The 66724-nt window shown below is 40.0% G+C and overlaps 1 protein-coding gene across 3 annotated transcripts; it reads right to left on the bottom strand.

The window, feature by feature from the left end:
• Positions 1-26410: 26410 nt before the first annotated feature.
• On the bottom strand, positions 26411-66261 carry limk1a (LIM domain kinase 1a). Of its 3 annotated transcripts, XM_029518027.1 has the most exons (16): positions 66075-66261; positions 64143-64242; positions 47840-47978; positions 36332-36441; positions 35115-35330; positions 34604-34709; positions 33884-34095; positions 33300-33486; positions 32978-33064; positions 31303-31434; positions 31112-31171; positions 30666-30731; positions 30135-30303; positions 29946-30001; positions 29392-29549; positions 26411-29147 (listed from the first exon to the last, which is right to left on the bottom strand). In XM_029518027.1, exons 1-16 carry the CDS (start codon positions 66130-66132, stop codon positions 28979-28981), a joined length of 2025 nt encoding a protein of 674 aa, XP_029373887.1. In that variant the 5' UTR covers positions 66133-66261; the 3' UTR covers positions 26411-28978. The 3 variants fall into 3 exon arrangements, with proteins under 3 accessions (XP_029373887.1, XP_029373889.1, XP_029373890.1); XM_029518029.1 differs by lacking the exons at positions 64143-64242; positions 66075-66261 and adding an exon at positions 58117-58224; XM_029518030.1 differs by lacking the exons at positions 47840-47978; positions 64143-64242; positions 66075-66261 and adding an exon at positions 42281-42414.
• Positions 66262-66724: the final 463 nt, after the last annotated feature.

Genomic DNA, 66724 nt, shown 5'->3' with positions numbered 1-66724 from the left:
CAGCCACTGATGACTAACTTCCAGCAAAATCAGAATGCAAGTAAAACACACAGACACATCATATTTGTAGAGTCAGCAAGAAGGAACGCAACAAGCTCATACCTCTGTATCACTGGCAATTTCAGAATTTCCTGCCATATTATCCCGTCACAGCCAGAGGTATTCCTTAAGCATCAGCAGACAGCAGGAATTAGAGACAGAGAGCAGTGAAAAGGCCTTGAAAAGCTCCTCAGTTTGAGTGTCACTTCTTTAGTTTCACAGCAGCACTCGTTACATAAGAGCACCTATTTTCTTTGCCTCACCAATCAGATGGCATTAAGGTTTTTTCTACACAAAACCCCTTCACTTGAGCTACAGAGTTGTTGTTTTTCTTAAACAGGTACACCTTCAACCTCTTCCACTCTGCATCTGCAGCATTTCCACAGCTCCACCCTGTTGTGGACTTTTGGCCAGTCTGCAGCTGACATGCAAATGAGTGGCAGCCGCTTGTGTGAGCAGTGAAGAGAAGAAGAGGTGCTGCTCTGTATAGAGCTTGACACCATCCACCCTGTTGTCCTGCTAAAGCTTCATGTGCCCCTTTCTTTGAACCACACCTGAGCCCTCAATACAAAAAAATGTGCACATAGGAACACAGAACACAACAGATATCTACGAAGAAAGAGGGCAAATATGTTTGAGATGATTCAGAAATAAATGAAACTGATTTATGACTCAACAAACAAAGTTGGGGACATTGAGATCAATCAGATGAAAATTCAGATAAAAGACGTGAAATTTGAGCAGAGGACAACATCAGCAGTATGCATGCAACTTGTCACAATGGTTGTCACATCCACAGACCTCCCAGCTGGCAGCACCAGGGCCAGAGTGGCACAAGAAGAATGAGTGTGTGTCCATGGTGGTGAGTAGACGTGACTTGTGCCCTACATGCTACAAATAATCTTTTCATCTAACACACCGTCTCTCTCCCTCACTCTCACACACATGGGCCACAGCACAAGGATTTTCCATTAATCCCGGCGGATTTCAGGGCTTTTCAAGTCTTAAAACACTCATTCATTCTTAAGGAATTGAGCTTTTGTGATTAAGTTATTGCTTTGAGTTTTGTATGGAAGTGAAAGCTCTTAGTAGGATAAGATGTGGATACTGTATGACTTGAACAAAGCCAAGTTGGAGTGTATAAATCTCATGAGTGAATTTCTAGATTAAGCAGACTGTGACAGTCCCACTGACTCGTCATAAACCAGCAGTCTATGGAAAATGGACAAGGATTGAGTTACGAGCTCAGCTCGTATCTAAAGTGGGATCTTTAGTTGAGCATGAGAAAACGAGAAAGCAGAGCAAAGGGATGAATCAGCTGAGAATTTTTTTTCTGCCTATGGGAAGAATAACCAAGCGTAACATGATCCAAAACTTAATAGCGCTCACTACAAGTGTGCCAACTTATACAACAGTAGTAATTAGAAGACAAGCGTGTGACAAGTATTATCAAGTCAACAGACATGCCAGTCTAACAAACCACAAAGCAGGCAAATCTCACTTAAACCTCTGTTTAATGTGACACATGCTCTGGATTGGGCTGAGTGAGGGAGGGGTAAAAAAGCCCCTGACATACAGGAGACGCTACTTCCTGTAAGAAAGATGGTGTATGTGGTCTACTTTAATCCTCACTGGCTCACCCCCATCTTGATGATGTGTGATTATCATGTACAGTTTGAAAGGGCTGACAGTGCCCAAAGAAAAGGAAACTTAAGATATACAATCTCTGACTGCACAAACATACACTAACTGATGCATTGGTCTGCACACACCCATGATGTACATAAAAATTACACATAGCAAGGCACACCGCACTGTACAGTAAAGAGCTGTCTATGGTACTGCAGATCAGATTGCCAGTCCTAATTAAAATGTCTCTTTCTGCCTGTTTACATTGTCAGATAATCTGGCCCAGGGCCAGCATGGCTGGAATGAGTCTCCTGATAAAGCCACTGCACATAGACCAGCAGCCAGCATTAACTGGTAACAAGCCAGAGAGCGGACTGACTAACGGCATCCGTACAAAACCCAACTTTGTGTTGTATGTCTATGGTTGCTGTCTAGGCCCAGACTTTAATTTGCTTGTTGTAGAGGATACAGCACTGCCACTGTTCCCCACAGAACAGAGAACTGAGGGAGGGCAGTGCCACCTGCTGCTCATGACATGAAAGAGTTTGATTTTGTAGCTATATTTCACATGTATAAAAGTCTTGTCATGTATAAAAGGAATGCACAGAACTGTACGTGCATATCTTATTTTAAATAGCAGACATTATGGCTTTAAGCAGCAAGAGAAGAACGGATGTCCCATTAAATAAGACAGTTATATAACATGCAGAGTGCCAAAGAAGCAAATGGAATCCAGCTGGCGGTATTTTTACACCTTGGATTTTTCTACTATGACGTGCAAATGTGCAGAGGCAACATTTCAAAAATTCAATGAATAAAGTTTTATATGTTCACAAGCATCTAATATTTCATGTTTCATGACATATAATGAATGCTGAAGATTAAAAATCAAAACTTAACATACAGCGATCAGCTATGACATCATGAAAATGCCTGCCTAATATGATATAGCTTCCTTTTTTGTCACTAGAATGGCCCTGACCCATCCAGGCGCAGACTCCGCTAAACCTCTAGATGTGCTGTGGTAACTGGCACCAGGTCCTGTGAGGTGAGCCTCTATGGATCAGACTTGCATCAGACAGATGCTAGATTGGACTGAGATCTGGGGAATTGGGAGCCAAGTGAACACCTTGAACCAGCTGTGGCTCCTAAAAGCATTCCTGAACCTTTCTTGCAGGGTGACAGGGAGAGTTATCCTCTTTAAAGAAGCCACTGCCAAGATGGAGTCTATAACAATGTTTAGGTAGGTGGTATGTGGCTATGTCATCCCCAGGTAATCAACACACACGCTTGGACGTCCCCCATGATGTAGATGAAAACAGGATTAATCAGATCAGACTACCTTCTTCCATTTCTCATGTTCCTATACCCATTGTGGGCACTTTTGGTGATGAACAGGGGTCAGCATGGGCACAGTGACCAGTCTGTGACTATGAAGTCCTACACACAACAGACTTTTGATTAAAACCAGCCTTACAATTTGAGTAGTTTCAGTTTCTAGTATCTCTTCTGTTTGATTGGAACATTCAGGCAAACTCCTCATGTGTGTCAATGAATGTTATGAATATTTAATTGATATTTTCTGCTGAGGAAAATCTTCACCCTCAGGTTGAACAGTCATTTGACTTTATTTACACTTGGTAGATTTTGTACACATAAAAATCCAGCAAAGAATGAAATCCTTTGTTGTAGGTAAACAGAAAATTTACAGAATATAAGAATTGGATATACTGCACACTTGTTCTGGAGCTGCTTGACTAACAAGATGAAACATCTAGACAGTACTGTAACATGAAGTAGATGCTGACGCCCTTCTGAAGCAGATACCCACCACTTTTGCAGGAACATAAATATTATTTCACAATAGCAGAGAACGAGGAGACGCTAGATCTGCTGAACTTACACTTCCTACACTTCCGCCTCCATTCAATTAAGGCTTTTTATCTGACACAGAGAGATTCCTGTTGGAAAGGAGTTAAAGCATTCCCAATTTGTTTTTTCCTCTTTAAAAGGTGGCATGGTGCAACAATGGCACATGTGGGGAGGGGGGTTCCCACTGGACATTTACAGATTAAAAAAAAGGAATTCCTTTGTCTTATTGAATAGGTTTGAAGCATTCACCATATTACATAAGGTTTACAGGAGTTCAACAAGGCACATACTTGGTAACTATACTCACAGACTTAGTCATATTTATGTGTTGCATACAGACAAACATTATCACCTGTGACTTGTCCAGCCTGTTTCACTGACCAACAGAGTCTTACTTGAGTTGTAACCGTTTCCTTTTGTGGGGAGCTCAACAAAAATTTACCCAAATACTCAGAGGGAAAACGGCAGAAAATAAGAGTAATTATAGCCATATGAACTGCATTTTTAGTTTTTCAGTGTTTGTACTGCTTTGTTTGTAATCTTTTCTAACAGTGAGAAGGCGGGCCTGCATCATTAACAGTAGCATGGATGATATAATGTAACCTGGTTATAAAAATTACTTTAAACATCAAGCAAAATTTTGAACTTGTCTGAATCAGTAAACTCAAGGTGCTGAAATTACCCTTGAAAAGCCAGAAGAAATGATGCGGTGCATGTTAACCCACCACCTTTGTTGGAGACAGGGGCAAGACTGTTTATTTTCATTATTCAAAATGAGAACCAGGAATTATGTCTGCAGTGGTCTGTAACTATACAGTACATAAAAATAATTAAAAACCAAACTTTTGTGAGACAAAAGGCGAACATGGCCAACATCTGCTGGATGGTGAACTTTTGTTGCCCTGGTGCAAGGAAGTCAGTCGGTTGTTGTAGGGCCTCACTTGTGTAGCACTGAATTCCAGCCTGTCTGACTTGCACATTACATGAACACAAAACCACCTTGTGTGATTTTTGGCTTCTGTTGGGCCTTATCGCAATACTGTTGGAGAGGGGTAGGTCTAAAGTTAGAGCCATAGATATGGCAAAACAGTGCTGGCATTGTGTATGAAACAGATCCAATAAGATGAATGACATCAGAGTCTGGACTGAGTTTCCATTTTCCCAAAAAGTAAATAGAAAGAAATACTAATTTTTGTAGGTGTGAAACAATGAGGTCTATCAATAAATTTTGTGGTATCAGAATGGTGCATAGACTTAAATACTTGCAGACACTATCAGGATTCCAGTGTATTTTCATGATTTCCCCTTCCACTCCTTTGCCTTTGTGAGCATGTTTGTCTAATTTTCTCCTGTAATTTGTTGGAGGGTGGTCTGGGTGGAGCTTGATCATCTTCACGACACACACCTGTTATGTATTGACTCACCAGCCATCTATATCCCTTCTGCTTTAAAATTTGGTACAGCACTATAGTCTTCGCTATAGTTTATTTCCTCCACTCCTGCTGTGTTTTTGGTCTCGGCAAACCGCTCAGTCCAGCCAGTCCTCCCAGATCACATTCCAGTTAAACCACCTCCAGGGATCCTTCCATCTGCACACTCCTGAACACTGTCAGCTACAGACCTGGAACCCCTGCTACATACTAGAACAAGTATATTTCAAGTGCAAAGCTTGGGTTTTCCTGACATCCCTGCTGGGGTCAGCTCTCATGTGACTACACTCCTGACATCACCACTGATTGACAAGCAGTAGCCGCCAAAGTGAACCTACATGAACCTTTGATTGACATACCAGACACCACATGAGATTTCCCTCTGTGCCTTATAAAGCTCACTGCGTTGTGAAAAAAAAAGAAACACTTAGAAAGCCTGAAGGTGGTCTGACTGCAAAGCCATGCTCAGGAGACATAGCGCTTACATCTGGGCTTCACCTGTGACTGAGCCAACTAGAGCTGATTTTCCACCATGTGGCCTCATCAGTCTGCGCTCTCATAAGCAGCAGGTCTGTTCTTTAGACAGATTTATAGGTTTAGATTTACATTTGTACAGTTTTACACAACAAAGGCAGAATATTGGTTAAAGTAAACAGTTTTTGTTGATTCTTAGTAAACATCTATGCCAATTTGTGTCTAACGTATACCCTCAACAGATGGCGATCGTGGCTTCTTGGGCAGCGCCTGACTGGCCAGGGCTCTAACATGAACTACACATAATTGTCCTCTTCCTCCTTCACTTCCCATCTGTTCCCCTCCTCCTGGACATAATCTGCTTCTCTAATCTTGATGCCCAATCACACCAAGAACCATATAAAAAGCTCAGAAACAAGTAACCCCCCCCACCACACACACACATATGCTGCCAAAAACTAGCATATGCAGGTCAACAAAGTAAGGTGCAACCTTTATGTGGCAATTGCATTCCTCTGCCACCTATTTCTTTAACCTCTCTGGTTCATAGCCATCTTATATGTGGAAACTACAGGAAAATGTGTCTGCCAGGAGCAGTGTCACATGGATGAAAAAGCGCTGGCAGCTACTACTGTATATTCTTTTGATATCAGTGACACAGCCACCATGAAAGATATTAATGCAATTGCATACAAAATAGAATATGTCCTAATAGTATTGCACATTTTATTTAAAGCACAGCTCTTCAATTGAATACAGGTCATTATCAGAGGACACTGTGCTAGGTGAAACAAAGATCAACAACAACAACTGGTCAGACCATTAGGCTGTGAATATCATTGTCAAAAATGAAAGGCATGATGAAATCATGAATGGAGTGCCTTCTTCACACTATGAACCAGGAGATATCTTCTCTGACAGCATGCTTGTGCCATGTAGCTTATCTCATTTCTCATCACAATGCAGCGACATGCTACACTTACCATTCTGCAGGCCAGGACACACACAAACGAAACCCAGTACTAGAGGACAGTGACCACCCGTGAGTTGCTCCAAGGTACAGATAGACCTTTCGTGCCTGCAGCTACTGCAGAGCTACACAGTCTTACAGCCAGACATTAATAACGCAGTGCTGAACACAGACGCATGCTGCATCCCAGGCTGGACGGCTGGTGCTACTGCAAGAGGAGCAGCTTTATTGGAAAAGGCAAAAAGGCAGAGAATTCCTTGAGTCAGACAAAAGGGGAAAGGAGAAGCTTTTGTGTAGGTCATTCTTATTCACAGAGCAAAAAAATTATGAATGACTTCTGACCACAGCACATTCCATACAAAGGATGTTCATGTGCTCTATACATGTGATTGCTGACAATTGAATTCATCTCAGAATCAATGAGCATATTTTTTTGGTTAACTGAAATTCAACACAATTAATTCATATTAAACTAAAAATTGCTGTGGTGGTATCACTAAAACCAACTTTTGAAATTGGTTTGGCTGAAAAACTGTGGAGAGGGATGTCACCTCTGGTTTGTGGCTAAAGTAATTATGTTAATATAAGATAGCCTACTTTCTCACATGCACATGAAAAAGGGGGACTCTGTGACAGAGCCAATACCTTGGAGATAAAAAGTTGGTAAAAAAAAAAAAAAAAATGTATTTGTGTTGTGATGAACAACATCACACCGAGGTTTGAGTGGGACATACCTGAGTATGCACAGGTAAATTGTGAACATGACTGTACACATACTGTATGCACTGAAAAATAAATTTCTTACGGATGCAGTAAAGATCTCTTAACATTGCGCTGAATCAACCTACTATCACATTTAGCCTGTACACTTTTCTTTAGTTTGAGTAAAACATTTTCTGTTAACCACTACAGGATTTTATTTGGCAACCAAGATCAAATACACAAACACAAACTGCAAAGCTTAGACTGATTTGTAATCTTTCAGTTGGCATAGAGACAAAACCAAATGGCATAGAGATTCTCATCTGGGACAAGCTGCAGTCTGAAACAGCCTGTTCTGTGAGTTGAGCTGAATGGTGTGATGAACACTACGATGTGGCAGCCTCCATTGCTGGTGGGAACAGAAGGGACTGAGCATTCATGGTTCCGTGTGACAGAGATGTGGGAAGGGAAGTGGGTGAAGGGCAAGTCAGGAGAAATTAAAAGCAGTGGCAGAAAGAGAAAGAGAGAGATAGAGAATGCTTCAAGTAATGCAGAGAAGCCCAGAGTTAAGTGACATTTCATAAGCAGCCACGAGGGCTGGTCTTCTTTGGCTCTCCCAATCTGTCCTTTGCAGGCATGACCCCAAAAGGACAAAAATGATCAGCTTGCCAATGAAGAACATGCATACAGTTCACATTCCTGCATTTCAGTCACAACTGCTCAGTTAGAAACGTTTAATATTACTTTAATAACCATAAAAGTAGGTTAACTATGTAGCAGAAGTCTAGTAGCTCTTTTGAAAGTATTGTGTGACTGCATCTGTTGAAGGGCCATTCTGAGTGGCACCTAAAGAGTAATTCCAACAGAGGTTCATAGTACAGTATAATCTCCCTAAGCCAAAAATACCAGAGTTTTGGTTATTACACAAAGTGCATATTCAAGAAAGAGTAGAATACATCACAGTGACTGAATATACAGTCACACTCAATGATTCTACGGCCAACGAACACACAGTTAATGGTGTGAAACATGGGGAAGTATTGTCGTATTTAACCCTCTGTAGTAGCTGCAGTATACAATTTTGAGTTGAATGTAATCTGTTTGGTTCATGATGTACTGACTGGGTGGAGAGTCAGAGACATTAATCTGTCAGGGTTACACTGGGTTCATGCAGGCCATCTGTGACTGAGGAATAAGCAGTCCTATGTTGATATTTATTTAAATAGTGGGTGATCGTCAGACATGGGGGTCTCTGAGTTAAGCAGTAAACTCCAATCGAGTGTGACTGTATTTATGTTCACTGAAGGATGTGTGTATATTTATCTATCTGTGTGAGTGGACAGATTGCTGACAAAGCTGTCAGTGTCTAGTCAGCAGCTGTGCTGTGCTAATAACAATAATCTCGGCAGCGCACATCTGCAATGTAAAGAAAACTGCAAACATGTTGGAGGATAAATACATGGAATGAGAGTTTTTTATATCCAACTCAGAAAGAATGACGTTTCCCTGATATATTTTGCAATGTGTTAAAGGAATTAGGACAAATGGTCAGAGTATTTTGAAACAACTGCATGCAATTTCATAAAACTGTGATAAAAACTAAAAACATATTATGCACATACTTGACATCATTTGTATAAAATAAGGATGCAGCAATACACTGGCCAAACATCAGCATTGGCTGATATTCCCCCGGCCGACCAACATCAGCCAACACCAACACCTGGTCAATGCATCCGTGCATGCCTGATACAAAAAATTTCAATGTGCATTTTGAATAATGCTTATACAAACCGTCATGTCACCATATTCATATTCTGCATGTTCTAATTGTGTTTGAATATTCAATGTGCACTGTTTATTAATATGCATTACATGTTAAGTGGAATGACGTTTCAAATGTACAGCAAACAGCGTAGGTTAGAGTAAAGCTCAGCATCTGTTCTCAGGGTGCAAATACACTTCTTATTGGCACTATGGACAGCTAATACTTTGGGGGGTAGAATTGCATAAAAAATGTTTTATTGTAGAATAGTATCTCTGTTTCTACCTCCAAGATGCAAAGATCACTGTGATTTTGAAACACTATCTACACTGAATCACAGTTTAAGTGCATAAAACTGTTCCACTCATAAATTCAAAAGCCATAATGTAGCTAAAGATGCATCCCGTGGGTAAAGTACTTTCCAATGTGTGAATCACATTAAAAAGGTCAAAGGACTGAGCTATTGTACAGAGTAGGGAACTTCAAATGGTACCTTCTGAAGGGAAATCTGCAGCCGGATAAATGGAAACCACTACCTCACAGTACATATACCCTGCAGGGGAATAGGAGTGGAAGTTTACATACATAGAATAGAAATGTGAAAAATGCATAATTTCTGCAGAGGGACTTTTCCTCTCTTGTTCCCTTCCAGTAGTTGGGATCAGGAATCTCATTGCTGACCTTAGTCTGAATTCTCAGGCTAGCTCTATTAATAGCCCAGACACCAGCAAGCAAGACTCTTAAGTCAGCTGCCAGAGCTTGCTCACCAGGCCCTGCTTTCGTCTGGCTGGAGGACCAGGCTTTGATTAGAAAGAAAAACAAAGCTCCTGAATTGTCTGTTTAACTCATTCAAATTAGTCATTGCTGAATGTTAAGAAAAAGTATAATACTGCTAACAAAGCTAAATATTTTAAATGTAAGTCCATGTCTGTCGCCACCAACTGCACAAAAAAAATTAGACCATCCTATTTAGAATGGTCTGTTTGCACAGGATCAATGGACAGTGCGTTGTTTTCTTTTAATGACAATTAGTAGAGAAGGGGGACCACATTAGGCACAACCGCTAGGGAACCTGGGAAGAAATGCAGGACAGACATTGCCATGACATAACAACACTGTTTTTGTCTCCACAGAAAGGTATTTAGAGAGTTGTGGGGTACTTCAGTGCCAACACTGCCAAGAGCTGGCTGTAAATCAGTCCAAAACTTGTAGCAAAAGCTTTACTACTTCTGACAGATTTTTTTATTATATTTTTAGACATACCAAGTCATGGTGCAATAAACTATGATTGTTTTTTACAGTGACAGAAATTTACTATTGAAGCTTCTCTGGGTCATACAGGAATTCATACTGCTACGTTTGCTTGAGGTCTGCCTTCTTTAAAGTACAGGGAATATTGTCTTTGGATGTTATGCAATGCCAAGATATCTTTTTCCCGGCCCACTCATTCTGAGTGTTCCCGGTAAAAACAATGTTATAACCAAAGTGGTAGCGTGGAAAAGGCCACAACTGTCATTTTATATAAAATGACTACGTCTTACTGTTTGCCAGTTTTGCTATATTGTCCAAGAAAGAAAATGAAAACATTCTGTCTATACTTATGATTCACAGCGAGTGACGCCGCTTACTGTTGGGATTCAAGTTGAAGGGATCACAACACTATTTTTGAAGGAAGCTTTATTACACCAAAAAGTATTTTTAGTGACACAAACTATGGCATCTTCAACTCAGTACATCCATATCTTAACTTCAATAGTTCTTTGTCTAATCCCAATTCAGGCAAACTAGAAAGATCAGTTTTTCCATCAGGTTAGGGAGGGTTGGCTGCTTCTCGTAGTCTCTCCAGTGCTGGGCTCTATGATCTCACGTTAAACTGATTAATGATTACATTAATTATGATTGAAAATTTTAATATCTCCTGGCTATGTGAATTTAATTTTGCGATAATCCATTAAAATTTGTGTCTGGTGGGGTTAGCTGAGATTTATTTATTGTTACCATTGCCAAGGAGATAATTCTTTCATGTGTATTTTGTTTGTTTGTCAGTACTGTTATGTAAAACTATTTAAATTGTTTTTACCAAATGTGGATGAGAGATGGGGCACGGGCCAGGGAAGAAATAACAAAATTTTGGTCTCAATCTGCTTATAGTGCTGGATTCAAGAATTTTTCCTCACCTCCATTTCAATTGAAAAACAGGACACCATGCAATAACATTTTGTCAGTTGCACTTAACTAATACAGGGATCTTCATTTAAAAAAATTGGAAATATTCGTTATGTTGAAATTTATGACTGCCCAATTGTTTATGGCATGACATGTAGACATCTTTGGTAGAGGTATATACTTTACTCAGTATCATATGATTATAAATTTGTTTTTATTAATTTACATCTAGTTTTATAATGATCAATTGAATGAGCTCATCAAGTAGTTCAGCAAAGTTTGAAATTGAAGGACTAAATAACTTCTACGTAGATCTAATAAAAGGAAATAACAACCACGCAGAATATAACGATTTTGCAAGAAAGGTTGCAAGAAAGATCACCGTAAAACACTTAATTTATTGAATATAAGATCAATATTATCCTTCGAGTTTTGTCACTGTTGAATACAAATTTCAACCAAATCCAGAAAATATTAAGCAGCTTGTTAGGTTTACAAAGAATAATAATGGTTAAATTTAACAGAGGGCCTGAGCTCAAAATACAGGGTTTGTTTTGTTTTTTCAAGAAACTCCATGATATGAAAAGGGTTGTCTGAGGTATGAATATTTTTGTGGGGTTATGTGTCAGATTATGTCATGGTACTTTTTTTTCCACCTCCTAAGTTTTGTCACATTCTTTACAAACATTACAAACGTTAATATCACAGACAGGTGACACAGAAGCGGGGGGATGGCAGTCTGCTATGGTTGTGGGTAACAGGTGGAGTGGAGGCACAAGGACATTAAGGGCGTTTTTTTTTTTTTTTTTTTCTACCCAGTTGTCTGCTCTGTGATCACAGGAGTGAGACTACAGTTATACAAGGGGTCTTTCTGTGCATTCCTGAGAGACAAGCCTGCCCACTTGACTTGACCCTTTCCAAATCTCTTCCTGTATGTAAGTTTTTAAAATGGACTAACCAGTATATTTTTCAGCTTTAAAAAAAGAAGGTCTGAAATGTATTTTAAAAACTAGGCACTGTACTTTAAAGCAAACATTAGTGAAGCTGTAAGTTCCGTATTCTCCCTGTCACCTCAGAAAATCACCATTTTTGGGTACATTTATCTTTAGTTGAGGCGACTTTGTTTGAAAATATAAAAAATAAAATATATATGGGTACATAGATGTCTTAGGTGACTTAGGCCCCATGACAAAATCTTCTCTAAGGAAAACTATGGATTACACTAGCAAGGCATATTAAAAATGAATAAAAATTACGTAGTGTGGTGTTTTTGGCTCATAAATATAATCAAAAGTGAATATCTCCTCATTCATTTTTCAAACATTTTGGAAGCTAAGTGAGTAGTGATCCACCTGCTGCAGTGGATTATATGTTTCATAAACAAAAAAAAAAACAATAAAAGCAAATACAAGAGATACTCAGAGAAGAGTCTGAATAAGCACCTAAAGTGTGTCCCACCAAATAAAGTGTTGCCCTTGGCAACCTGTAAATCTGCTAAAAGTACCGGATGTTTTTCATGTTTCCTTTCACTGACCAGGGGCCTAAACAGAGACTAGAAGAGGTTTTCCAACAGGAAATCATTAGCTGCTTATTTTACCTAAATACTAAGGTCAGGTCCATAAAGCAGCCTGTAATAGGAATCCAAGTTGTGCGTCCTCTTAACCTTTGAAGATCTCACACACACACACACACACACACACACACACATGCACGCGATAAAGCAAACACTTGTAATTAAAGACACCTCACACAGACAAACAGTTAACGGGTTTGTGGTTCCTCAAAGGTTTTTGAATACAATATATTTTAGTGCTTTTGGTTCAATTAAAGGAATATCATTGTAAATTCATAGCAAGTAGCCTTAACTTTGTGTACACACACACAATTGTCCAAAATATTTGTATTTTTATATATATTGGATGGTCTATATTTTTAATGTAACTATTATTACTATGAACTATATATATATAGCCCTCAAATTTGGCCTCCACACACAAGCAGGTTCTTTTTACGGTCAGAAACTACTTTGAAACTTGCTCCTTGGCGTAGGGTAGAGAGGTAGCTATAAAGAAGAGCTCCTTGATAACATGATCAACATGTCACGAGTTTGCATCTTTTTATGTGGGGAATAAAGAGATTAAGCGTGAAGTGTGCAACAATGTGTTCTGTAAATGAGACAAATGAAGACAGTCAAGGGAGCTCCTTCATAAAGTGATTCAAAACAGAAAAAATTTGAAAAAGAGGGGGCACATAAAATGGGAGAGGTGGTGGGGGGAAAGGGGCAGCAGGCTTAAGCGATCAAGGGGAGCACATTTCTCCTCTTTGATCCTTCAATGAGATGCACATGTTGTGTTCACCCAGTTCGTACGATTCCAATCATCACAGAAACCCAGTAGGCAGTTCTGTCCCAAATCTTGCACCACTTGAAACTACTGTTTTCTTTTGATGAGTCCCAGCCAACACACTTAAGTGTAAAAACAAGGGGTGTGCCAAAAATTGGTTTCATATAAGAATCGTCATTCTCATTTATTACAATTCAGAATCGATTTAAAATGTCCCAAAATTGATAAAAAAATAAAAAATAAAAAAACTGCAGCCTGTCTGCCTCCATTTTGTATGCGGGACATCCTGACGTCACCACAGAGCTGGTTCTGGTCTAGTCTCTGGAGGGGTCCAGTCTCTGGTCACATATACGTTGCTTTTATTACTTTTATTTTTTATTTATTTATTTATTTATTTATTTTTTTACTTAAGCAATAAGTGATCATGCTTTTATGCAACAATTCCATCTAAGAATGGATCAATGGTTAAAACTTAATAAATGTGAAAAATACACTTATACAATGTCTCCATTTGTCATTCTGTCTTGCAAAGCAGACTGGAGTAGATCATGAAGGATCCTTTGCACACCTACAGATTGAAGCAGAAATCATTATGAATCAAATCGTTTTGAATTGAAAATCAATTTTGAATCAAATTGTAGCCCCAAAAAAATCGGAATCTGAAAAAAAAAAAAAAGAAAAATCGCAAAGATTCCCACCCCTAATAAAAACCATACCACAGAACCAAAGCATTGTGATCACAGCAAAACAAATATGAAACCAATATTTGGATTCTGTTTGAAAACATATTGTATAATTGGGAATGAAAAAAAGAAGACTTATATCTTTCGAAAGAAAGAAGTCTCAACTGAAAAGCTTAATGCTGATCTGATTCTAAATCTGTATGCCATAAAAAAATGAAAGAGTTTTAATTACACTGTAGTAATATCATCAGAAGCATATTAAAACTCATTTATAATGTCTTTACACATGGCCATTTCACAGGCAAATCACCTACACTGCTGAGTCATCTGCACCTACACTAGGAACCAAATATACAAAATCTGCATCTAAATGTAGAAAAGGAGCAAAAAATAAACAGAGAGCATCTGAATTGATTATATGTATACAAGTACACACACACGCACGCACGCACAAAACCTCTGACCCTGTTGTGGTACATGGGGAAATTTCAGACACTGCTGATGGCTGACCCTGTTAAATTCGGTTTTCTGATGCTAATTTTTCACACGGGTGTGCTGTGTTCTGTGTGAATTACTTTCTTTACTCTGTCGCAGTCGCAGCTCTGTTTAAGCATTTACAGATAAAGCTCACCTAAAACCATGGCTACAACTGACACACTGACTTGAATGACTATTGATTGAAACACTCACACTGCTATCCTCTCTCACACACAAACCACTTCCTAAATCCAAATTACAGTAATATTCCCTAAATATTATGGTTGTGTCTTAAATTCCCAGCCTCTTTTCACTCTTCCATCTATCATCATGTCACAGCATGCTACCACATTCCATGCTTTACTTGGAGCCAAGTGTTTAAATCTGATACCACCATTTGTATCTATTTTGTCTGTCTCTCTGCTGGTTTTGTGGATGCTGATGGTAACAGTAAGAAAATACGGTAGGCTGAGGTTTCTTTACTGACAATTTATTATCTAGATGAGGGTACACAGCATGCTGGTGGTTCTGGGGAGCTACAAATTCAGAGTTGCTGAGACACTTTATAGTTTTCAGTCTAACAACCTTTGTTACTTTTTTTAAATAAAGTTTTCCTCTCATGACCCCATAATCTCTTTTCCCCTTTCGTCACATTGTTTCCCATTATACAATAAGCATTTCATTCTTAACTCTAGCATCCTCAAGGCACAGGGCTCATTAACTCTTGTATTTGTCAACTGGGAGAATCCATCTAGATAGAAGACATTAACCATCCTCTACTATCCCATGTCCTCAGGAAGATCTCTACCATCTCTCCAGCTTTTTAGCCTCCCTGGCATTTCCTCTCACTGTCCTGCAGTATGGTGGGAGTATCTGAAAGTGCTTTCTTAAAGGGTGAATTGGCTACAGCAGAGGATCATGCTGCTTGTGGACATGAAGAAATGTCATCTTATTGCTACATTATGGAAAACACAACAAACAGACACTACTATACACACAGACCTCAGAACCCATGATGACAACCAGATATACAATTATTTTTCATGTACCAAAAATATGAAAAAGGCTGAAAGGCGTTTGATAAGATGCTGAGTAATTATATTAGTTGGTCTTTAAAATATGTTGTACAAATGATGATCTTGGGTGTGTGAAAGTCACCTGAAATGCTGTATGTGAAGGTTGCAACTAAAAATAAAAATTACACTAAAATCATTCATAATCTGTGTTCGGTACTGTCACAAACAGCATTCAGTTTTTCTGTAGACATTATATCAAATGTCAGAAAGATTAGATGCTTTTCCTGTGGATGTAGCTGTACTGATTTTCTGACTTTGCTCCCAAAAGCACAAAGATTAGATCAAGGGTTCCTGGCTCTCAGCCTGGGTTACTCTCCATCCTAACAAACATCAGTATGAGTGCTACATTTCCTGCGCTGGGTGTAAATTCAATGCAGGAGTAAATTTGAAACAAAAATATCCCAAGCATTTGTATTAGAAAACTCAGTGATGTATAGTTCAAAGATATCTCTTGGAATGCATTGGAACCACGCTGGCAGAACTTCCCAATATCTCTCTGCACTTCATTCTAGGCTACTGTTTAGCTATTGATAGAAAAAATATATATCTTTAGCTCTTGCTTCCTAAATTTTAATCAAAGGGCAGAATTTCAAATTTTTTACTTTATTAGATAAAACAGTAGTTGCAATGAAAATAATACATTATATATTTGACACCCTTAATGAATAATACCATTAAACAAAGAGACAAATTCTAAACATTAACATTGGTGCAAATGTCTCACCCAAGCTACAGTGCAGTAAGTGTGAAGCTTCCATTTACTGTATCCATTTTAATCACAAAATTGTCTTCAATAGTAACAGCACATAAGATAAACCATATGCACATCCCTTAGTGTCAATAGGCTCAATCCAGAAGGATTAGGCATGACTGCCCTCCAAACCACGGATTAAATAATGTGAGGAATTTGAAATTGTCCCACAGGGATAAGAGGTTAGGATTTGATGATGCAAATACTATAATAAACACAAACATGGATACAGAGATACCGAGAGAGGACAACCACAAGAGATTTGAATTTAAGTCTGATGGCCAACCATGCAGTGAGCTCCACAGCTGCATCACTGAATACAGTGAATAAACCATGAATTACATATTTGATCAAGACAATCCTTACATGGAAAAGTCTCACAAACCAGGAACAGCTGGAGGAAGGTCAAATGATCTTCATACAGAACTATTCCTTTACTCCCCCATCAGCATGCTTGTAGATCGTTCTGGTCACACCTCTGATGACCCTTAACACCCAAACCAAGCTACCCTTAATACCCAAACTACCAAGAATGCTAATCATCTCTGAGCAGGTAGATCGAAGTGGTGCATGGTGGGGGTAGCATATTGTGTATTGCTAAGTGAGAGCTGGAACCTTGTTGGGGGCCATGGGAACTGGAATGAGATTATTTATAGCGGGTGCCGGGGTTGGCAGGGGCCACTTCTATGAGGCTTTAGAGGAATGTCTAAGGTCGCCCTCTGACCAAATTTTCTGCAGAGTGCTGAGGCTGGAGGTTGGAAGGCTAGATCGAGCTGACGTAGGACATCTGCAGAGATGAGGACACAAGCCAATTAGCTTGAGGGTCTGGTGAGCTGGCCCAGCAGGGACAGGAAGGAAGTGGTGAACGTAGGAAGCTAGGATGAGGAGAACCAAATAAAGCAATGCAGCGAGCAGAGACTATTACATTCAACAGCAGTCCTCAAGTCAAAAAGTAAGTACTAGTAAGAACAAAGGAATTTTGGAACCAAATATTTGATGTTTAACACAATGGTGTGGGTTCTGTACCAGCAAATCAACCCTGTGAACGTTTTAACACTGTAGTCTGTGATGTTATTGGTTGAGCCTTGGTGTAAGTTTCATGGGAAAACTGTAGTGTTGTAATGTTAGTAGAGTGATACTAATTGAATGAATGCATTTTCTGTTCAATGCTAGTTTCCCATCAGGCCATGACTGTACGGCAGTCAACCTACATACACAACACCAGAACCTCAAGCAGCTAAATGGTGTTCAGCCATCTTTCACACTCGAGGGTGACACTTCAAAATGTTGAACGTGAAGAAGGCGTTTTGAGCTGCATTACAAAGATTTTACAGAATGATGTTTTGAACAATTTCTTTAGCCTGTTATACCAAAAACATTCCTCTGTGATGCGTTGGAAATACTTAGCACCTTTTGTGATGGTTTTAGATGTTTATCTCCCATAAACCTTCATAACCTTGACAGAAAGGTGGGTTTGACTTATAATACAGCTAATCTTCCTGTGGAAACTGACACTAATCAAAGAAAACTCAGCACAGGATGATGCCTGCTGCTCTCAGCAACCCCTCTTTAAGTGCTTCTCTTTCACCATCTCTTTATTGTTGTCTTCTGGTGGCCTCGTATTCAGTCAAGAGTTGCGTGCCTGCTCCCTAACACGATTGTTTGCTCTCGCATCAATCTGAAAAAGCCCAGAGGGCTGCCTGTCAAAGCCTAACCCAGAGGCCAAAACCCTGTTGCTACAGCTTCAGTGTCTGCATCACCACTACAGGCCAGAGAGTCAAGCCCACACACTTCACCCAGTGGAGTGTTATGCAAAATGATGGGTCATGTTCACCAATGAGTGACCTGCCACCCTCATTCACTGAGGGGCCCATGGAGCAGAGTGGTGTGTGAATTCAGTATGATAAACTAACGGATGAAATACTGCTGCCTCGTCTGTAATATCAACACTGTTTTCTGGTTAAGATTTGCATTGTTACAAATATAACTATAGCCGTGTCCATTCTCCTCATGTAACATGTGTATAACATGTTGAATAATGTAATTGTACTGAAAGTAAATGTCATCTGATCATAAGCGTTGCAGACTCCTTTGACAACCTCACACACCCTTGGCTTAATTACTGCTGATGTTTTGCTCACTAAAATATGTAGTCTAAATGTTCCTTCAGAAACAAAATCAGTGGACAGATGGGTGTGGTGCACATTCTGCCATTCCAGTTTTTACATGAATGCAATAAGTGTGCACACATTGGCAGTGACAGCAAATGAGAAAAACAGACACAATTACAAGGGAAATGCAGGAGAGGGCAAATCTCAAATCCACTGCACTAGCTAGCTAGCTAATAGTCTAATAAAGTCCAAGTATAGACTGCCTTCATTCTGGCTGAAGTGGCAACCAGCAATTGAAGGCACAGGAAGCTAATGGCTGGTTAAGTAAAAGCCACAGAGGAATTCACCCTGGTGAAGGCAACCGTCTCAAGAAAGACAACCATACTCTTTTCTATACTTCCCTGTCCATAGCTGGTGCTGCACAAGAACAAAGACGTCATTATGCGTCTGTATGTCTGGGTGCATGTATGTGAAGTTACGGGGCATTTTTAAAGGCAAACAAAAGGAAGCCACAACCACCATCTTGCTTCACCACACCCCACAGTGGTGGTGCATGGTTTGCAGCCATGGGGTGTGGATGCAGGGGAGAGGCACTTCAGTTATGTCAACATGGATAATGGCTTTCAGAAGAGAGACACATTTGCTTTATGTGAATCACACAACAGGTTTGTTTTGTCGAACAAGTAAATGTAAGCATTCTGGGACATCTGCTTTTTGTAATCACATACCTAGTGAGGGATGTGGCAAACCATCATGAGTCCCCAGTACATGCTGTCAAGCAGCCAACAGCTTTAGCAGCAACAGCCTCTGGGTCTTAGACAGAGGTGAAGCTTTTCATCAGAAGGTGTTCCCTCTGGCAGCATACACAACATCTTTGTCACATAGGCTTGGAATGCTGCTCAGGAAGTAACCAGGGTTTGTCACACCCAAACAGATTCACTCCTTCCCACCAGTCTGTGAAGAAACACACCCCCTCTCCACTGGCCTAAACACAGCTGCAGGGCTTGACATTGAGACGAGGAGAAATTGGTGGGGGGCTACTGGCTACTGTACAGGTGATAACAGATGACCAACTATGCTGAAGCTAAGCAGGATCTTCAGGCAACACCAACAAAAGCTTCCGGTACACAAACAGAACTGACGCACACAGCAGATACTCAGCTGTCACATTGTATGACAAGGAAAAAGAAAATCTGGGCTTTGTGAACACACCTATGCGTGCATTTCTCTGTGGTGTCATGAGAAACCAAAAAGCACCAAGTTACTGATAAATCACGCAAGAGACCATTCAGAGCAAAACCACAAACTCGGTTTGCACATTTAGTTATTAGGTAACATTATGTCACATGTAATAATCAGACATTTCACATGCAGACTAGAACTTATGCCAAGTAAATTTACCATAATAAAATTTCCATTGACTTTTCCACATATATAAAACTAATACATAAGTTTTTCTCAAAAGAAAATGCACAAAAAACCTGGCGTAATTAGCAAGCAATGAGCTGACATCAACAAACCACAATGCCCTCATTTTGGCAAGATAATTCAGGGCAAATCTCCCTTCACCAATGACCTAATTCATCTTCAGCAGCAGGACTTAGGAAACTCTGGTTTCTTACCTCATCGTCTGGTCAGAGAAGGATGATTTATCAGCAGGAGAAATGATTTCAAAATCCACAGAGGTGAGACACATAGGAAAGGAACAGAAACACATGATCAACATTTTCCTGACAAGTTAAGGGAACATTGTTTTTCAAAAACAGTGCTGATATTAATCTGAGAAACAACTGACTGATGCTGGCATGCTGAGGTAACATGGGAAAAGGCAACTGACATTTTTCTGCTAATCACATCTTATCTGACACCTCAATCATCTGCTTTCAGGACCTGTCTGAAAACACTTATTTTTCAAGAAATTGAGAGAGATGTTTTGTGACAAATGTTTAGACCTCACTGACTGGTGAATTTGGTTGTGGTTAATTTTTCTGAAAGGACTTCATTCCTAAAATCATGTTCCAAAAAAACAAACCATAGTTGTTTTTCATTACTCAGACAGCCAAGAAACTGATTGCCAAACTGAGTGACAGAGCAAATAATGAAATAATTGAAAATGATGACTTTATTATGACCAACCAGTCAACAAATCTTTTTCTACATACCACGTTAGACTCTGAGCAACATAAAACTTTTGTACTTCTGGATCCACTGAAGATGTTTGGATCAGGTTCAATATTGGGCTTCCACACTCAGTTTTATTTTTGACATTGATATTCTTTCTGCAAAGCTCCTTAAACAATGCCATTTCAGCAAAAAATTTGAATTATCACTGACAAATATTGAACACATTTTTGATTCGCCATTTGACTGTCATAGCACAGTGTGTGTGTGCGTGTGTACACGTGCGATAAATCTAATGCTATGGTATTGCAAGAGATTGAGCGGTCTCCAAACAAATTTGTGCAAGGGCTTATTGTGAGTTTTAAGATTTACAGAGGGCAATTAGAATATCAGTGACTGCTCAAGCATTTGGATTTTCCTAAAAATTAAAATGAGTTGCATTATTATATTATTATATTACATTGGACAACACATTTGGAAAGCTACCGTTTCCAAACAGAGAAAACATCCTGCCAACTTGCTGAAGGAAACAAAGCAGCAACGTGGCACATTAAGTAATGAAACTGGCACTTAACTCAAAGTCTGGTACTTTCAGATCTTACAGTCTCTCCAGTAATTAGCCAAGAGCAGACATCGGACCAAATTATTCATGATGTTTGCCATTTACTTATTCTTTCAGTTCTTAAGAGGCAAAACAAATTTCCTAACTCCAAAGTGCCTGTCTTAGGAAATTTTCTGAGTGTTCCAAATATTGATTCATGACTTTAAACTCAGGACCATCATTGGCTGTAAATTTACAGGCCAGACCTTGCTGAGACACAGGTCAGGGGACTAAAAGACTATGATGGCATCTACCAACATTTACAATGAGTTCATAAACAGCAGCAGTGATGGCTGTGCAGGCTGTGCTTCAGCGCTCCCTGCATATGGACAATATATAATATATGAGCTGTGGATTACTACTGCTGCTCTTTAAAACAGAACTGACATCAGTATGTATCGCTCCAGTTGCACTTTAAGTAAAATTACTCTAGCAGGGTGATATACAAATAACAGTCCTATCCTTTGTTGATAGAGCAAACAAATGAACATATAATTCAAACACCCCCAAACACAGCTTGCCACATAATGTGTGCAAATTTAGACCTAAAAACATCTTGTTACCAAGATGCAGAATGTTAAATTCCTGTGCTGTACTGTAACAGCTACGCGCTTGACTTGTTCGTTTTTCCTGTGGTTCATTTCTTGACCTACATGCAGCAGGCCTCCACCAGTGATGCTGTCAGCGTGGCCACAGACAGCGGCGAAGATGGTAGTATCTCTCCACAGGGCTTTCCCTGAGGAATGTTAGCCACTGCTGACTGTGCCACCCATCCAAACCACAACTCACTTTCCTTCTGGGTGCCTTTCACAGTTACACTTTGTTTTTAAGTGAGTCTGGCTTCTTGACAGGGGTAGTGTTGCTTTGTTTGTTATATTGTTAAGTAAGCATGTGTAGTTTTACCTCGAGTGCACTTGACACATCAGTTTAAACTAGAAATTAAATTATACATTTTATAACCATGATCTTGTTTGCATGAAATTCATCACCAGTTTTGCAAAGAAATACCACAAAAGACACTGTGTCAGCTCAATGTAAAGATTTTACATTGAGCTGACAGTCATATGTAACATACAAAAGTCAGACATGGAAAAACTAACATTTGAACTTCTCATCCAGATGTAAAATCTGAAGTGGCTCAGCAAAAAAGGTAAGTTAAGGCAGCCAAAGGTGAATCTTTGGTCGTGCTGTTTCATTTTCTAGGTAAGAAAAGGTAATACAACTCAATACAACTATAAGGGAATAAGCTGTAATGTAATGATTTAAAAGTTAAAGCAGTGCAGTAATATATTATGTAATATTCCAATCTACTCATAAGCTTTAGTCATATATTTATAATCTATATTTGAGTCCTCTCGCAACTTTAGCTTGCATTTACCATCAAAATACTTCTTTATTCAATTTGACGAATGATAAATCATTCTTACTAGATGCAAAGATTAAACCTCAGCACTATTTCTGTCCACTATCTGCACTCATCACCTCCCACTTTCTCCTCTACATGTTTATTTCCAACACACCATCCCTCCTCGTGTAGGGAAGCAGTTTAAATAAATTGGATGTTTCTGGTGTCATGAGGCTGAATTCCTTGAAAGTACACTACATACTTCCCAAAGATCAAGAGCTGTAAAATATGGTAGCGGGCTGAGAGCTGACACAGTTTCCAGATTAAGATGAAGGTGAATCCTTTGATGCCATCACACATGGACATACTTTGGGCTGAGTATATATGCAGAGTGAGGTCACTTAAAGGGTTGGTCCAGTATATCAGCGAGGAAGAAGGGGAACAGCCACAGTTTTCCATTCTCTCCAGTGACATTTTCCACCAAAAAATGTGGAGTTTTGAATTGATGCTCAGCATAAACACGCCTCATCGCGTCACTTGGAGCAAATTAATATGTAGGCCAAATTAAAAGATATTGCATTTGATCATCTATGGTGGAAAATACTCGTTGCAACAATGTGTAAGGGTCATCCTCCTACATCTGACTTCACAGAGGCCGAGGTGTTAAAGCCTTGTTTTACGATTGTAAAGGAGTAAATAAGAGCCACTGGGGGATCAGCTGCAGAGTTGTCCGTCGTTTTATCGGTGCAGTCCGGCTCTCTTCGTGGTCCAGAAATAGTTGTGTGCGGCCAGGCTGGTTCCGTCCTTTCATAACTGCAGAATTATAGTGTGCTGCTGCTGATGACGGATCTGACTGCCAGGCTTTTCAGGGAAATTTGGTTTAGCGGTGTCCCGTGAGAGAATGATTTCTCCACACATTTAATAATAATAAAAATAATAATAATAATAATAATAATAATAAAATGTGTAGTCTCCTTTTTAGTTTTATAAAAACCGACTTCAATCCAGACGGGCTTGAAATCAATGCGGTGAGACGTTTCAATGGTTCGTGCTTAGAAAAGGGAAAAACAGAAGCGCGTGCACTCAAAGGGATAAAATGGGGATTTAAATGGAGGATGTTTTAAAATTTTTAAGACAGTGGAGCGGCTATACCTGGGTATTGACCCCCCCCCCCGGTGTCAGGTGTGTTGCTGGCTCCGGACTCACCGTGGTTGAACATTGCGGACCGAAACCGGCTGGTGTTGGACGAATTTTCCATCGCTCAAAGTTTCAGTTAGCGCCTGAATGGCTGCGTCCTCCTCCTCCACCTCCTCCTCCCTCTTCTTCTTCTTCTTCTTTTTCTTCTTCTTAATCTTTCTCGATATTTCCTTAATTTCCTGCCTCTGTCTGAACACAGCGGTGCTGAGACGACAGTCTGTGTGTTGTGTTTTTGTGTTTGACCGGACAAACCCGTCCCCTCTGGTTGTGTCTGTGTGTTTCACTGAGTGCATTTGGTGGCAGCAGCACACACGCAGGGTGCTCCATAATGGGGACGGTGTTGCCAGGTTTGGCTGGGGAAAAAAAAGTCTTCTGGTCTGCAACTTGAACTTTTTTTTCCAGATTATGATCGTCAATATTTTGGGGAAAACAAGTAACTTCCCCAAACTCTCTATTAGAACTGCAGGTAATTGATTTTTAAAAAAATATCCAATCGATGATTCTCGGGCAGGTTCTCAATTCAGATAGTGAAAGTCAATATTATCCTCCGAATGTCAAAATGAATGTTGAAGTTGCTGTTAAGATTTGACTGCGTTTTAGTGTTTGGGGCTACAATGGATTTAAAGTTGCCTCATTCAGTTGATTAACTGTGTTCAATCGACAAAATTTTGATCATGTACTTCCTTTCATGCCGCCCCACTATTTTTAAAGCCAAATAAAAAGGCAAAAAATGTACCATTTATACACAATGTTGACCAGGTCGGAAAATTATCTAATCTGGCAACCAGGACTGAAACGCCTGCCTCCAGCCTGCCGGGCCGATGACGTCAGAGACAGCCGCCGCTGCAGCTGCAGTGTCGAAATGAAAACAATCGCACGTGGATGTGATGGGAGAAAGATCACGTGCACCTGCTTGGAAAAAAAACTAACTAAATAAAACAAAATTCACCGTTCATCGCTAAACTGTTAAGTCAGACATGTAATAATTATCATACGATGCGTCGTCATTCACTCTGTGTTTACATGACGCCACATTTGTATGCTTGACATACAATAACTGCAACGGCTATAAAAACCTCATTATTGTGCTGGTTTGCTTGGTATGATACAGTATAAGTCCCACAAATTGATTTTAGATATTGTCATCGGAAGCAGTTGTTAGCTTCAGTTCTTTTGGGTACATGATTGCACCACTATCTTCAAGAGCGGTGTTTCTTGTACTTGTACTTGTCACTTGTATTGCATTTAATCATGGACAGATTACTGGACAGGAACAAGGGGTCAGAAGGCCCTCTGGCCAGCCTCTTGGTTTAAAGTGGTAGTATTTTTTGTTTTAAATTCAATCAAATCACCAGAACAAGATGCAAAATGACACTGAGGAGGCATAAAACAGCTACAAACAGAGCCAAAATAACCAAATAAAAAGACCTTACATGTCAGCAATCAGAGGCTCTTTGCCTACTTTAGGCTGCATGCCACGATTATTCTGTAAACTGTACCATTATTTAAAAAAAAAAAACAATAAAAATGGACTTTTCATACAAAACATGCTTGTCATATGGTGGAATTGCATTTTTTAATTAACTGGAGGACAACATAGGATATTTTTTGGTATCACAGCACTTGTATTTTAAATTATGATTCTACTTTATGAGATTTTAAACCTCTATATTGTGCCATGATAATGACAGGCAAGGACAGAGAGTGACATCTTGTGGCTGAAGTGTAAACACAGACTAGAAGCAAGCGCTATTTTTGCCCACTTACTTTTTCTGTGTGGGTAATTCAGTGTTCCTTTGGTGCGAACTCACACATTTATGGAGCTGTGTGCATTAGTAGAAAAATGTCGATGAAAGGGTGAAAACAGGTAATACAAACCTACAATGTCAATAGGGATTGAGTTAGACATAAATAAATAACCGCTTTGAGCCTTAGGTTTTTTTAAGGAGCAACAGTTTTATTTTTAGCTGTGATAAAAATGGGGGAAAAAAACAGTCACCTCCTCAGAGTCTAAATATTCATGTTCAGGATTAAAGTGCAGAATTGTTTTCACAGCTTGTGTAAAAAATTAAATAAGACAAAAAAGAAATATAATATTAAAAATATCAAAACTGACAATGGAAATCTGGAAAATATAAATATGATACAGAATAAAATGAGATATCATACAACATAGTATCAGCAATGATATGCAATTCACTTGAATCAGGCTTGCACATATGATACATAAAAAAAGGAAATCAGTTCACGTTTTTCGAGTCGTTGGCAAGGCTAGCTTACAACAAAGGCACAGCATTGTTCAGAGGTAACGATCCTTTGCAAAGAAGTGCTGCTGAAACATTCTCATTGATCATCAATACGTCCTTGCAGACACATCTAACATGCTCGACATGGCTCAGACAGGAAATGGAGACAGAAACATGGGTAAGCCACTCTTTTACAGTGCATGCCCACAGATGAACATGTGTTTTACAGAAGCAAATGCTGTGTTATCAGCCCATACACTGACGCATGTAGGTCACATGCTCTTTAAATTGCACAGTTAGTGTTGCGTTTGGCTTCCCTGTAAAGCTGCTGAATTAACTGAATTGTGAACTAAGCTCCAGAAAATTACGGCCCTGAGCCTTAAGTGTGTTTACGAGGTGAGACAGGCCAATGCTTTTTTTTTTTTTTTTTTTTTTTTTTTTTAAATCAGAAGGACCAGCAGTGGTTGCAGCCTCTGTGGGCATCACATATGAAACCATGAAATCAGAAACAACACAGAACATCATTCACAAAGGACCAATCTGTAGGCAGCAGGCAGAGCTGGGGCATCATCTCCACTTGGTAGCAAAGACTAGAAAACCTTGTCTCTCAGGAGCTGTTTAAATGTATTCTAAAGATTTGGGAGAATTTTGCTTGAAAATGTAAATATCATCAGTTTTGCCACTGACAATGTAACTTTAATTTTAAGAACACTGATAAATGAAAGTGGCTCCCGCCAAAACATGTTTTTTAAAGTTAAGCTATCTGTACAAAATGCATATTAAGAAATCAGAAAATTCACTAATTCTCATGTGGTCCAGTTTGCTATCAAGAGGACGAATTCCCCAGATCCCATTTTTACAGTTGAAAGGCTCTATCAGTGTCTTGCATTCATACATCAACCTGAACTGATGGTTATTTCCTTATCACAAGTAGCGGAAGAGAGGAACTCAATAAACATGGCTTCAACCAGCCATTTGGTAACATAGTGCAAATTAAAGTACTCAAATCTATACAAAAAGATTTCAGTGGTTATATATAAAAACAACTTATGTTTTGTTTTTTTTCCTCACATCTCTTTTTGAGCGTCACTTTCTCTGCTAATGTTTTCCATTTTAAGTTTTTTATTTATTTAAAATGACAGTATTTAGAGACAAAAATAGCTTGGGTTAGAAGCTGAGCAGACCTACCTAGTGCATCATGCAGCTTGTGTAAACCAAAGCAGAAAAAACAAAAATACCCAAAAAACAAAAAACTTAAATCTTATGTCAGAAGGTGCAAGAGAGAATTTTGACCAGAGGCAGAGATCATTTTTGAGGAGTGCGCATATTTATGCAATGCATGTGAACAGATGTGAGGAGAGAGACGTATATACAGTGATATTTACAGCTGGCATTTACATGTAAGCAGATAGTAGATCATCCACAGGAGGAAAGACAGAAATGTGGACAGACAGTACCTGGTGATATTATCCTCACACCTGAACTATTGTACAGTACATGACACAAGAGTGAATAATTATTAACAGATCCATCGCCCTCAAAATAATCAAATCCAACATAACTTAATGATAATATGCAGATTCAATTTAGCAAATTTAAGATGGCAACAATTTGATGTGACTAGATATATACTCTGGTCACAGCTATGAATGCATAAAAACTTCTAGAGGACTGATCAAATGTTGAAAAATACTTTTTTTTTGACAGAAGAAAATCATGATAAAGTGATGTAACATTATCTTGGCTTGACCTCACGTTTGGAGATATTTAATAGGAATCAAGTTCCTCAAATATCAAACCTTAAAAGCCTCTGACCAAGTTCAGTGCTGACAATGTAGGGAAAATAATAATTGAAAAAAACAAAAAACAAACTTTTGGCTGCACCCTTTTATCAGCAGTCAAACTTTTCCTCTTCTTAATTTCAACTGGTCGGCCAATAAAAATATGGCAATGTAGCATACGTATATAAAATATGTCTGTACATTTACAATATTTAGAACATTTACAATGTCACCAGCTATCTACAATGGTATGAATGTGTGAATAAGATAAGATAAGATAAGATAAGATGCCATGTGAGTTTAACTCAGAGACATTAACAGCTCTCAGATTTGGGGAGGCAACGTACCGAAATTAAAGTGTACCTCGGTGTTATGTCAGTGCTACACAACAAAGGAGAGAGAGAGACAGCACCACAGACACAAGTGGGCCTGAGGTCAAACTGACACAACAAACCGGGGTCTGGCCTGACAGCACTATTTACAGTCATGCACTCTGCAGTGAGAAATTTAAAGCTTGAGAGGTTCTGTTTGACTTGTACAAGATGACAGCAAGTTGATCTCAACCTTTTTAAGGAGTGAGCCTATCTCTTCTGCATTTTTCATCGTTTTGAGATCTAAACCAAAAAGCAAAATCAAACCAAATTCGCACAGAAACTACTGTAAGCACATTGTGCACAACGTACTCCGCAGAGACCCAAACTGAGGCGGCTCAGGGGCTGCTTTGTACCTTATTTTTTGGACTACCTATCCGAATTAGTAGAGACACTACAGTAACAACAGTGAGTATGAATGGTATGGCCACTAACATTAAACCTTCATGATTAAAGAGCTGAGTCTTGATTTGTAAGTGGGGTTTGATTGCACATGACATGTTCCACTTTAACTTCGGGTGCAGCAGAATCAAGCTTATAGTAGTTAATGTCTCTGGATTTTACCTTGAATGTGCATGTGTGTCTAAGTGTGTGTGTGTGTGTGTGTGTGTGTGTGTGTGTGTGTGTGTGTGTGTGTGTGTCAGAGTGCATCTTGCACAGGTGGCTTTTCACATCCACATTTTCCCCCTGAGTCTGTCCATTAAGCCTGAGCCGGCCAGAGCCTCCTGTACCTGCATTAAACATGGATTCCTCCAGCCACTCCAGGCAGACAGTTGCTGGCCTGGGTGGGAAAACTCTTGACTTCCCCATCCTCCTGTCGTATTCAGTCCTACTCTGGCTGTTCAGGGTGGGTGTGCAGGCCATTTTCAGGGCGTGTTATGCTGTGGTTTTCCCAGAATGCCTTGTGCAGCCGGTCCAGTTGAGACACCAGGGGCAGACCAATGTCCAGGTGCATCTTCAGGTTTTCCAGCCACTCTTCCAGTTTAGAAAAAGCAGGTCTATGAATGAAAATAGCAGATTATTATTTAGGTTTTCGTTTTTTTTCTCAATATAATCAAAAGTACAGTAAAAAAACAAAAAACAAAAAAACAGCAAAACTGTCCAGATTAGTTTAGAAAATGTACATTTTAATAACTCAATAAGCCTCTGAATTTAATATTTGTGTCAGCCATAGCAAAAAAATGCAGAATTTAGAAAATTACCCTTTGACTAAGAAGAAAAAATGTATGGTTTATGTCTGACCGTTTGTCTGCATCAAGGTCACAGCACACAGCTGCCATGGGGAAGAAGGCGGGGGGGCAATCTGGAGGACAGTAGTGTTCCAGGAAACCAGACACGTTCAGTCCAAAGTCCATGGCCCTGGGGAGGTAGTCTGGGTCTGCGTTCACCCTGCCAATTATCTGGAGGGAGGGTAAGAAGAATTAAAGATGGAACTGTTGCAGGAAGGGTGTTTCTGTCAGACAGTAAGGAGCCTTTCTGAAAAGCTGATCATTCCCTACAGACCACAAATGTGCCTGTTAGAAGCCACATCAATACAACTTTTTTTTTTTTTCTTCCCCCTCGCTGTAATCCGTGCACTGCTCTCTGGCTAATAGTGCCCATCTGGGGAGGTGGTAATCTGGGTGTGAACCAAACTGTGCAGGCTGGGAGGCCCCCTAATCCTAACCCCTATTGCCTATAACACTTTTCGGCTTCTTGTTCATCTGTGACAGCACTTTTGAAAGCAATTTTGAAAATTGGAATAGTAAAACAATAACCTCCGAGGAGTGGACTGTAGAGAGTGGAGAATCACTTACCTCACAGAGCATGATACCAAAGGAAAAGATGTCCACTCTCTCATCATAGCTCTTCCCTGAAAAAGACGAAAGACCAAATATTGTCAGTATTTAGGGGGAATGCCATATACATTCAGTCCAGTGACTGTACCTTTCTTTAGAAAGAAAGGAACAAAGTGGCACAGTTATGGTCTACGCAGTAGAGCATACCGTGGATCATCTCAGGAGCCATCCAGTAAGGGTTCCCCACCACAGTGTACCTCTTCCTGCGGTCGGGCTTCTTCAGACCTGACAGTTGACCCTGTGATAGCTTCTCCTCATGTTTGTCATCGATCATGAGCCGAGCCAACCCAAAGTCTGCGACCACCACAGTGTTGTCCTACCCAAAGAAAGGTATTTTAAAAAGTTAGTGTGGCAAGAGAGATAAAAGCTTCAAGATAACAGCAGTCTCTAAAACACCAGTTGAGAAATCACAATTTCTCTAAGTGTCAAAAAACCATAGAGGTGAGTTCTGCAATACACACTAGTTGTTACATGAGACAAAAATACAATGATCTTTCTGTTTGAATAGGATAAGCTGCAAGTTAATGACATGGAATATTTGAAGAAGGCTTAGTCTCTAAGAAAGCGCTCCTTTGTTCCCCAGTAACTGTGTTAATCCCCAAAGAAAGTATATTACATATGCGCAGGTATGTCTACAAACACATGACTTTAAGTCTACACGGTTATACATGTTCTTACCTCTCGGACTAGGCAGTTGTGAGAGTTCAGGTCTCGGTGGATTATGTTCATGGAATGCAGATATGCCTGAATGACAGATAGATAGATAGGCGAGAAATGACAGACAAGAAAAAAAAACAAAAAACAAACTTTAGTTATACAAAAGACAAGTTGTGCCTTGTTTCACCTCAAATGGCTGATTTTGTGGATTATGACATCCATCATTGTGCTTGTATTAAGGAAAAACATGAGGGAACCATGGTCTAATCTTGCAGGAATTCATGCTGTAATTTCCATAGAGAGAAATGGAAAAGATTGTGCATATCGTGAAAAACAGTTGTAGTGTAAGGACATGACCGCTAGGGAGAGACAGCCGTAAAGAGAAGAGAAGTCGTGCGCCTTCCTTTAAAACTGCACACACTGCCTCAATTGGATTCACAGGCAAAAAGCAGATGGTTTCAACTCACCATCCCAGCAGCTATGTCCTTGGCAAAACTGACCCGTTGGTTCCAGGGATAGCTGCTGTCCTGTGAGGACAAAAGGGAAAAACCAATCAAGTCATTGTCCTCATTGCTTGAATCAATCACGTCATCTGACAAATATCCAACACTGTCAGACTACAAAGACTCATTCTTGCAGACACAAACAATGCTCTCACCATTTTCTTGATGATTTCCCTCAAGGTGCCTCCTTTAATGTATTCTGCGATGAAGTTAAGTCTCTTGTCTTTGTAGAGAACGCCAATGAATTTGAGCACGTTGGGGTGATCCAAGCAACGCATGACCTTCACCTGGGAAACAAGGTGTTTACACGTTATCTCCATCTCAGTATCAACTTCAGAACTATTGATGCAGTTCATCTTGGGACAGTTGTTGCAGGATTATCTTAATATTGAAAAGTGTAACTCCAAAATACAGCCAGCAGCTGGTGATCTTAGCTCAGCATAAAGACTGGGTGGAAACAACTCTTTGGGCCCTCCAAATATAACCCCCCCCCCCAAACAAAGAACTACCAATGCTTAACACGCAATAAAGATGTTAAATGTGTGTTGAATTTCTATAAAAAGTCATCAAAGTCACAGAATCATTTCAGAAGCTTCAAGTAATTGTTAACATTTACAAATGTTTTCTGAATCAAATCCTAACGAGTCAGTAGCAGATGTGACAACACGACACACTCCAGCTCATTTTTCTGACTTCTGATATTGTTTCCATTTATTCCCCAACAGAGAAACGCCCCGCACAGTTCAATGCTGCCATTGTGGTTTGAGAGGTTACATGAGAGCGCTTCTCTTACACCTCATAAAACTTTCCCTCCCTCAAAGATCAACTATGAAGAGGGAGACAAATCAATATCACGCACTCACCCATAAACCTGAAATACAACCATTCAAACCTTATGATTTATTTGTCTGAAATGTTTGGTGCATTCCTGTCTAATCTTCACCAGAGAAGCTGAAGACCAAACCGAGTCACAGGAGACTCAAAATATGGGACTTGGGGCTCCCACAAGTTGGCTTCACTGTGGTTGGGGTTTGTTTTATAGCTACTTCCTTTACTCTATTGTCATCCAAAACAATTACAGAGTGAAGACTCAGAACTGTTCCAACTGAAATATAACTAAAACCCTTCACATAGAATAAATACACAAACAAATTTAATTAGAAGGTTGTGAACTGGATGTTAATGTTACACTTAAACATCAAACAGGAATATCAGACATAATGTTGGTGAAATTCTCCAGAAGACTAAACTTCTATGGAAGGAGTCATTCTGCTATTTTTTGACACTAATATAAGAACAGGATAGATACAAAGCTTTCTCTGGAAGGCAAAAAATGTTCTGTTCATCTCCCATTTATGTGGGAAAGGGTTATGTTAGCTCTCCCTTTCGTGCTATTTCAGATGCAATTTTATGGATTTTACTATCATTTATTCATGCAAAAGAACTCCTGTTTTATTCACTCGTGCTCCACATTTACTCTGTGGAGTTGCTAATTTTAAACACAGTCTTCAGCTCTTGTTCAGGCACAAGACACTCTTTCTTTCTTTTTCACCAAATTTTTGCAGCTGGTCCAAGAATTCAGACTTTCAAATAAACCTGCTTCACTTGCATTTGAGCACTGGCTGCTATATTATCACCAAGCCTGAAAATCCACTAATATCTGAATAAAGCTTTGGTCGTATTCGCTATGAACGTACTATTTTCTTTTTTGGATAGGGACTCATTAAGTCTTATATTAGATTTCTACTTAAGGTAAGACAAAGGATTAGGTACCTGTAATTCCTGAGCTCTGTGATACTCTAACTTCTGGGACTGTCCTCCTTCACTCACCTCTTTCAGGAAGGTTTTCTGTGTCTCATCATCAAAGCGAATCAACTCCTTCATCACCATCACCTCTCCTGTCTCTCTGTGGGTCACCTATAACAAGACAAAATGATGCAACAAATCAAGTTCAACAACAACCATGGAAGCTTTACTCTGATGCAAAATTAACCATATTAAATAATCATTCTACCAACTATATGTCTATAAGACTTGCTGAAACCACATTTACCCTTCCTGCCTCTGCACCTCGTAATTTATTGCAATGCTGCCATCTTCTGGTTCTTTTATGTATGTATGATGTCTTTGTATGTTAGCTTCCATAATGTACCTTGATGGCCTGTCCAAAGCAGCCCTTCCCCAGAACCTCTCCATGGATTAGGTCAGATGGGCGGAAGATGCGGTGCGTCCGGTTAGACACAACACGGAGTGATTCAGAACGATTTATGTCCTTCCTCTGGGAGATGGGGGACGGCGCATTGCTGGAGCCAGGTGATTTGTCAATGCTGTAGCTCCGCCTGGACCGTGAACGTAGAGACAGGGCGAAGAGAGGACAACAGAGGGAATAGGATAATAGAGATGAAGAAGATGAACCTATAGGGTCACTATGTGATCATTATTTGCTGCTCGTTTGGAAACTTCCATCTGACTTCCTTGTTGAAGGTAGGTACAGTAGATACGAAGGCTGTGCTAGAATATCAGTAAGGGTTTGAGCTTTCTTTTGCAAGCATGACTTAAAAAGCTTTTTTTTAAAAAAACAAAAGGTTAAAAATAGCTGCTTTACAGGAATGTAAATGTTTACACACTACCAATTACAGGTAAAAACTGCTGGCAACCCTAAAGACACAACTACTGTAAAGGCTGGGCAGTAAAGAAATATTATAAAAACAAGAGAAATGTGTTAGCAGTTCTTACGTGATGATGCGGGATCTCAAGTGGCTGATGTCAGTGTTGGGGGGCTGCGTGATGGGCAGGATGGGGCTAGGACCCTCAGACAGAGGGGTGGACAGGGTGCCGTCCACCTGCTCTTCAGCCTCTGAGGAGCTGCCCTCCGGCCCCTGTCTGTGAGGGTCATGTTCGATGGTGAGCTGCAGCAGCCGGCTTGTCTCCTGGATTAGCAGGTCAATCTGTAGAGGAGGAGTGGGTTTTAAAATCAAAATATAGTCAGTCCAAAATTAGAACAGCAGGGATCTCTTGTAGCCAAAGAAATGTCAGTCTAACAGATAAGCTAAACCTTTGTAATGTTCAATTTGAATCTGTTAACATTCTCTTCTGCTGCTTAATCCATCAAGCATGACTGAATATCTGATTTCTCTCTGACAGGAGAGAAATATTAAGCATTTACATGCCTGCCCCTGTTGAAAGCATTTCCATAAGCCATTAGTGACAAAGGTACATCACAGCAATTCATTTCATAATAGGTCAGTTCCAAAACCTGTTTTATCACTATCTAGTACATTTGGTCACACAGTAGGCTCATTTCTTGTACACTAGACAATAGTTTTAGTAATTATTGTATCATCACTTTTATATGAATGACATGAAAATTCAATAAACTTTAGTTTCAATTGCATATTTATAATGGACTATAATGTGCCAGTAACAGTGTAACGGGAACAGTGACATGGTGAATACCTCATCCAGTGGAACATTGTGAATGGGCGTCCCATTGATTTCTAATATCCTATCTCCAACATGAATGGAATTTTTCACATCTGGACTGATGCAATCTGCGTCCACCCTGGATAAACAAGAACAAAAATAAGAAGAAACTCTTTCAGCTTGTTTAAATAACAGTGGCTTAGTTTTTAGCTCATTACCTCATTGCTCATTGCGTTTTTCTTCCTTGGTTATTAATTTTAAATGAATCTCTCTGTCTATGTATCTCTATGCCTCCATTGTTAATCCACAACACTGACCTCACATCATTAACACTCCCTTTTCTCTTCAGTTCCAACTTGTGCTATTTTTCTCATGTACATACAAATGAATAAATTTACTTGGAGTAATATTTGACAAGGAGTATCTGTACTTTTACTCAAGCAGTGAAGCTGTGTCCTCCTCTGCTCCTTGTTTCTCCAAACAAAGACAACACAAGATTTCATCCACAAGTGAACACACATGCTACATGGATATTTGGACTCACTGGGAGACTCTGACAGTGTGTCCTCGCTCTGGGCTGTAGCTGTTGGCTGGGCTGAGTGGCTGGTCAATAGACACAGAGATACCTCGCCCTCTGCGGCCGTTGTTGCCCTCAGTGGAAGCTGGGATGGACACAAGCGTGACTGTGTGAGGGATTCGTGAGCATGGTGAGTCTGGCAGGGACACCGGGGTGACGATGGTCTGATAGTAGCAGTGACCGCTGGAGCCGGAAAAGAAGAAGAAACTGATGAGGGAAGCAGTGATGCAGTGAGAGCATGACAGAAGGGTTATTAAAAAGGATAATGCAGTACAGATAACTGGAGTCCTCGTGAGCTTTCTCATTCAAAAGTGTCCGAGTAATCATAAAAGGAATGCCGAGATTACGACATATTTCACAGCATCACATGTTGTTGAGAAGATGCAGCTTCAGCCTAGTTTGGGAACACAATGTGCAGTCCTTGTTCAGATTTGAGGGTCAGCATGACCCCCAGCAAGGTTTACGAACAAATATTTTCCTCCAAAATCTGAATTCTGGGAATGTCAGAATGACCCTTAATCCAACTATGAAGTCACTCAATACTAACTCCAAGCTGTGCAATGTAATCTGAATGACACTTTATGCCCTCACATATGCTTCAAGTTATTTGCTCTCTCAGTTAAAGTCCTCTTTTCTGCTGTTGGTTGAATAAATATAAGGGTCAGACTAATGATGCACATTATGTTTGATATTCTGATTTGAATCAACTGGTTTAGTTATACAGATGTTGACAATGATATTTATGTTAGTAAAGTTACCCTCTCTGTGATTTTAGACTGTGCACCAATGTCACCAACTGTACCCATTTCAATTTTTAAGCAGTCTCTCATGTCTATCTGTCTGGAAATGTCAACGTGCAAATGATCAAATGCACCGAATTTTTGAAGCTGAAATTACTTCGGTTCTCTGTTAGCGTATTTTGTCATCATGTTGTCCTTTGAAGCTCAAAATGAATTGAAGATTTTGTCAACAGTCAACAGCGGCTCTGAATATATCACCTTTTGTTTGTGGTGTCGGTTGCCTTTCTGAGGGATTTTGAAAAGGATTAGCTTGTGGTAGAAGAAGGAATTTCTTCTTCTAAAAGCTGCTAGCATTACATTATGACTTGATCTAGACATACATCTCAGTATGTGCATTTTTTTATGTTTTTATGTTTATGTTTATGTTATAGTGCTTGCGCTCACCAGTAAAGTTTGGATCTCTCCACCAGCGCGTATGTGTCTCCATCACCAATGAATGCCCTGCAGTTCAGACAGGTGAAGCATTCTGGGTGATATTTCTGTTCCCCTGCGACCTGTTGGAGAGAAACCAAAGCCATGGTTAAATAAACATTGATGAATTGGTTTCCCTGAAACGTGCATAAACAGGGTAAAAAATATTATGAACAAGGATATTAAATGTGCTCTGATCAAGTGGTAAAATACCTCAAGGGCTGAAATTTACAAATAGTTTTTGACATGATCACAGCAACAGGCAACACGAGGCCCTGATAACTGGCAGCAGTAGAAGGGGGGGGTCGGTTTGCTGAGGGTCATGCTGAGTTAGAAACTAGGAGATTGAGTTTGCTGCAGCCAGATTCCCCCTCCAGAGCTAGGGGCTGTTTTGTAAACAAGAGGGAATTGAGTTACAGCCAAACAGCAAAGAAGGCAACGAGCAAATTAATCAAACTGGCAGATGAGAGGATAATGATCCAGCTGGAGGTTTAAAGTCTGGGTGTTTTTTGAGCCAATATGAAACAATTGAAATAAAATAAAAGGCAAGAGAAAAAGAAATCAACTGTGTATCATCTTCATTGAGCTTCTGAGTTTTACTGCTGCTTGTTAAATATGTTGTTGCTCATTGTGACTCTGATCGACTGAAAAACTGATCAACTGGCCCACACCTTCACATATCAGTATGGATCCTTTTTAAGCCCTTCAGGTAATTTCATGGCTGATGATGCAAATAAACCAGCAACTGGACCATCCTATGATTAAACATGAACCACACATTCTACTTTGAGTGGCAGAAAATTTTGGAGGGAGCAGGCCCCTAATGGCACGTCTCAACTGCAAAGATCTGCAATGCTAATTCAGTATGCAGAGACTGAGGAGGGGCGATAGGAGGTGGACGGCAGAACAAAGACTAATCAATGTAATGCAAAAGAGAAATCGAAAATATTTTAAACAAATAAACTCTGAATCATTATTTAAAGGAAACATGTGTGTATGCCACTTATTTTAAAAGGCATATTTAAATAATATTAGACCTTTGGATGCTACATTTAATTTAGTTTGATTTGAGTTTTTCATCTTCTGAGTTGTTAATCACTGATGATTCTTTTTTTTACTGACTTATCTTTGAGGTGTGGTCTGCTGGTAAAACAAACAATTTGAATATATCACCTTGGACCAAAACACAATAAAAAATTTATATTTCTTTATATCAGTCATATTTAAAATAAAGATAACCCTAACCCTAAACTTTGTAATGGATTTATGCATGTATAAAAAAAGCATCAAATCACCAAATAAAAAAAAATTACCGGCTCATAAATGGATGACTAATTTTCAGCAACAACTGAGCTACAACCAAATATTTAAAGCAGGACAAACATGACCTCTAAATGGTCAATAAAACTGACATAAAATGAGTAACCAAAGACAAAAGGGAAAAAATGTGAAGATCACAGAATCAATAAAATCATTGTCTGTTGCCATATGTCGGCTGCCCCACCCTACCGGGGGATCATCAGTGAAATGATGAGTGCGCACAGACAGACAAACACAAACTGCGGGCTGTCAGGCTGCTGGGAGGACGCCACTGTACAAAATCATTTATAAAGAGCTTCCTAAATAGTTTAGCTGAGCTGCGTCTTCCAGAGAAAAACAATACAACAAAATGTCACTGCAGGGCTTTAAGGCTCTTAGATGGCCATGACGTTGTGAATATGTTCAGTTTCTCTCTTTTCAATGTTAAAATGACTCTCACCAATCAAGACACACAGTCGTCAACATCAAGATTAAAGGTTCCCTCTTGACTGAATATTAGAAACTGATATCCCATTATCAAAGCAGAGATGGTTAGCAAGAGAGCAGGAGGAGAAGACAGACATAGTGGCTGTATAACGGGCAGGAGGACGAGGCAGCTGCAGGGCTTGATGACCGACTTGATTTCTTTATTCGCCCACCAAACAGCCTCATAAAGAGTAAGCCATAAACAATTACTGTCAAACATAGTCAGTGAGTGTAAACACAGCAAGAGAAGAATGTGAAACAGAAAGTACAAAAGATGACTAAAGAGGACAGTAAGATTCAACATTATTTTAGCTCAGAGATCACTTTGTTAGATGGATGGCCGCTTTTTGGTAGAATACATGTGTGTGGGTGAGAGATTTAGGTGTATCCCGACAAAAGTGAGAGAAGGGAAGAGAGGACAGCTGGACAGAAATGAAAAGGGTGTGTAGTTCTTCACATCCTGAAAGGGTAGTTACCATTTGCTTGCCATGCGGGCAATACACACACACACACACACACACACAGTGACACCAGCACCCACACCTCCTCCTTAAATCCACATATGACAGGCAACAGCTGCTGCCCTCTCATTTAGAGAATGCTTCCCCTCCAAAGAGCAGACAAAGTATCACCGTACGACGTCAAACCAAGGGACTGCTTCAAGGCATTTAAAGACGGATTCAAGGAACATCATGTGTGGTAATTCACAAGTGGTACCACTTTTTATCCTCACTCAAGACAAAATTAGAGCGTGTGTGTGTCTGCAAGTCTCTCAGTGAGTGTTATTTGTGTATGAGATCATCATGTGTGACTGGGTAATGTGGTCATGTGGCCCCAAGGCCTCATATAGTGGTAACAAAACGAACTTTATACACATGTAGTGCTGAGGGTGGTGAATGGATCGACAACATTGGGTGAAAGTGCAGCACATTGGTCCTCCTGGTTGACAGTCACATAAACACCTTGAGACAGTGTAACGTGCCCATTGAAGATGAGATGACTTATAAAAATGTAGCTCAAGTACAAAACATTCATTAGGCTAAAAATAGAAAATACTAACATCTGTCAAGTTGGCGGTCAGGCTAGTTGTCATGACGTGAAAACATGACTGGTCAGTCAGGAACCAACTAGTCAGTGACTTACATTTTAATCTTTCTCTTATTCTAGCATTTCAAAAACATCATGGACATCAAGCATAACATTTTTATCCTTGTTTGATCACCAAATACCACACCATGGCTGTAAGAGCTCACTGTTTATCCGACCAACTGCTAAACAACATCCTCAAAGGACTTTTTCTTCTGACTGTGATGCACACACAGTTTGTCATATCGAACGAGAAAGGCAGTAATTAAGATAAATGTTAAAATGTAAAAGCTCAGTTCACAGCATAATAGTTACGTTAAATAAATGAAACCATTTACAATAAGTTCATGTATGTGTGTACATAAACTGGATTGCAGGTTAAGTTAGTGATAATTGGAACACGTTTAAAGTCAGTGAAAACGCATTTGTTTACAGCATGAGAAATATCAGAAAGAGGAAGAAAGACAGGGGATTCCCACCTACTTTGCTGGAGAGGGCTTCAGATGAAATAAAAGAGGGAGAATAAATTAAATTAAGGCTTGTCGGGTATTGTTGGGTAAATTGAGATATGTTGGGTTATTTTTGTGAAATTAAAGAGTCCTGTCCTCATTTTTATTCAGAACATTTAACATGGTGAATTCAAAAGGACTGGCTAACTTCGGGCAATGGTCGCCTGCTGGAGTGCTGGCCAGGGACTTTAGGTGCTGTTTGTTTACTATGATTTACAAGCGTGACCTCAAGTCGTCCGTGGAATGTGAGAAGACCCCTCTTAAGCCATTTGGAAGGATTTATGATGGTTTAATTCTCTCTGCAACCCTAAACAGTTAAAAAGGTGTTAGTGGGTTTCTTGACGGCCTGGTTGTCACTCAACAGTGTTGACTTTTCCTGATGTGATGTCTGGGGAAATCATCTTTTTACATTTTATTTAATTTAAACACAAGTTAGCTTCCTTTGGTTTATTTTTTCAGCAAGTGGGGAAAAAACACATCTCTCATTTCTGCTTCTTAGTTGCTCTTTGATTCCCTTATTTTAAGCAGAATCATTTAGTTTCTATTCGTGTTTCCCCGTGACATCTTCCAACTTCCTAACATCGTTCTAATTTTCCTTGCTGATTATGAGAAGTGTATGGATGTATATGGCAAGTGTCAGTAGCCAATGAAATCAAGGAGGCCGATGCATTACAGTGATTCTTCATAAAATCATCTAGTATAGCTGAACAAAAAGGTCAATGGTTCATTTTTGATGTGACCAATTCAATGTAGACATTTATCAACAGCAGTTAGAGACACAGAGACTAGGAAATATGAGCAAAATGTGAATTTTGTATGTAGAAAATTAACTAAACATGAAACCTATTAATCTATTTTACTGACTAATTTAACTTATACACATTAAAACTAAATAGAATATTTATACATTTAGCAATACTTACAAGATGATTTTCTATTTGTGATATCCGTTGCTTCTGGGACACTGCATTGATTAATTGAAGTCTTTTTTGATTAAAATTGAAAGATATTCCCTGCCTGCACTCTGCAAAATGTAAATGCTTACTTGTTTGGTAACTGGATATTGGATCGCAGTTTGACTGTTGCTCAGACAAACAAGATATATGAAGAATATACTCAGCTCTGGGAAACAATGACAAACATTTTTCTGAAGTATTGATTGAAGGTTGTGAAAGCTCTGGTGTTTTGCAGAATTAATGTCCAGCAACCGAACAACGCTGTCCTCGGTTGTGCACAGTTATTGACTTAAACTCATATTCTTCTGTTTAGACTGTCCTTTTTTTTTTTTTTTTAATCTTAACTTGATGTCAAGTGTGGGCTCATGTTGAACGTACAGGTCAGCTGTGAATATCTGTATCACAGCATGTGCTTACATGGGGGTCATGCACCTACACATGCTGCCTCTTCCTGCCTGCAAGCATCCTAACTCCTCTACAGGATCCAGCCGGACCCTCTGACTTCACTCTGCTCAGCTAAATGTGGCGCAGTGACCTCATATCAACAGCGCTGTTGCTGCTGCTGAATGGCCTCATCAAATGATGAGGGGGATCTGGCTCTGCTTAACCTCATGTTTGATGTAAAGAACCTTCCTCCAGGGCCTCCTTCATTGGCTAAACTAAAAAACACAGCCCATATGTGGCTGAGCTGGCAGAATAAACACACCGCTTACAAAAATGACCTCATGTAGACATTTTGAAGAAACACGTGCATGAGGTACCTGATAGTCCCCACAGAGAGAGAGCTACAACTGGGTCAGATTCCTCAAATGAGTCAAAGAGGAATCCTGAAGCGAAAATACACATTGCATGAACAATATAGAGCGCAAAGTTGAAACTAAGGCTGTTTGAGGGGAAATTAAGTCAAAAGCAGACATGACTGCTAATTACCAAACCCCTTTAAGACTTTTTATCTGCAGTAGACATCGTTAGGTAAATATAATTAGACTGAAAGCCTGAGACAGAGGACAGTAGGAAACATTCATGCTCTCTGAATGGAAACCCCCTCTCTCCCACAAACAGTACAGTATCACAGAATACACAGGCCACAGCTTTAGAAATGTGGTTAATATATTCACCCTTTTCTCCACTCTGTGCAAGCATCACATTCATTGCAGTAAATGGAGGAAACATTGTGGCTTGTTGGGAGTGGAGGTGGTGAATAAAAATAACACAGTGCTGTGATACACTTATTAGACATGACAACAGTTGTCCATCTCTGACCACCTTCACACACGCTGAATCCCACTTAAGGAGGAATGTTGCCTATAAATAGCACGCGTGCCATGGCTCATCAGTTTTTTATGACATGCAGAAAAGAATAAATGCAGAATAAGAGAAACAGATCTGTAAGTACAGTACAACGACCCACGGACCCAAAACACAGCAGAATACAGCGACATACTTCAGCTTTTAGCCCTAAAATGAAAGGCTTAAAATGGAGAAAGTCTCTGCAGATGCATCTGGCAAACCATCTCAACCAGCCACTAGAGCCCATCTGCTGCCTCATCACCGGCTCATGAATACAACCCAGAAGACAGCCTCACCTTCTTATCTCTTTTCCACAGCCTGAGACAGCAGAAGCTCCAGAAAAATAAATCTCCCACCATGTCGGCGAGAGCCGGTGTCTGTCCTTCCCGTTCTAGTTCATTCTACTTCTCCCCTGCTGTCACAACACAGCCCGGCAGGCAGAGAGAGAGAGAGCAGTCTACGCCTTTGCAGCTGAGCTCATCTCTGAATCAGTGTCACTCCTCCCCCTCCCCCCTCCCTCACTTTCTCTATGACCGCATTGCTTCCTGTTTGGCCACGCCTACTCTTGCACACGCGCTGGCAAGCCTCCTCCTTACCCCCCTCCTCCTCTCCCATGAAGTCTTAGGTAAATCCCTCGCTTCCCCACTCAGTTACACTTTAGAAACTGTGACAGTTTAAGGGAATGATGTTAAAAACGCGTCTTCAGTAATGTTAAAGTGAAAGAAGGTTTCACATCACGTCACAGTGCTTCCTGTAATTTCCCTATTACAGCTGCAACTGATGATTATCTTCATTATCGATCACATCATTTCTCATAGTTTTTGTCAAACGTTAAAACGGAAAAATAAATGATTTAATATTCTCCCAGGCAACACACTGGTGTAGTGGTTAGCACTGTTGCCCCGCAACAAGAAGGTTCCGAGTTCGGTTCCCAGTTTCTGTGCAGTTTCCTCCCACCGTCCAAAAACATGCATGTTTGGGTTAGTTGGTGTCTGTAGGTCTGAGTATGAGTGGTTGTTGGTCTCTGTGTGTTGGGCCTGTGATGGCCTGGTGACCTGGGTGTACCCTGCCCTCACCCAGTGTGAGCTGGGATTGGCTCCAGCAGCCCATGACCCTGAAACGGATAAGCGGTAGAAGATGAATTAATGATTTATTTATTTATTTTTCCACAAGACGTCTTGCAAAGTTCTTGTAATCTATTTTGCTGACTGATAAAACTGATTCTTATTACATTAAGAAATAAAAATTCATGTGATAGCCTGCCTTTTTCCACCACACGGAAATAAAAGAAAATGCCAGAAATTTTCCATTTTAGTTCCAGAAAAGTAGATGTAACGATGACATTTATGTGCAGAATCAGTTTCAATGAAAAGGCGGAGCATAAACTAAGACGTGACATTCTTGGTGAGCTGTAATAAAAGCATGTGCCTGGGTTATTTGTACTGATCTTCCTTTTTTTGCCTGCTAAAGCTTTGTTGCCACATCACTCTTTCCTCCCCCCTCCTCCCTCTCACTCTGTCTGTCTCACTTTGTGTCCCCAATGTGTCCTCTGTGCTAGAGGGCATTGTAAATGGGCAGGTATAAATACATGATGAAGGACCTGTGAAAAAACCTTCTGTTTGCATACTAAAATAATTAGCTGTCTTGCCTCTTTTAATACTGTTGAATTGTATTTAAAATTTCAAAGCAAAAGTGGCCAGGTTATTTTTGGTTATCATTTTTCTCTTGTTGTATTCACTGTTGTCTTTTACTTTAGTCAAATCAAAACACTCACTTTTAAACTTTATTAGTCTGATGTTCGTAGAATGACTTGGAAAAATCTTCTGAAACGTCATGCTCAGACCTGTTAGCAGCTCAGAAGTGAAACCCAACAACCCACAGTTGTGCCACGGGGGGATTTCAGCCCACAGGGACTGTTGCTGTCGTCACTGTTTCCGCTCTGACAATCCTGAATAGACTTGCACAAAGAAGCAGCTGGAGATGACTGACCAGGTTATAATCTCTAGAAACCTCACACTGTATATGCTGATTACAATATTTAAAACAGAGCAATTGAACACCCTGTTAGAGCAGGCCATCACCCAGCTGTGTCCGTGTCTAAGACAGTAAGGCCCAAAAACTGCATTCCAAAACTTCATTCTCTGCTGTGAGCCTGACCTCTGACCTTTACTGAGGCAATTTAAAGTAAAGACTCTCCCTGAACTTGAATGCTGTGCAAAACAGTTTTCTACACAATGACAGAGTGTCAGTGATGAAATCATCCACGACTAATTCTGTTGCTAAAAAAAAAAACAAAAAAAAAAAAAAAACAGTATTGCAACCAGTGCAGAGATCTTAACAAGTAACATTTCCCAACTTTTATTACACGTCTGTCTTCACATAGAGGCAAAACAATCATCAGGCATTTACAGAAAATGCTGGTGGAGCCCCCTTCAACAGAGCTGCCTCACTCCTGTGGGGGTCGATGAAGAATATTTTGAATATGGGTTTTTCCATTGTTTTGCTAGCCAACACAAACATTTCTCAATTTCTCAAAATCAATCACATATGGAGGATGTGTGACTTTTTTATACAATTCATAACCTAAAAATGCAAGATGACAGAGCAACTGAACATAAATATGCTGTCTGCCACAAATGTGAATAAAATGTTATGACCAAATAATTAAAACAAAAAACACAATATTATGTCAATGTTTGCTTTACTCTATGTTTTGAACATTGTAATGTGAATGAAATGAAAAACAACACACCATGTATAAAAGAAATAATTGTGTGGACCAAAAACAGTTATTACCACAGACAAGACGAGGGCAAACCACATGGTGTACCTTTCAGAACATTTCATTTGTCCCTTCAAAAGGACACACATGATCCAAAAAGTCCCAAAGATGCATATGGTCATCTTGGAATTCACCTTTAGCTGTTTTCTGTACTTGTTGCAAGGTCAGAAATAAAAAGGACAAAATAAAAGCAAAAGAAAATGTCTACAATATGACGTAATGCCTCATGGGCCAAACCATAACTTTCCGACAAGGAAAATATGCAAATAAACAAAAGAATTATCCATGTTCATTTCAAAACAACAATGAGACTTGAGGGACAATGAGTCAGATTTACAAACAAAAAGGAAAAACTGAATAGATTTTAAAATCCTCACAATATCGTCATAATATCGAACTGCCAGAGTGAGGCTGATTTTCTGGCTACATAAATCTGCATATCTACAAAGTTAATCATTATGTATGACGTAACAGGAAATAAGGGATTGATAAAAATGTCAGTGGGATTAAGGATCAACTGCATGAAACTGGCGACAGAAATTTGATGACACTGAAAAGGAGACTATTTAATATGGTTTGGGCACACTGAGGTAGATATCCAGTCTGTAATGTAATTTATTGGTGTATCTGTACTCGACCTTGACCTGCCAGTGTAATCCATCAGAGGTGCATGCTGGATGGTCACACAGCTCTGGACTGAGTGTCTGTTTGCAACTTGTGCATCTTTTTTTCAGTAATATCTGACTTTGACACTGGCTTTATGTTACAATTATCCAGGTGTGTGTAGGTGACAAAGTAAGGACGGTAACCCCTTCAGTCACTTCAAAATGATCACAGATAATGCATTTTTGTGATGGTCAACCTTTCATTTGACCATCTGAAATGGCTATCAACACTTTGTTATCCAACATCCTGTTCTACCTTTCTATCATAACAAATATGGAGCATTTTCTTCTCCCCATAAACACTGAAACCACAAGTTTCTTCCAAACGTCAGCTGGCTCTCAGCCATGAGCTGTTTGTAGATTCGTGGACTGACTCTAAACTGAAAGTGGAGATGGGAGAGAGAGAGATTGCTGCACATTCATCTGTTAGTAGGTGGAGTGATGGATGGACAGTGTGAGGGAGTGGTGGGATGAGAGAATGGTTGATTAGAAAAGTTAACTTGGCATTCAGCGCACAGATCAGTCAAAGTGAAAGGCAATAAATAAGCGAGCGACATCATCTGGTTAAATTACTACCAGTTTACCCGAGGCTGAATTTGCTGAGAGGAGCAGAAACTGCAGATAAAGCTGCATACACACCTGTTCACAACATGCACACACCAGTTTGTGCGCAGAGTCTATCAGAATCTAATACAGCTACAACGAAAAGTAGTTTTTCTTTGAAAAACCCAATTATGACTTCAATTCAAATGTCCTTAATTTTTTCCATGTGGGTAAAATTCCCTGTATGACCAGTGCAGTTAAAAACTGCACAGCAAAATATTAGATTGGCAAAAAAAAAAAAAAAAAGAAAAGAAAAATGAAATAATTAGAGGTACAAAAGAATAAGAAACACAAAAAGCAATACAGAAATAACTGTGTTAAAAAAGTGTCCAATGTAAGTATAAAGTTATTAATTGTAATGGTTATTTGAACAAAGGGGGTTACACCTAAGTACTTCCTGTCGACATGATGTAACACACTTTATATTGTTTATTTTTTTCCCTTTCATATTATCAGTGCAATAGCAATAACAACTCATCAATTCAGAAATGGTGTGTGAGGGGGATGACACGTATCTGTCTTGATCAAATATGATCACAAGTGAAAAAGGGCTGTGACAGCAGCGTCAGTGTAAACAAATGAAAAATATCCCCAAACATTTCGTGAAGATTATTCTCTTCAGTTCATCAGCTCCACATGTCTGCAGACTGACTCATCGGTAACTCTTTTCACTGACGGTAGCACCATTTGTTTTTTTTTTTTCCAGGTGTAGTGGCCTTACTTAGACTTACAGACATAGGGAGGTCACCTTGGTCTGCATGGTAACACTGATCTTGCCATCTAGGCAATAAAACCAGACCAATCTCAGATTTACTTAGGTGTAATGGCAGAGACAGTCATTCAGTGTCTTTGCTCTCTAAGAGGAGCAATAAACTAGAGAAGGAAATAGGAAAGATTGAGAAGCAGACCCTCCATCTAATTCATTCACTTTAGAGTCACTACAAGCTTCATTACTGAGATTGCACTGCAAAGGGCAAGCTGTCTGGAGGCAGGGCAAATAATGGATCCACATACATACATACATGAATCACACACAAACACGCACACACACACACACACACGTGCAAATAAAGGCTGACCAATGAATAATTTCTGCTCATTGTGACCGTGACACATGACACATGATGGCTGCAGTTTCTGACCAGGAGGCAGTTCAAGTGCAATTGGACGTTTGATTTAAAAGTGGCTTCCCTTGAAAAAGGACCACAAAGAATCCAAAATCCATCGTCTGCGTCCCAAATGGGTTTAGAGACCAGTACACAAACTAATAGCACATTTTTAATACAAAATAAGTTCAGTAGTTCTAATTTTTTAACCAAAGCTACATCTAAAAATAGACGTGAATGGTTTTACTTACAATTTTAAAATGCAGTTTGGGACAAGTTAAGTTAACTGTGAGAGGAATGACACCTTCTGAAATGCAAATATTAAGTGAGTATTTCTGGTGGATAATTTCCCTGTCATATGAGCTGTATGCAAAGTCGACAGGCGGAAGCTTTCCAGAAAAAGAGCTTCACATATTTCCTCACACAGCTGACATAGTTTTCATATCGTCTACTGCCACCACTGATAATTCAAAGTGTACATCACTGATTAGTGTGAATGGCAGCAGGATTACCAAAAGCAACTCTACAAGGTTTAGGGTGGTGGGGAATATTAAAAACATAGCATGTGTGGCTGTGCGTGCTTATCCTCTTGTGTGCTTGTGTGTGTTGGGAGGACCGAGCTGTCACTCGAGCTTCATCAGCAGACAAAGGAAGCGGGCAGGTGAAGAGAGGTGAGAGTCAGCGGATACATCCTCTTACCATAATGAGGCCAGTGGTGATCGGATCATTGCAGCCATGGCACAGCTCCCCAAATTTGAGCCAGTAGTCCTTCTTGCAGAAGAGACGTCCATCTTTTTCATAATACCAGTGGGACAATGAAGCACTGCATTCACAGCATCTAATGGAGGAAGACATGGACAGAGAAACACGAGCAGCTGATGAAGATGTTTTAATGGGAATTCAAAGATAAGTCATAGAAATGAGTCACATTCACAAAGATAAACCCAGACATGCCATACAAAGTGACTTACCGTAAATTACATCTAATTTTGAGTGCAAAGCATGGCGACTAATGTCAATGAATCAACAAGTCAGACCTTAAAGCTTGTGCTCACCGCATGTAGTTGTTATTGTGTTGACAATGTATTATGTTGCACTGGGCTCTGTAAATCCCCCTTAACACTCCAAATGATGCCATGCAGGCCCAAAATTATAGTTTTCGTGGTGATAATAAGTCTCTCTGCGGCTCTATCACACACCACGCAGGCTGAGCGGACAAATTAGATCACACAGAAACAAACAACTATAACAGAGGCTTAAAAACGAAGAGGGCAAAAAGTGAAGAGCACAAAGACAACATTACATTATTGTGGTGTGCAACAACAACTTACCTTTTAGTGCAGTGTGTATTGAGTCAAATTAAACTAAAATGTATGTTTGCTGAGAAATCGGTAAATACAGCAGATATTTCAGAGGTTTGGATTGTTTAGATCCTTGTACAACAAAACACCATCAGGAAGGGGTCTGATCCACCTCAGATTTTATCTTCAGCATCTCAAAGTCAAAACACAACCAGAGGCATAAAGAAATGTCCGCAGAGACAAAAGGACTTTGTCCCCACAGGAACTGATCTGAGTTACACTGGGATGACATGAAGAGACACACAAACTACGTCCACATGGAAGGTGTTGGATAAATGGTACTTTTTGTCTCTTTGCAGAATTTAAGGTAATGTTACTTAATGTTAATAGGTGATTTCTATGTCCATGCACCATGAGTGTCACGAGAGATCCAACAGCAAACATGTCTGAGCGCAGGGCCATGAAGCTGGACGTACTGACTGATCATGTATAGACAGTTCACGTGTGGAGCGCTGTCTGGTCTGTCCCGAGAGCTCTAAAAGAGATGGCGTGATGGCTGGATGGGAACGAGATGGAGACAGAAAGCAGCTGCTGGTACAGTGACAAAGAGCATTTGCACAACACACAAGCTCAAACACACCTACACACGCACCTTACTAATTCACTTGTACTCACGAGTGCTGTATATGTTGGATTAAATATTCAAAATAAAGATAAAAATGAGCAAAGGTTACTTCCTGGTAAGTGATAGCAGACGATAAGAGCCACTTCAGTGGAAAGAGGACTGACTCAGAATGTAAAAAAGTGGAAAACTGAAGCACTATGGAACAGATCGCTGTGTATCTCTGTGGTGACACATCGACTTAGAAAGTGTTTGTAAACATCATGTCTTCATTGCTGGCACATTTACTCTGCATGTGTTAGATAGAGCACCGCTTACGTGCTTGCAGGCTTGTGTGTGCTTGCTTGTAGTCTGTCTTAATCTCTGTGACTAAGTGAGTGTCTGCACTTCCTCAGAGCAGAGTCCCCCTCCCATCATCTTAAAACAAGGCCTGTTCACGTCTTCAATGGCTGCAGCACAAAAATTCCCCTGGTCCCTTATCTCATCCCAATTTTACCACAGAAGTTCACTCTCTGGCCTTTGACTTGATGAAGATTTTTATTTATTTTATAGTATATAAATAATAGTGAATGTTTTGTTATTTCATGCTCTGTCAGACATATTTAATCTTTGTAACATTACGAAATGCAATGAAACCAGTTGTATAATTTTTTTTTCTTAAAGACAACTTGAATTCAAATCCTAGAATTTCAATTTTTAATAATTTAACAGCCATGTCTTTACCTAAACTGCAGTAAGAATAACCATTGTCACTTTAATGTTCCTGTGCAAACTCAGCAATGGACCTCTGAGTTTAAGTCAGTAAACGGCTCATTGACATTTTTAAATATTCAATAATATTTGGACTTTAATGGATGCATTCATTATGCATTCTCCTCGATATTTACAATTTTTAAGACATTTAACTGAAACAATAATAACAATAATAATAACTGAAGAAGGACTCACTAAAACATTTATTGGTAGCTACAACTTCATTATGACTTTGCGCAAGGTCTTCCACTTTGTAGAAATCTGTGCGCGCGCACACACACACACACACACACACACACACACACACACACACACACACACACACACACACACACACACACACACACACACACCCTCGCTCTATTCACTGTCTGCATGCTGAGCTTTACTGCAGCTCAGCAGATTGTGGCAGAGATGCTTCAGTATGCAGCACGTTTGGGTGAGCAGGGGGAGGTGGGCCAAACCTGGAAGTGGGTCAAAGCATTCAGGAGAGATCTGCAGCAGTCAGGAGCTACTCAGCTGTCTTGGTTCATTCTGCTGCTCAGTAGCTTTCACTGAAAGCACACACAAACACACAAGCACTCACACACACACATACAGACAGACTGAAAATCCCTGCTGTGACAAGGTCACTTGGGGAGAATACAGGAAGGTGCACAGCACAGAGATGCTTGCATGCACTTTGTGTACGCACACAGACATCCGTGGTCTTAATGCATTGAGGTTAAGCTCCTCCATAGAAATGTCTCTGGCCAGAGCTGGGAGTGGCAGCAGAGTATGGGGATGGAGAAATTTCTGCTTTTAGGGCAAAAATATTATCTCGGGGGAGTGGAAGCAGACAGAAACAGTCAGTTACAACCAAAGACTCCCATCCATGAAAAAAAAAAAAAAAAAAGCTTATCAAAAGGTTGTATATTAGCATGTGTTTGTGTGCTCACAATTGGGCCTTTTTTTGGTGGCGGTGGCATTTACATATAAAAGGATTATCAGAGTGAAAGACCCGAAGCGAGGCTTTTGCCACTCTGCCATGATGCTCTGAAAATCTGTTTCTCACACTCTGCTAAACGCCAACATCTTACCTTACTGTGCAAAAATGTAAAAAGAAGAAAAACAACTAAATAATACATATCCTTGGATGCCTAAATGTGAAAAACCATGTTCAAGGTAAGCAGAGACAGAAAAGTAGCTCGAGGAAATCTTTAAGATAAAAGATAATATGAGAAACAAACAAAAATATGAGGATTAAAGGACACGGATGGTTTTAATCGACTGAAGATACAACAACCAGGGAGGTAAGAAAAATAGTAAAAGGAAACAGAAAAGGGATACTCTCATATAAATAACAGAGAGCACACACCATGACAGCCAGCTGCTCTCCCCATGGGTCCAGAAAATACCAACGAGAAGATGAGAAAGATGGACGAGTGTTCGTAAATCTGAAACCCCATAATCATCCCACCTTGCAAAAATCCCTGGTGGAATTAGCTCAAAGTGTCTGAGAATAAATTCCTTTTCCAGGTCAAAAGGAGGCAGTTTTCTCTCCACGCCTGTCACCTAACATCTGACTCTTTCAGACAAGTCATTGCAATTCAACCTACGAGAACCATAAATTTGTGGAAAAGATTTTATTACAGTTTCACTGACTGACAAGTCCACTTTCATATCTATAAAATCTTTTAGTTTTTTCCCCCCAAAAGGATGGGGAAAAAAAGTTATCGTTATGGAAAGTATGATGAATCAAATCATTGCATATTTAAATTTATGAACATGTAAACATGTTTAAAGAAATACGTTTCATTCCGTTTGTGATGTGGAATGTTTTAGGCCAGATTAATTATGCAGGGCAGCATGGCGGCATAGTGGTTAGTGCCGTTTCCCCACAACAAGAAGGTCACGGGTTCAGTTCCCGGGCCTGGGACCTATCTGTGCAGAGTTTTGTCCAAAAATATTGTGTTTGGGTTAATTGGTGACTCTAAATTGTAGGTCTGAGTGTGTTGTTGTCTCTGTCCGTCTCTGTGTGTTGGCCCTGTGATGGTGACCTGTCCAGGTTGACCCCGCCCTTACCCAGTGGGAGCTGGGATTGGCTCCAGTATCCCTGTCACCCGGAAACGGATAAAGCAGTAGAAGATGAATGAATAATTATCCAGGCGCTGCTCTTTATCACTGATATCATGTTCCCACAGATATGATCTCATTGGACAGTTTGTTGGCGTAATACGTTTTTTTTTTAATGACTACATTGAATTCATCACGCAGACAGGCTGACCTCGGTCAATACCTAACATGATTCATTTGTCCCAGCTGATGTGAATGAACTGAAGCTGAATGAAAAAACATCAGGTACAAATGGATGATCAAATTTTAAACTTCCCAAGGGACTGAACTGTTGAAGATAAAAATGTTAAAATATTGAGCGAGACCCAGCGAGACACACGTCTGTGTTAACATACCTAAAATAACCACTCAGCATATTCAGCACTGGTGTCATTTTTATATATATTTTCAGGTTCCAGCTTTTAAAATGTGACCATTTTCTTTGTCATGAATGTTATAAATGCATATCATAATCATTTAGGTTTTTGGACCATTTATGAGGCAAAACAAATCAGATAAATAAAGTATGAAAAGGAATAAAGAAAACAACCAGTTGGTTCACTCATTACACACTAGTTGTAAACGTACAATAGTTAACTGAGTGTGAAGCGAAATAAGGTTAATGGGCTGGAGAAGCAAATACACACAGAAGGAAATGGCAGACATGCAGATCATTAAGTATTTATTAGCAATAAATGCTTCTATTATCTAAGATGTCTGTCTGCGAAGCTGAATGGACTCATCTGTTTAACGTCTCAAATATCAATCTGTCGTGTAACTGTTTGAAAAATCCTGATGACCTATTAGGCCTACTATTTAGACCCCATGTGCAGCTATAGTGTCCCAATTATTGATTATTTTATTACAGTTCAAAATGAAAAAAAATAAATAAAATAAATACAATAAAAATAGGAGACTAGGAAACAGCAAATCTTTGAATCTTTGAATCAGAATAGTTGCTGATTATATTTTTCATAATACAAATGAATTGATAAATAGACTCAAATATGAACTAAGCAACGAGAACTAGATGCCAACACATAGCTGATGGATGTCAGTAGCTCTCAGATTGACTGTGAGTGAGTCTTTCCTTGCAGTAAAAAGGAAACCACACAAGCCATCCTGGGCAACCTCTTCTAACGCGTGGGTGTGGGTGTGGGTGTGTGTGTGTGTGTGTGTGTGTGTGTGTGTGCGTGCGTGGGGTATGAGGGCTGGGTGTGTCTATGCACAAATAGCCACAGGACATTAAATGACTGCTACAGGAAGGAGGAGGAGTCAAAAGGAAATAATGTGTGCCCTGTGAGGGGTGTGGAGGAGGATCATATCTGACAGATGCAGGGCTGAAAGATTTAAGAGGGGCCACACGTGCGTACGCGCGTGCGTAGCTTTATGAATTATTTATTTTTTTTCATCACCTCTTCTCCATTTCCAGAGACAGCAAAGATGCTTTCGGCACTTGTGATCAATTAGTCCAAGACACCGATAAACCAGTCAGCCTGGCCATCACGGGTCAGCTTGGTTTTCACGGATGAAAACCAAGCTGAGGAAATGGCAGACTGTCTCGGGGACACCCCTCTCTTCCTGCTCCAAGGAGCCAGAAACAGACGAGGATACCTTGTCCAGAGCCAAGATTTCCATGTCTGATATTTTCTAGGAAACTACAGGAGGATTCCCAAGCCTCCATCATGAAAACTCTGTAAACAAATCAATTAATTAGGATAATTTGGCTGAGGAAAAGCAAAATGTAGAGCTGCTCTCTGACATTTTTTTTTTTTTTTTTTTTATTAACTGAAAAGGGAATCTGAATTTCAAGACACTAATTTACTTTTATATCCAGTGATTGATACAGTAGTTGCGGCAAAGAGCAACATTCAGGATGGCTTTCATAACTGTGTCAGAGCTTACTGACAAACTAATAATAATAAACATGAATAGGAAATTAAATGTAGACGCTTTAAAGGAGGATTGCCAAAAATATGTGAAGACAGAATTAAATTCAAGAAATGTAATTAATGACACCAACCATTAAAAATAAACGTGTTATTAGCATTCTGCGGGCAGATAAATGCTCATTATTCTCACATTTTCTGTTGAAGGGGAAAGATTAGCATTTGTTAATATGGATAATTGATCTTCAACATGCAACAGAGATTCCTTACAGACACTCAGACATTTGTATCGTGGTTTGACAAATGAAAATGATATAACAGAAGGAGCGGCTTGCACTGACTCATCAAGAAAAGCTGTAACAAAGGTGAAGAGAAACCTCCCGGACCTCGACATGAGGATGTGACGGGAGAACTGCCTCCTCAGCACACTGGATTGCATTTTGATGTTGTTTTTAAATAAATGAATGAAAAATACATTTTAAATTAACCAACATAAGCATTTTTCGTTTTAACACATTAACCACCCCGCACAGACACATTCATCTTGTCCCGACATCTTTCCTGTTTTATCAACCCGCCCGTCCGTCTCCATGGCAACAGAGAATGCCACAGCAGTGATGTCACTGTCTCCCATCAAGAAGAGGGATTACCTCATCTCCTCCTGCAAACCCCCCACTCTGTCACAGAAAGGAAACCCCTCAGCCAATCTGGCTCCAGCCAGCTCCCATGGGCTTGTCTTTGTTTGAAACTTTATTGATAACGCGGGAAAATGTCCAGGGGCTTCTCTATGTTCAGGCCTGCGATTTTTATGGTGTTGATATTTTCACTAAAGGTGACACCTCCAATTCTTGTTTAATAACCGTAGATGAAATAAAGTCAGCTACAGAGTAGAAGAGAGGATTTAACCCTTTCACAAAGGTGGGGACAGAATCTCAATTTTAAAGTGAATTGTTTAATGAAAGACTGTATAATTTATATCTTTGTGAACACACCAGCATCTGCAGGTGACTTATGCAACCTAACTTAACTGCATTTTAATTTGACCTTTTTTGATGATAAAATGGGTCACAAAATTAAGATAAATTATTTTTAAAGCAGAATAAAAACTCCCAGAAAACTGGAATAACTAAGCCATGTAATGAATACTGGAAATGTGCATTTTGATTTGACTATTCACTGATACGCATACAATAGCATGAGCTACGGGGATCAAATGATTATATAAAGTCTTTGGTAGCGGAAAGTAACAGGTTGACTGCCCTGTTTGGGGTGGAATCCAAGTCATTGCATAATCTTCTGGCTGAAAAGTAAAGTCGTTATATGACTTTATATGATGACAGTAGGTGGCCAAGATCAAGATGACTGACTAAAATAATTCTATAATCAAACTGGATCTTATTAAAAAGGGTATTGTTTTCTTTAATGCCGTTATTCAACAGGAATGTTATGGTTATGCAATAAAAAATAAATAAATAAATAAATAAATAAATATGTGAAAAGAGTTCAATGAAAAAGTGAGAGCCTCAGCTTCAGGTATATGATTACATCTTAATAAAATTTAATTAATCTAATCTATTAAACTTTAGATGTATTCACAGCCTTACTTGGACTATTCATAACTACATTCTTTAAATTGGCTTATCATTGTTTTTCCCCATAAAAGTAGTTACAGATGTGCAGCCCTTTTGCAAACATCTGTCTTGAGGCTAACATATATGAACCTTGACAGGCCTTCTTCTTCAGTGTTTCCCTGACCCTGCAACACTGTCACTTGAGTTAACCCCTCAAATGTTTTGGTTTAAAAAAAAAAACACAAAAAAACTCTACGTGCAGCAGGTGGACCAGGCTGTGCATTTTAAACAGTGGAAATAATTGTGGCCTCCATAGGCTCAGCTCTGCTGAACAAATGCTCCAGGCTGTAGGAGACAGTCTCTTTTTTCAAGGCTCGGTGGCCTATTCAACTGGTAAACAGGAGCCCTGGCAGACCGAGAAGATAATGTGCGAGGCAGCACTTTCCTTTGTGGCTGCTAAGCTGCCTGGACTGACTGATTGTCAGCATAGTCAGTCTGGGGCCTTTACACTTGTCCTACTGTGGGGAAATGATAGAAAAGGTCCCACCGAGCTCTGGGAACTGATGAGAGTTGTTTTGCAGGATTCAGGAGGGACAGCCAAGCCTCCATTCATTATCAGCTCTCTTTTACAGTCTGAACCCAACTTGAGGTTTCAACACCAGGAGGGGAACACTAACGCATAAAGTGAAACTAATGGCATTTCATTTAGGTGAGCTGTTCCCTGGCTCTGTGTATGCAGATCCCTCACTTCATGGAAAAACTTGATGGCACAAAGTGTCAGCCAGATTGCCTTCTATTGTTCATGTTTTTGTCTAAACTAGAGCTTTAGAAGTTAAGATATCTGCTGATAAAGAGTCTGACGCCTATAGGACATCCATTGTTTCCTAAAGTTTGGTCCAAATAAATGAGACTCTTTGAAAAAATGATTTTGGCGTTATTCTTATCCAGAGAATTTTGTTCTTTGAAGACAGTTTGATGGATAAAGATAGCTTTTAATCACTTTTTTTTTTAAATTGAGTTTATCTGACGTTTCAAGCTCTAATGATTGATCGCTTTCAAAACTGTTCAGTATCAGCTCATAAGTTTAATTGTATGTTTTAATGTTAAAATTAATTCTACTGCTCTTCTCCATGTAATCGCAGCAGTGACAGCTTCAGTAGTGGAAGACCAAAACAGTTTAATCTTAATGTCGAACTTTAACAGCTAGTGTTTAGTCGTTAAAATAAAGTTTAAGGCTGGTTTTTACCTCTAAGAGCCATAGGTGATTCAAAGAAAAGACCTTTTTTAAAATGATCAAGGTTAAATTTGACAAAGTCATTAAATAGAAGGAGAATGGGGTTAATCTTCCTTCCTTTCATCGCATTCAGGGTTTAAGTCTGAACTTTATCGGCTTAAAAAGTGACAAAATGAAATTTTGAAAATGTGATTAAACTGCTGTGGTGAAAGGGGTCACGGTGTGGGACCAGGTGATTAATCAAGATGTGCCAACACAAAGGCGGTTCCTTTCTCCTTCCTCATCAAATGTTATCACCACGGCCAAACCTCTAGTGTTACAGGGACCAGGCACAGGGAGTGTGCGTATTTTTTAAGATGACTTAAAGGTCGAAAATTTCAATTATTGACGTTGATGAAGAGATTTGACTGATCATGAGCGAGAAAATACTCCCTCCCCTGATCCACCTGACCTTTGTGGGACACACACACACACACACACACACAGAAAATGTAACTGAAAATCTGACTTTACCTTTATAGGAGGAAAAAAAGGAATTGATTCATAACATCTAGTAAATTTAAGTTTATAAGTAACACTCCATATGCACAAATATACACAAATAAACAATATTTGGGGCATCTTTGGATAAACAGAATACTATGAAATCATTAATTTTCCCTTTTCACAGTCTGAAGTACTGGATAACATGCTATCTGTCCTGGCACACACAGGACACACTTTTCTCTGGAGATACAATTAAGCTACTTTAAAACTAAAAATGTCACTGCGCAACTTGTAACAATGTGTACCTTGTAAAGCTGATAATGTAAGCAATTGGCTCATTGGATCACGTCATGTCAGGAAACATTAGTGACAACAATAAAGTCCATCCACACCGCACAGACCATGTCAGTCACATGTTGAGTAGCAGGGTTTGGTTTGATTCATTGGCTTGCTCAGAAAACAGAGAAGTCCCAAACAAATACAGGGGAATTTAGAATCCACAGGCAGAAGTGTGACTGATACAACAGGATAATCTCTGTTACAGATGTGGGGAAGTGAAAAGCAATTTAAAGAGAAATGAGTAAATAATGCAAAACCATCATCATAGTTCCATCACTAGATTTCTCTGATGGGTCCTGTTTGGCACTGGATATATCAGCTAAAAAAAAAAAAAAAAAAAAAAAAAAAAAGGAGACAGTAACTGTATTTATGAGGTCTAACAGCTTTTCTCTCCATAAACCGACCTGGTGGTCTTGACAAAGAAAGGCTATTTGGTATTTTACATGTTTTGACACGTTATAAGTAACAAAATATTAATTCAATCAAGGAAATTATTGGGAGAGTGATCAGCTATGAAAACAATCATCAGTGACGATCTTCTGGAATTCAGTTCAAATTTGTTTGTTCATTTGATACGAACAGTTTGTGGGACCTTTGTTACTTTGTTAATATGAAGCCTGAACAACACAATCCCAATCATCAGACTACAGAGTCACTACCCCTACAGAAATTCACTGGCCCACTTACTGTCTGCGTTGCACTCGCCTCATGAAGTGTTTGGTCCTTGCTGTCGTGTCGCCCATGAGAGCGCAGGCCGTGTTGTGACAGTCAGGAGACAAACTCATGTCAGCAGCTCTGATGCTGAACAGCTCAGACTCACAACCTCACTGTCACAGCTATCAATGACACACTCTCTGTACGCCTTGTCTCTCCCTTCCTCTGCTTCCTCTCTCAGTGCAGCTGCACGGAGGGGGGGGTCACGCTTCGTCTTTTTGACCATTTCCTGTCGTCTGCCTGCCCTGTGGGAGCAGACATGGCCTTGTGACACCACATGGATGCTTCTTCTTTTTGAACAGCAACTCTCCATGGGCCAGAGCTTGTCATCTGAGCCTGCCCATTTCCTGCACTATCCAATATGTTCCAAGGTTCTGATTAGCCATCATCTATTAAAGCCTTCCACCTCCTCTTTAAGTAATTTGATTTACCAACCTACTGAAATCAGCCCCAGGGTGGTTTGTTTCCTAACAGACGAGCAGAGGTGAAGTGTAACCTCCCTCCCAGATGCTTTTCACTCAGTGTCATCCACTAACACAAACACCTTCAGACATCTTGACTAACACTTAATGGATACGTGAAAATACAGGGGAAAAAAGTCAGTAAGCAAAGTTTGAAGGCCACATAGTGTTTAAACAGCAAATTGCCATGGCAACGAAGTATAGACCAATATGGACATTCATATGGTGCTGCAGCATTCAGCTGCACAGTTATAGGATCTGAACATGTTCTGTTAAAATGAGCTGAGCAGCTTTGAGCAATGCTTTATTTTAGTCAACTCATCAATTAATGAACTCAGCTCAATCTGACCAACATTGTTGTTTATCCTTCGTTGTGATTATTTATAAAACCTCAGAGCTAATTAACATGTTTTCCTTTGGGAGAAAACATGTCACATCATTATAATTCCTGAACCGTCAGCACTGTAACGGGTCAGCGTCCAGGCTGCAGTAAGATTTATTTTCTACCTCAGCTCAGTAAACAATCGGCCACATGGGCACCATGAGTCATCTTAATCCGCCTCCATCGTGTCCTGCAGTTTCTGTTTCCAGGCAGAGTTCGTCTGCAGGTGGAAACAGCTGAGTCACTGCAACTCTTTATGTGTGAGAGCTGGACGGCCAAATCTGGTGCAGGCGAAATTTCACCAATGAGTGATCACCTCCCACACTGGCATCGTGATTTACTGTTGTACTTGAATGTGTTCAAACAAAACGAGTCTAGTTTATCAGAGTTGATTAAGTTTCACTATGAATGAGGGCTCAAACCAAAACAATTAAAACAAGTAGCTATTTTTCTTAACACAGTGGCAGCAGTGTCGGTTCTGCAGATGAGTCAGTGTGGAGGGGAACACATTCAGACAGCCGAGCCAGTAAAGGAGCTGCAGGCTCAGTGTCAGCACATCCTTGACGAAGGGCAGCCTTCCACTCTCTCATTACATCTACATGTTTGCCTCCATGGATGTGTGAACTGCCAGGTGTCCATATCTCCCTAACATTAGAAAACCAAACCTGTTCACAATCAGAGAAAACACTTTGGATACCGGACATCAGCAGATCAATAATGTGCACACACAAAAAATAAATAAAAAAATAGGGACATTGTTGGCTAAACTGCTAACAAAGCTCAAGCATTTGTCGTCTTTTGGGGCAGCCACCGGGACACTGGCTGACAAGCAGAAATAGTTTTCCTGCGAACAGGACGGTGCGGCACTGTACTGCAGAGAGACTGCAGCACAGGCTGAGCTTTCAGACGGAGTACAAATATTTAGATGGTGATTTTCAGTATTGCTTTATCCAGTTTCATGCAAATATATTTTGAATTACTATAAGTTGACATGCCTGTATTACAGAATCTAAACGACTTCAGTGAATGAAACCATGAAAGCAAGAGGATCCTAAAAAATCTTGACAAGCTTTGCATTAAAACTCCTCTAATTCCTCATTCCCAGCAGGCATCCAACATTGGTACGGTCTCCAGAGTCCTGCTGAAATGATGCGACACACCCTTCTTCTTTCACAGGTGTCGTCTTGAATGTCAAGAGCTACTTTAGGTTAATCCTCTCAGAAGCCCAGTTAATAAAATTCACCTGGGGGCTCTTTGCTATGAGCTTGAACTAAGAAGCATCCTAAGTGTGAGTCCTTGTGGCCTTCACAGAAATTATGAATGGCTGGATAGTTTTCAAGACAATAGAGTAGCACAGATGGAAAACATGTGTTTTGTGTTTTTGTCTATTTAGATCTCAACTCATTCATTGCACATCTGTTCCAAACTGATATTGTAGAGTCCGGCAGACACCAATTCAATAGTTAGGATAACTATTACTAAACTGTAAAAATATGTGTTTAGGGAAATGTGGGAGATTGCTGCTTCTAACGAGAACCTCAAAGAACAACATGTATGTAATATGAATTTTTCCCCCTCACACAGCTCTCTGAGATTCAAACAGACACAGATACAATTTGTGGAATGAAGGAAAATAGGTCATAATCAATAAAAACTATGGGGGCAGTTTACAAGTCATTCATGGCAATAAATGTCATGGAAAAAACATGATGTCTGTGGTGTCTCAAAATTCGACAAACAGAAGATGTTTTTTTGTTTTTTTTGTTAAATAAGCCACAGTGAGAACAGCTCAGAGAGCGCACGGCTGCATTTTCCCAATAAAATCTACTGCACAGCGAGCTGCTGCTATTTTCTTGGGAGCTGTTTTCTTTACCCCACTGAAGGGACTCCCCACAGTCTCCCAAATAACTCTGCCACTTTCTTTTTGCATTAACCCTCTTCTCTTTTGTTCCCCATTTCCACTTCCTTTTCACTGAAGGAATGCTCCATCACCAGACCAGGCCCAGCAGTTGGAAATTTTTTGTTTGGATTTAAGCTCAATTCCACAATCCCACAAGTCAATTTTCCATGGAATCTTGTCTGACTGGCAAAGCCATCTTAAATCCTCCTTTTGCATGTCAATCCCGCTTCTTCTCAGGATTTGAATCTGGGTCAGAAAAAGATTCCCTCTAATTTTCAGACATGGTTTTCTCCACGAGAAAACAATCCAATGACTCTCTTTCCTGGAAACTTTGACTTTTTTTAAAAAGATTCAGACACTCCTATAACTTAAACTTGAAAAATGAAGCACTTCCGATGTGTAATATGTGACTAGATAATGGGAATATACAGGTGAAAAGCTCCTACCCGTTGAATACAAAACCACCTTTCAAGGAAATTTTGCATCTCTTGGGGATCACTGTGCTCTTCCTTGTAATGGGTATCAGTACTATATATTTAATGTTGTAAAGACTTGTCTCTTTGTGGTATTTTTGCATCTATCTGAAGTAATCTGGGATCTACTGAGGCCAATTTGCATCTCTTATAGTCATGTTGGATCTTTGAACTGAGCTCTGACCTTCAAATAAGAAAAAGTAGTTTTCACTCCACTGAGGCTCTGGCCCAGGAGATGCCCTACCTCTGGGGCTGCTTGACCTGTGCCTGTTATAGCCTTATTTAATACAGTATTCATATCACCCTGAATTATAGTGGGAAATGAAAAGTGATGCTTCTATATTCAGTTACAGCACCAACAGGCGAAAAAAAACAAACAAATAAACAAAAAGGTGTTTAGTAAGTTCACATAAATTCAAATGCAAACCAAAAACCTCTGAGAGCCATTATAATTTGTCCTAAGGATGCTTGATGTTAATCCCTATCACTACTCTTTCATCACACAAAAAAAAAACAAAAAACAAAAACACAGACGCCCGCACACACACACACACACTGCTGACTTTGCCCTGTGACCAGATACCCTTCTCAGATTTCAGACATCAATGGCACTGACTTTTCCACAGTGTTACATCCAAGAGTGGAGGAGAGTGACACAAAAATGTGTCAGTGTCTTCGGGTCAGTGAATTGTAGCTCAAAAATAACAGCTTAAAGAAAGAAATTTCACCAAAAATTTGCATGTTTCATACTTAAATGTTTGTAAGATATAACTGTAGTGGATGTTCTCAAAAATTTCAGACTGATGCTCAAGAAGTCAGTAAAGTAAAAAAGTTAAAGTAAAAAAAAGTTGTGCAAGGCCTTTTGTGGCAACAAATGAATAACTTCCACAATGTCAGCTATTTGTCGTCATTTGAGTTTAAGATGGTTACAGTTATATAACTATTATTTATTTTGATGAAGGGACATTCCATCATGGATCACCATCCAACTGTACTCATTGGGTAAGAATTTTCAATTTCACACACGCATTATAACTGGCCCTGCGATGGACGGGGCCCTGTCCAGTGTGTACCCCGCCCTCGCCAAATGTGAGCTCAGATTGGCTCCAGCAGCCCCGGGGACCCGGAAAGGGATAAGTAGTAGAAGATGAATGAATATAATTTTCTTCCTTCCTCTCCAGCTCGACAGAAGCTTTTGATTAGAGTCCATATTGGATTTTGTTGTCCTTAAAGAATCAATGTCCATTAGAACACTTTAAAAATCAGTGAAACTCTGGTTATCCATGTGCTCAGATACAACGTGTAATATGACCTTAGGTGACAGCATTGATCGAATTCAGTGACGCCTAAACTTCCAGACAAAACTAAACAAAAAAAAAAAACTAATTTGTGTGAGTAAATACCTAAACCTGTAGGATAATACAGTGAAAATGTTAATGCACAGTAATTTGGAGTTATTGTACAGTTTGAATAGATTTCTTAGACACAGAAATACACAACCTGAGTCTCAATTTCCCCATTTATGTCATATCAGTCTATGATACTGATTCAGTTTTTAAGTGTCGGAAATTGCTGCACTTGCTCTGAATGTCACACTTGTCAACGTAACCTGCCTCTTGCTGAAACACAAACCTACCTATTCTTCTCTCCCAACAAAACCCTCTGAAAGTAAAACCGGACACAGACACCGCTAAGGAAATGTTAATCTTGGTGGCATCTGCAGGTCTGATGCTACAGCTCAACACTGCTTCATCAAGGTAACTACAGTTTATTTTGACTGTTCTGACTGAAAGAGAGCAGGCTACCCTTAGAGGCACCAAAGAAAGAACAGCAATTTGTTCAAAGCCTTTTTGAATTCAAGGTAAAATGTAAAATCCTAAGTATTACAGGGTTTTATTGTCGGGTTGCCTTTTTGATGCAACTCTTGCCACAGTACTTACAGAATAAACCAGTATGCACATACTGGACGTATGAAGGATGAACCTACTCAAAACCACCGCCATGTTATTGCTTCTGAACATTTGCTTGCTCAGCATCTGTAATGACGGTGTCTGTGCCAGGTTGTTGACCTGCAGGCTTGGTGATATTGTAATGCTTGGAGCTCATAAACATGACTTACATTTTGTAATTATTAGGTAATGGATCGTGTTCATTAATTTCACTAAACCAATATCTCCTCTAAGATTTAAGAGGCATCATATAGACCTGAAACTACACTTACATATAAAAGACTGAATTTAACAAATGCAAGATTTGAGCATCATTCCTGCCCAAAGACAATAAAAAGATCACAGGCTGAAGCCTGAAGCCAAACCCCATCCGCCAACCAGAGGTTTCAAGATTAAGGTGCATATTTGGGTAAATGTACATTCACATGGTCACTAAATGGAGCCAATGCTTTAGTGATGATTCTACCTGATGTGAATTGAGTTGTTTGTGGTGTTAATCCAACAGAACATCTGTAACTCACCTCTGATTTATGGAGCTTCACAGTGAACCTCTGAGACACAGAGCTCATACTCTTGCTACTGAAGACAGCATTTGGAGCCTTTAGCAGCTGAACAATCTGATATTTCCCACAGGATCTTGTAGAGACCAGTAATAGAGAATATTGGCCTCAAAGCCACCAGGCTTTCATTGACATGACTCCGAATGAGCAATAGTAATGCAGGATTTGTCTATTAAATTACTGTAAGCACGCTTGCAGTATTAAACTATCTAAAGAGAGAATAATGACACAATGAGTTGTGGTGGGTGTGTGTTAAGTTTGTGTTGAACAGTACCTGAAGCATAGGGTGTGCCAGTCAGTGCTGAGGGCCTGCAGATACTGCTCATCATAGATCCTCTGTTTGCATCCCGCACAGACGGGCAAACTTCCTCCAGCTGTAACCGCAGTAACACAGGGTCAAAGATCACACACACACTGTGCCAGATTTACAGCTGTTCTTATCTCCCATTTAATGCAAAGCACCACTGACTGAACCCCACAGGACAGCAGAGATCATACACATAGCCCACAGTGTCCTGGATGATCCCGCATATTTATTTTTATTTATTTTTTTATACATAACATCAGATATTAGCCTAAGTGCAAGAAAAGGTTTGGTTAAAGAGGAGGACACCAATGGAGTCTCTCCCACCAAGGCTGGCTCTCAAATTTTAATTCACTATGTCCATGCTTTTTTTTTTTTTTATTTCATATTTAACAATTATGCTTAAAAGGTGCCAACAGTGCAAATCTTAGATAAACTTAGACGAATACAAAGCTTCGTTAGCGTTTTGACAGTGAGCTTCTGCTTTTGTTGATTAGAAACCGTTTCTGTGAGATGACTGTCATTAGCTGCAGACCACAAATCCTGCCTCCCATTATCTAATCAGGAAAATGTAAATTATGATTTGAGTTCCAGGAAAAAAAAGCTATTTGGCGGACGACTCTATTCTCTAATGCATTTGAAGGAGAATTGTCACCCGAAAGGGCAACACGGTCACAGCAAACGGAAAACAGCAGATGACATACAGTTGAAATTACTCTCTTATTTGTTCATAAGAGCACATCATGTTTTATCACATTCTCAGCATGTGGTGATGTAAACTCTGAACAGACACGAAAAGTTCAACATCTGCAGCAGTTCAGTCCTCTGCCTCCTGTGACAGAACATGTGGATGCTGGTAGCAGTGTATTAATAACACACTGTGAATGAAGGATTATTGGGCAGTATTTAGGTTTGAGAAATGTGTTGCCGGAGGTTTTGTGTGGTCAGCTCATTCGTGTGATCATCGAGTGGGCATCTCTTGTATACATTATGTTTGTCGATCAGGTTGCAAACAGGCAGGCTGGTTTACTTTGTACTATTGTCTATTCTGTCCAGTCCTTTCACCTCATCTTATTCACATTTGTCATCTCATGTCCCTGACAGCTGTGTCCTCACAACCTCAGCTGGAATGCAAAGTGAGTCATCATGTAAAAGGTCTTTTGTTTGGTCAACCTGACTGGCAGCTACAGTAAATTCACTGTGTACAGTATAACCTGCACTGCACTCAAAACCTACATATCACACCCTCATACAGAAATGATCCAAAATATCAAGTGTTTTACATAAATGTCTCCTCTTTAGCAGCCATTTCCACCTCACTTTATTAGAAAATATTGATGGTCATTATTTTTAAAGGAAACATCAGTGGATTCATTTTTCCTTATCTTCCCTGTTCAACTGACCATGTCCATGTTCAGTGTGTTAATCTTTAATCTTTGTAATAGTAATCTTTGGTCATTAGGAAAAAGCATCGAATATGTTGATGATTAACATCAACCCTCTGAGTCCTTCATGTGCTGCTGGGAGACGCTGTAACTTTAGGCTGCTCCTGAGAAACTGGAGCCCACACAGTGCTGGTTTTGTCCCCTGAACCTGTTCATCAGCTGATTATCTTCAGCACGCTCGTAAACGCGGAGCGTGTGCGTGGCCTGAGGGCGAACACCGCATACAAACACGGCGGGTACATCCGCAGCACAATAAAGACCCCCGACAGCCCGAAGCTCCCTGCTGACACACCGACACAAAATCACATCGGAGAAAATATGCCTTTTTGTTTGTTTGTTTGTTTGTTTGTTTGTTTGTTTGCCGCTGGTGTCGGTAGATCATCATCACCGTGTTTTGAGGACGCGCCGCCGCTCCCGCACCGGCTCCCGCACCGGCTCCCGCCCCGCGGCTCCTCACCTTCCTCCTCTCCCATGCGTTCGTCCTTCCACGTGCAGCAGAGCAGCATCAACCTCATCCACTCTCCGGGAGAGAGCCAGCCGCCTCGGGTCGACAGATTACCGGTGACCGACCACCGCCGCAGCCCCGCCGGCCCGCCGGTCTTGTCGCTGTGTGAGTCGGTTTGTTCCCGCCGCGGCGCGCGCAGCTTCCTCCGAACAGCACGACTCTGCGGCGCTTCATTCAAGAGGACGACGGCCCAATGAGGCTGCAGAGCCGGGGAGAGGAAGAGAGCAGCGGCCAACCAGCTTCCCCGGTTAAACATCCATTATTCATGAGGGGAGCGGCCGGCCAGGAAAAACACTTCTCACAGGGATTCAAGATTAAAGTTTTACCTCCCCAGTAACAGACCCTGAAGCTCACACGCTGAACCAACCCCAGGTTAGTAAGAAACGAAGAGAGCCATCTTTGGTATGACGTGTTTAAATTGTCGCTGTGATTCAGAGGTTTGTATTTCGCTGTGTTGGAGTATCCTGCTGGTATTTCCCATTGTAACACTGACACTGACACTGACGCTGTAAAACCAAAGCTTCTGCTGATTGAACAACGTTAGCTACTTTTGCAGAAAGTGGCTCTGCCGGGAGATCTCCAGAAAACATCAGCATGAGTTC

Source organism: Echeneis naucrates, chromosome 13 (assembly GCF_900963305.1).
Source record: "Echeneis naucrates chromosome 13, fEcheNa1.1, whole genome shotgun sequence".
NCBI classification, from domain to species: Eukaryota; Metazoa; Chordata; class Actinopteri; order Carangiformes; family Echeneidae; genus Echeneis; species Echeneis naucrates.
Note: the sequence above shows the minus strand (reverse complement) of the source record. Positions and strands in the feature narration are given on the sequence as shown.

Excerpts from the sequence above, each read along its gene's own strand:
- limk1a (XM_029518027.1), bottom strand. The coding sequence starts at position 66,132 with ATGAGGTTGATGCTGCTCTGCTGCACGTGGAAGGACGAACGCATGGGA. Across the intron at positions 31,172-31,302 it reads GGGAAATCATCAAGAAAATG|GACAGCAGCTATCCCTGGAA; the intron begins GTGAGAGCATTG and ends TTGTCCTCACAG. Across the intron at positions 30,304-30,665 it reads ACAACTGCCTAGTCCGAGAG|GACAACACTGTGGTGGTCGC; the intron begins GTAAGAACATGT and ends TTCTTTGGGTAG.